General features: G+C 38.6%; 3 protein-coding genes across 3 annotated transcripts in view; 1 reads left to right on the forward strand and 2 right to left on the reverse strand.

Annotated features, from left to right (window-relative positions):
* Positions 1 to 2774: 2774 nt before the first annotated feature.
* Positions 2775 to 21296, reverse strand: LOC109061474 (protein phosphatase 1H). Its single transcript, XM_042714973.1, has 10 exons — positions 20908 to 21296; positions 18538 to 18700; positions 16789 to 17151; positions 15630 to 15742; positions 14327 to 14411; positions 14134 to 14252; positions 11310 to 11373; positions 8684 to 8791; positions 4850 to 5001; positions 2775 to 4234 (listed from the first exon to the last, which is right to left on the reverse strand). Exons 1-10 carry the CDS (start codon positions 21135 to 21137, stop codon positions 4078 to 4080), a joined length of 1554 nt encoding a protein of 517 aa, XP_042570907.1. The 5' UTR covers positions 21138 to 21296; the 3' UTR covers positions 2775 to 4077.
* An 11754-nt stretch (positions 21297 to 33050) lies between these two features.
* LOC109061473 (arg8-vasotocin receptor-like) lies at positions 33051 to 36678 on the reverse strand. Its single transcript, XM_042714975.1, has 2 exons — positions 35422 to 36678; positions 33051 to 33773 (listed from the first exon to the last, which is right to left on the reverse strand). The coding sequence occupies exons 1-2, from the start codon at positions 36290 to 36292 to the stop codon at positions 33478 to 33480; spliced, it is 1167 nt and encodes a 388-aa protein (XP_042570909.1). The 5' UTR covers positions 36293 to 36678; the 3' UTR covers positions 33051 to 33477.
* Positions 36679 to 72008: 35330 nt separating this feature from the next.
* Positions 72009 to 72089, forward strand: part of LOC122135663 — a 9332-nt gene continuing 9251 nt past the window's right edge. The window contains exon 1 of the mRNA XM_042715883.1: positions 72009 to 72089. This exon is cut by the window's right edge and continues 317 nt beyond it. The gene's annotated coding sequence lies outside the window, so the exon portion shown is untranslated.

Consider the following 72089-nt stretch of genomic DNA (forward strand, 5'->3'; position numbering starts at 1 on the left):
TTTTAACTTTTTATTCATTAAAGAATCATGAAAAAAAAAAGGATCACAGGTTGCTAAAAAATATTAAGCAGCAAAACTTTTCCAATATTGATAATAAATCATATTTAATCATAATAGAATGATTTCTGAAGATCACGTGACACTGAAGACTGGAGTAACGATGCTGAAAATACAGCTGCACATCACAGAAATAAATTAGAGTTTAAATGGTAATAATATTTGATAATATTACTGTTTTTTTCTGTATAATCTTACTGACCCCAAACTTTTGAACGGCACTTGGATTTGTTTTACAGCAGAATGCAGTTGCATGCTCGTTATTTTAAACTATCATGTTAATTTCTACTTTAAGCTTTTTAATGTTTTTGGACGCAGCCATTTCGCCTGGAACGCTGTATTGACCAATCAGCATCCTGGACGAGAACTATCCGTTTTATGTAGTATTTGTATTGAATTATGTTTTTATTATCAACATTAAGCTCGTATAAAAGACCTAATTTGTCTACTTGACGCACAAGAACGCGGAGCTCTGTTCTGGTTGTAGGTCTCTAGTGAGTGGAAATCGAAATCACGTGCTCAAAATCTCGCGTGGAGTCAGTACAGCGCCATTGGCTGAAGACTGCGGGAGGCGTGGCCTCTCTCGGGGGTGTGTGTGCCGTGGGCGGTGTCCCTCTGACACCCCATTGGCTGCGCTCCCAGCCAATGGCGGAGCAGCTGAAGGGAGTGTAGCCCGCTCACGAGTACTACGACCATTCAGCTCGGAGTCTTCGCGCGCTCTGGAACGTTCGGCGCGAATGCTTGGAATCCTGTTCGCGCGGATGCGAATTCGCTGCGTTTCCACGGGGCTCCGAAAGCGACTCGGCCGTGTACTGGCTGAGGTAGTAGTTTGTGCTGTTGGTTGGGGTGTGACACTGCCCGTATGGAGATGACTGCGCAAGCTACTCCCTTGCCAGTGCTGGTTACACTCTCCCCAAGCTGGAATTCGCTTTGGAATCCAAATCTTCTGAGGAAATATGATGTTTTTATGTGATATTCGTGTATGTATGTGTGGTATAGTTATAGTTGTGCATGTTAAAATTGTTCTAGAGTTGTAGTAAATGTGTGCTCAATGGTAAGTCTCGTTTAAATTTAATAAATGTGTATACTGTGGAACACGTTGCTGTGTCAAGCGTCTGATTTTTGCTTTTATTCACGATGTGTTTTAATGATCTGTTCTTTCTAGCCACTGTTAAACCGGACGCTGATTGGCCATATGCCCCAGTTTTTTTTTTTTTGTTTTTTTGTTTTCAGTAAAGTACTGTTTTTTTGTTTTGTTTTGTTTTGGCGAGCACAGCAGAAAAGCAGATAGTACTTTCTGGAACACGACGGGTTGGGTTATTAATTTTAATAGATACTAGGTTTCGCCCTTGGGATGGCTAATACGTGTAGGTCGTACTCTACTGTTGCTATGAGGAGCGCCGTGACGTGGCTTTTTCTGCCCACTACGGTAGAATCATCGATCGTGACGTCACGTGGTAAGAAACGACGTTACCTGGGCTGGTGTGGATTCGACCAGAGCACGTGCGTGGAAAATGAACATGTTATGTACCTAGGTTATTACATTTAATCGTTATAGAAAAAGTGCGGGTGTGGAGTGACGTGGTCTGATGTCATGAAAGGGTTTAGCCTCATTTAACCCTGAAGACCTCCATTAAACCAGGCTGTCTGTCTACGACTAGAAATATGAGTATGTGGGTGTATTGAACATGCATTTTCTTGATCTGAATCCATTCCAGTTTCATGTCAGAAGGGATGTGCCAGTATCTTATAAAATATTATTAATGAGAGGATAAACAGACCGATCTTAATGTTGGTGTATTTCATTTTAACATCCTATTTGTTGATCTGGTGTAGGTTAAATGTTGTGGGTGGTGGTCACAGTTAACTGGGTTTTATAGCGGAAGTACGTGATGATGTGATGATGTCATTCACGCAGTACGCAGGCTGGAAGCCTTTCATGTAACTCGGAGAGACTCTTTCAGAGTATTTCTCTTCCAGCTAGGTTCACGAGCCAGAGATGAAAGCCTGTCATGTTCAGGATCTCAAGTGCGTTTTTATAGATGTTTATGTTTGAACCCAGGTTCAGATCAGCTGCGGAAGATTCATGCAGTACATGGTCTATCAAGCTCCGTGGTCTCTCTCTGATGGGAATATTAATATTATTACACAGCTGTTGGCTGATCCATCCATTCGCCAAATATTTGAATTTTAGCTCACTCCAAGAACATGAGACTAAAAGACTGCACACTTACTTCTGCTCCCAGGACCGTTTCAGTTACAGAGGTTGTAAATGAAATGTAATATCAGCTGTGTAAGATCTTAAAGGCTTAGTTCAATCCAAAAATGAAAATCAGTCACTTACCTAACGTCGTCCCAAACGCTTTCTTCAACTAGACGTTTCTCATTTCCAAAAAATACACACAAAAACAAAACAGAACCTAGTCAAGATGGACGGCATGTGTATTTGATGTGAATAAAACTGATGCTAGTCCAGTCACTGTCTTAAGCTTACATTTAAGTTGCTACAAACAATAAATAATAATAATAATATGATAAAAAGCAGTTTCAGTGTTTTATAGCTACGATTCAACAAACGTCTGCCACTATCCTTAACGGCAGTTGTTTCATTCGCGCCAAATATTTGAATTTTCAGAAGCGCGAATGAGATTTGAAAGGCGCGGCGGGAAGATTTTCAACGAATAACATATTGAAATCAAATAAATAATGACAAAATGTTCAATTTGGTGTGAATTATGTCTTTATTCTTTTAACTGTCTGGATTTTCTGCTTTTTTACATAGAGAGTACATCATTTGGGAAAACGTGTTTATTACTGTTATTTCAGAAGGATTCTAGTGAAATATCTTCAATGAGTTTTTTTTTTTATAAAAATCTGTGGGCCAGCATTAATGGAGCCACATAAGCAGTTTATGAATCATTTTTTGCAGTGCATGTGTGTACACTTCCCAGAAAGCTCCTTTAGTAAGCATGTGATGCCCTTGCAGCGCCATCCACCCACACAAATGACTGCGCTAAAGTGTGTTAGAGAGCAGTCCACACACACACACACACACACACAGAATCTCTGGCCAAATTAGTCTTGTTTTGGTCACACTCAGGTTGTGCTGACCAGATGGCCACTCTCTTGGGGAGTGTGTATGTCAGTGTTAGCACATTGTGTGTGTGTGTGTGTGTATACGAAAGCCTTTCCGAATGCTCACAGCAGGTTTGTGCTGTAGAAGAGGAAGGTGCCACTGTGAACATGATGTATCGTAAGTCAGACCTCACCGAACCTCCACACAGGAGCGCTGGAGAACAGATTGCGGGTAGGTGTTAATTCACAACAGTGTGTATAGAAATCAAAGGGAATGGTCGGCGTACGCAAGACTTCTTAGGCGGACACGTGATTTATTGTTCCTTAAAAATGTGTCATCCTAAAAATCTTACCGTGATGAATGGAAGATCAGATCGGCATTATTTAGCTTAGTATCGATTGCAAATTTACAGAGCGCAGGAAAAACAAAAACATTTTCATTTACAGTAACTTGGAGTCATTTGAAAACAAGAAGTACAAATAACAGCCAGAATGGCTTTGATTTTTTTTTTTTTTTTTTTTTTTTTTTCAGGAAATGCAAAAAAGAAAACCGCAAACTAAACATTTTAGAGGATAAATGAATATCCTGAAAGGAAAAACAAAACACGGTTGGTTCCGCCTAGCTGCCAGATGAGTGCGGATAAACAAACTGCGGATGGTGTGCATCTGTCCACGGAGAACTTCAAAGAACCGGACCCACCTTTAGTTATTGTGCAAACTTATATACCGATCCCACCAACCCACGCGGAGGTAGGGAACGCTGACGTGGGTCTTCAAAGTCAGCAGTTGTCGACTTCTAAGTCTTAAAAGCAAGTGTTCATATTGTAAATGAGTTCAAACGCACAGCGGGTTCCATAAACTCCAGCAGGACGCTGTCTGAGCACCAGAATGTTGGGTCAGAGACGGATTCATTCCGATTCTGTTAGCGCCCTGCATTCTGATTGGTCAGCTCGGCGGAGGCTGTTTATCGCCGTGCATTAGGGGAATTATGAAGACCGAGATGTCATCTCCAGAGCCGAGCCGGTCTCCAGCGATTCTCCAGCCTCGGTCCCTCAGGACACCTCTGGCCTTCATCACCAGGTCTTGAGCTGCCATTGTGTACCTGAAAAACAACAGAGATGCTATTCAGCGGATAATTTTACAGAGAGTTCAAATAACAGGTTCATCCCTCCAAGAGTAGCCTGAGGTTAAAGGAACGGTTCACTCAAACTTGAAGATCTAACAGGTCTTTCCAAACCCCTTTGACTTTCTCTTCTGCAAAACGCCAGAAGAAAGAAGACATACAGGTTTGAAAAGATGCAAGGGTGAATAATTGTTGGCATTTTTGGATGAAGAAGAAACATATCTTGAAGCCTCTTTAATGTGTCTTAATCACTAGTGATGGTTCTTGAACCTACAACCTTTCATTTACCAAAAATGTAGGTTCTTTATTGGAATCGATGGTTCCGTCCATGATGAACTTTTAACAATCATGGATCACCTTTTGATTATTAACGTGTTCTTCACACTAAGAAACAAATGGTTCTTTTAAGAACCGATCAATGAAAAGTTTGAGGAACCAAAAATGGTTCTTCGCTTAGGAAACCACCTTTGTTTCCAACTTCACCATCTCGTATTAAAAGCAAAATCACGTTCTCCTGTACCCAGAACAACCCATCATGGTCTTCGGGGTTGCACGAGTAGATGGTTGATGCTCAACCAACACTGAGGAACCTGCCTGTGCTGGTCATCAGGGTCACAGTTTCCAAGGAAACCAGATACCGCCTCTGCCACTTCCTGATTGGACAGCACGTCCCAGAGTCCATCTGTAGCCAGGATCATGACATCATCGGCGCCGTGCTCATACTGAGAGAGGTTATAGATCTTCACCTGTAGAAATCACAGCATGCATCAGTCCTATTATAATGCACAAACACGGGCGTGCACGTTAATATAGTTCATAGTTAATATAGAGGCAATAATTAGTACATAAAATGATTTTAAATGGTTGTGTAGCTTTAAGTATTTAAGAAATTACAGATTTATAGACAAAATTTTAAGTCAGCATTATTTTAAGTTATTTATTTATGCATGCTAAGTCAGCATTATTTTCAATGCAAGAACAAGGTAAAAAAAAAAAAATCACCTGTAGTCAAATAACTAAATTATTAAACATATTCAAAAGGACAAAAAAAAAATGGACAGAACGATGAAATCTCTATAAGATTTATTAGGTAGCTTTAAATGACAGCACGGGTCATCTAAATGTAAAAATTGGGTTAAAAAACCTGTGCACAATTATGTTTTCAATAAAAATCAATGCCGATTCATTTAAAAACAATGCATAATATTGGGTGATAACTAAAAAATTATTTTATTGAATATTTATGTCTTAATGCATTGCTTCTGCTGCCGCTGTTTCGTGTCTTAAATCACTGTAAGGCACAGCCTCTCGTGGTTTACTGGTTATACATTCATCTGTCGTGACAGACTCAAACCTTCAGTGTCTATGGTGGGTGTTTTTCTTTAAAGCTAAATTTCATCCTTAAAACAGACCGGCCAAACACGCTCACAATCCCATAAGCCTGTTAGTTCTTGTCTCTGGTGCATTATCTCGGGCAGACAGAGTCTTGCTCACACATCGTGTCTCAGTGAGCGTGACTGCGGGAAGAGCGCGGGCCGATTTCATCAGAGTTGCACTTGATCTCCATGAACACAGACGTGTGGAGCAACACCCGTCCAGCAAGTTCACCAGGTGATTAAGACTAATTTTGATGTTTAAAGCGGAAATAAGCAGTAAATAAAGCCATGTATCTGTGATTTTTTTTTTAATTATTATAATTATTATTTAAATCATTAAAATAATGATTTAAATTATAATATTAATCAATGTATCCTAAATAATTGTTTCCATATATATAAATAACAAAAATAATATTTTCAAAATGAGATAATTACACAAATTAATAAATGTTTAAATAATAAGTTGTATTTAATTATAATACACATTTAATTACATATTTTATCTATATTAGAATAATTACATAATAGAGATTAAAATAAATTAGGGTTAGGGTTAGGGTTTTACATTTTTTTTATTTTAAATAAAATAATACATTTAGTTCAATATTTAAATTAAGCTAAACAATTATTTAAATTATAATATTAATGATAATGATACAGCATATAGCTATTTTATTATACAATAATAATACCTATACATTTTTTTATAAATACATTTCAGTATTTAAGTTTTTAATTTAGTTTAAATAATATATTAATCAATGTACCCAAATATATTTTTTCATTATAATTTTAAATTTTTATATTTATATCTCATATATATTATATATATATATATATATATATATATATATATATATATATATATATAATTATAACAACAAATATACTACATATAAATTAGCATAATTACATACTTGATAACATAGTAACATATATGACCATTTACTAAAATAATATTTTTTGTTTTATAAATTACTAAATTTATTTTAAATACATATTTTATTTAGTTGTCTATATGTTTTTTTTACAATTACAGTAATTATATACATATCTAAAGTATATGTATTTTATAATAAATATATATTAGAAAGATAGACAGATATATAAATGATAATAAGTACAAAAAAAATTATAAAAAAATGTTCATTTAAATTGTTTATAAATTAATACATTTTATTCAAAATCTCAAATGCATAATGCATGCATTTTTTATTTAATTATCTATACTTTTATGTAAAAGATATACCACATATATAATACACACACATTATTAGATAAAAGATAGAAATAACAGACAGACAGACAGATAGATAGACAGATAGATAGACAGATAGATAGATAGATAGACAGATAGATAGATAGATAGATAGATAGATAGATAGACAGATAGACAGATATCATATCTGCTGCAAGTGTCTGGTTGCCCTCGGTGACCAATCCTCGACCTCTGACCCAGTTTTTGCGCAACAGAAAGGAAATGAGGAGTCCAGCCGCATGCATAGCTGACATACTTCTGCTCGTTGCACAAGCACATAACGGGGGAAAAGTGCATGGAGGAGGAGGACAGGAATAAGAAAACCAGATCAAAGAGAAGCCCAAACAGAAAGAACTCGTCTGAGCTGCAGCCGGCGGGATGAACCGTGGATGAACTTTACACAGCGTGTGAATTAAAGATCAAGAGCGCTTCAGAAGATTCCCGAGCGGAGCGACTCGTGTCACTGGAGGAATCTTTATTCTGACGGGATCAGACTGTCTTAGAGGCAGCGAGACGGTAAAAACCACGGTAAACACAAGCACTGGAGCAAAACCTGTGGCTTTTACACTCGATTCAATCTAATGCTGTTCATATGCAGGTCATTATATAAATGGAGCTGCGGTTATATAACATTCATGATTAGTTCAGTACGCAGAACAGACCTGATTTCTGAAAGTACAGCTGTGATACCATGGTAATACCACAGTAATCTGTTATACAGTTGATATCATAACTATTCACCATTGTATCTTCTAAGTCTGATCATTCCTTCTCCAAACAAACAACTAAACATTATAACACCGTGATACCATATCAAACACAGTGATACCATGGTAATCTGTCCAGTGTCATGTTAATACTCAACATGGTAATACCATGGTACCATATCCAAATAACACAGTACTACCATGGTACCTTCTTTAAAATAGCATGGTATTACTATGGTGCATATTCAACAAAATATGATATTACCAAGGTACCTTTTCCAAAAAAAAACAAAAAAAAACATAGTAATACAATAGTATTTTTCTCCAAACTGTGAAATATCATGGTAAATGTCCACATAACTTGGAAATACCATGGTACCATATCAAGAATAATTGCAATAATATGTAGTAAATAAATAAACTGAAATTAACAAAATGATGGTATTTGTTCAACAAACATATAACCATGGTAGCTTTTTCCAAAAACAACAACAACTTAGTAATACCATGGTAAATATCCCAAAAAGGCATGACATTACATTAAAAACACACCAGTACCATGGTAAATCTCCACACACCAGTGTTTTTATTTTATTTTAGTATCACTTACATTCTGTAGTGTTTGTTAATATTTGAATTAGGTTTTATTTTATATTTTAATTTCAGTTATTGTGTATTTTTGTCACTTTTATTAGTTTTTTAGTTTTAGTTATTTTAATATGTCAGCTTACATTAAACCAAAGTTTAGTTTAGCTTTTTATATTATTTTAGTTTATGCCTATAAGTAATGAAACTGTTTTTTTATTATTGATTTGGTTTTAGGTAACAATATTAACCCTGTCACACACCGTGGTAATACCATGGTACCATATCAAGAAAAACACTACAGCAATAGCATGGTAAAAACATGACATTTTCTTGGTGCATGTTCCAAAAGCCATGATAATACCACGAAGCCATGTCTGAAAACCATGGTACAACCATGATCAGTGACCAAACAACATGGGAATACCATGGTACTTTTTTGTTAGCTAAGTAATGAATGAAGAAGTCACGTGGTTGTGTGTGTAAGTGTGCTACACACCTCTGGAGAGCAGGAGAGGAACGGTTTGATGGCGATGTCTGAGTCGTGAACCTTCAGGTCGTGGTCTCCCAGTCCTCGAGTGATGCCGATGGTGGCCAGGACACGAGCCTGAGCCACAAAACACAGCAGTTAACCACAGCTGACCAACCCAGCTTACTTCTGTAACGTGATGTACTGATGTATGATGCATGGACCCTTTGCAAAGACCCACCCCCTTAGTTACTGTTGCTATGTCCAACAAGCCATGGCACGCTCACACTAGGGATGCACAATTAATCAAATTTTGAAATTATGGATGCCACAATTAAGCAATTAATCGTTTAAAGTCCACTTATGTTATTCTGCGTGCACGTACATGTCATCTTAAGGGTTTTTCCATTGTTTTAGTTTTAGTATAACATTATAATACTATTCATATTTTTACTTTTAAGAAACCAATCCGATGTATAGTTGACATTTGAGGCTTAATACTACAGAAAAGCACTAAAGGTTTTTCAGTTTGAGTGTTTTCAGCTTGTTTGTTTTCATATAAAAATACGGCATGCAGTTGCATCAAACAACGGTATAAACATCATACAAATACAAACATCGTAATTAATAATCGCAATTACAATTTCAAGGGAATAATCGACAGTTATGATCTCTCACATGTTCTCATGCAGTGAAAAATACATCAGACGAGACAGATCAGGTTACTTCTGGTAGGAAACAAGTCTCAGCTTTCAAATGTGGTCATTTTTTAAGAAATTCAAACAATAAATAGCGTTTCTCTTTAATGTGTGGTGACAGATGAGCACGTGAACCGTTCATCTCTTCCTTTTTACTAGTTATAGCACAAAACAAACATGAATGAACCGCTTGTTTCTACTGCGGAAAGACGTCGATACACTATTTTTCAAGCGGAAGTCGTTAATCTACTCTCCTGTCTGGTTTGTCGGACTGAATAGCAGATTCGGCCTTATGATTGGTCAGATCACCTGTCAATCAAACTCCAGTCGAAGGGTGGATTGGTTCCAAAAAGGGATTCCACAGAACCATCATTTCTGGTTCTGCAAGGAACCTTTGAGTGTGAAGAACGTTTTAAAAATCTAAAGAACATTTCCCCACTATGAAGAACTGAGAGAAGTGTTATCGAGTCAGAGACGAGACGGGGAGGGGTCAGGATTCAGAACAGATGCCTTGTGAAGCTGAGACCTCCTTGAAGAAGACTGGAGGCCGATCTCCTCCTGGTTTCAGCCGTCACACCAGACTGATCTCAGTTCAGCACCACAGACTGAACACGTTAACACCCCGACGGGAGCACAAACACTGCAGGACGACCCACACACACTCACATTTAATACTGCTGGAGGCTGAAAGGAATAGTTCACCCAAAAATTACAGTTTCTGAAGATGTGCTCGCCCTCAGTTCATCCGAGATTAGGATGAGTTTGTTTCTTCATCAGATTTGGAGAAATGTAGCATTGCATCACTTGCTTACCAATGGGTGCCGTCAGAATGAGAGTCCAAACAGCTGATAAAAACATCACAATAATCCACAGCACTCCAGTCCATCAGTTAACATCTGGAGAAGACAAAAGATGAAACACATCCAGCATTAAGACGTCCATAATCCATAATAACACTTCCTCCAGTGAAAAAGTGCATCTGCTGTTGTCTCTCACATCAAAATCCAGACACATATTTGTTTAGAGCTGTTTAAACGCTGCTTGATCTGTGCAGATTTCTCTCCTGATTCCACACCAGAACACTTTTTCACTGGAGGAAGTGTTATTATGGATTATAGACTTGTATTTTAGTTAAAAGTGTCTTAATGCTGGATGTGTTTCATCTTTTGTCTTCTCCAGATGTTCTCTGATGGACTGGAGTGCTGTGGATTTCTTGTGGATTATTGTGATGTTTTTATCAGCTGTTTGGACTCTCATTCTGACGGCACCCATTCACATCCATTGGTGAGCAAGTGACGCAATGCTACATTTCTACAAATCTGATGAAGAAACAAACTCATCTACATCTTGGATGAACTGAAGGTGAGTAAATTTGCAGCACATTTCAGAAACTTTAATTTTTAGGTGAACTATTCCTTTAAATACTAGTATTAAGTGATGAGTCTTACTGTAGCTAACACCACTAATTCATTAATTAGCCATTTCTGCGGTGAGGAATGATAATGCATCTTTTTTCAATCTCTTGGTCTCACTGACATAAAAACAACAGACGTGAAATCTCACAGTGCAACTGCTTCTGAACATCTGAAGATGTTTTATTACTTTTTTTGTGTGTGTGTGTGCTGGCCTTGAAGTTCCTTTCTCTCTGAAGTTCTCTGATATGATGGTTTACTCTACAAATCTGGCAAAGAGGAATCCAGAAAATGTTTCACGTTTTAATTCTTTCTTAAAAGAGAAAAATAACTAAAATAGTCTCTAATCGCTACGAAATGTGATTCACAAACACACGAGCTAACTGACAGGCGTTTGGTCTTGATAAGATCAGCCGGAGAGGAAAGTCTTCTCAAACACAGAGCATGGTGTTGCATTTTAATGGAAGATTATGAAAGCTATTTTCTTTACGATAAAGATGTATAATTAACAGGACGACCCTCCTGTGACCGTGTCGACAGTCTTACCTTTTTTCCTTCTCCGTATACGAGTGGAAACTTCAGATCTTCCTCCTGCACTGTTTTATACGCCCTGCGCAAAATAACAGAGCAAACATTAAACAGCAGCTGAAGCACGTCTGAGACTTAACAGAAAGAAGAGCACAGTACCGTCTACACTTTGGAGTCAAGAAGTTGTTTTTTGTAGGAAAATGTATATTTTTATTCAGCAAATGTGCATTAACTTTATCAAAAGTGAGAGTAAAGACATTTATAATTACAAAACAAGTCTATTTCAAATAAATGCTGTTCTTTTGAACTTTCTATTCATCAAATAATTATATTTTCACAAAGATATTGTGCAGCCAACTGTGTTCAACATTGATAATAATCAGAAATGTTTCTTGAGCAGCAAATCATCATATTAGAATGATTTCTGAAGATCATGTGACACTGAAGACTGGAGTAATGATGCTGAAAATACAGCTGTGCATCACAGAAATAAATTACACTTTAACAGAGATTCACACAGAAAACAGATGTTTTACATTAGAATAATATTTCACAATTTTTCTGTATTTTTAATGTAATAAATGCAGAAGAGTTTACATTAAAAAAAGGACATTTCAAATCTTACCAACCCCAAACAGAAATTTCAAATCACTTTCTTTCTTCAGTGAAGCACAAAATAAGAGATTTAAGTAATGTATGGTCACTCTTTTTCATACAAATATAATAAATATTCACCAAAGCTTTTGAATTTCAAAAGTGTTCATGAGAGATGAAGCAATGTCAATCTGTGAATGAATCATTCGTTACGTCAGATCTTTTCAATTGTTTCAGTTGATGCAGGTCACAAAAGCTGGAAATTTGAGTCAGCTTCTCATTCAGATCTACTGTACAGAAGACTTGAAATACAGTCAAGAGTCACATACAGATAACAGATAAGACACACACTCACACACACACACACACACACACACACACACTCTCATTCAGATCTACTGTACAGAAGACTTGAACACACCACACACACATCACAGGTGAGTGAAAACACTCACACACACACTCACACACACACACACACACACACACACACACACACACTCACACACTCACACTCACTCACTCACACTCACTCACACTCACACACACACACACACACACACACACACACACACTGACACTCTCACACACTCACACACACTCACTCACACACACACACACACACACACACACACACACACACACACACCACGCACTCACTCTCTCTCTCACACACACACACACCCACACACACACACACACACTCACTCTCACACACTCACTCTCTCTCTCTCACACACACACACGCACACACACACACACGCACTCTCTCTCTCACACACACACACACACACACACACACACACACACACACACACTCACTCTCTCTCTCTCACACACACCCACACACACTCACACACACACACACACACACACACACACACACACACACACACACACACACACAGATACACACACTCTCTCTCTCTCACACACACATTCTCTCACACACACACACACACACACACACACACACACTCACTCTTCCTCTCTCACACACACACACTCACACACACACACACACACGCACACACACACTCTCTCTCACACACACACACACACACACACACACTCTCTCTCACACACCCACACACACACACACACACTCTCTCTCACACACACACACACACACTCACTCTCTCTCACACACACACACACTCACACACACTCTCTCTCTCTCTCGTTCTCAAGGTGAACCTCTCACAGCCGTTCACTGACCATTTGATGCAAATTACACAACACATCTATACTCGTGGATGAAGAGAACATTTGATCACGTCTACACACATTTCCATTAATGCATTAAATATTGTGCAAAAGGGTTATACATATAAATTGAAAAGTACACTATTTTTGTTGACATCTGTACAAATATACAAGATAAGATTTTATTGATTAATAATATAAATTTTTATTTTACATTTAGTAAATAAAATTTAAAATAAGTAAATAATCATGATATTAATATTGTTTTAATATGTAAATATAATTTTTAATTGACAGGGTTAATTTTGTTTGTGTGTTTTTCACAGTACCACAATACATTTTGTCAATTTCTGTTCAAATATACAGATCATATTTATTTATTTTTATTGATTAATAACAGTAATCGGTATTTATTTAAATAATAAATAACAATAATTAACAAATACTAATTGTTTGTGACCAACCAGAGTTCATTTAGTTTTTTGTCTTTTTTACAAACCACAATTATTATATGATTTTATTAATCAATTACATCAAGTACTATTTTCAGCAATAATTGTCATTTTAATATAATAATACATAATAACATTATTTTTATATTTTTATCATATATATATTTTTTTTATTTTTTTTGTATGTATTATCTATATATATATATATATATAATAAAATAACTATAGATGTTACTTGTTTTAATTTATTTGATTAATATTTTTATTTTATTAATTAATATAAGGTGTAATTTTATGTAATTAATAATTGTTAAATGTAAATAATTAATACATATGAACCTAATATTATATTACTTTATTTTATAACTAATAATAATTAATTATATATATATTAATATGAAATTTTATTTGATTAATAATGATTTAATTATTTGAGTTTCTGGTCTGTTATTGCAGTGTCATAATAAAGGCTCATAAAAACAAAACGAGCTCTGATTGGTCACTTTCACACGTCAGTCAGGTGGACTCTTCCTAAGTGGGCGGTCCTCGAGCAAAAATAATATGAATATGAATCAGATCCATCTCCTCACCATCCGTTCATGGTGAAGTCTCGGTACAGCATCCTCTTCCCAAGCTCTTTTTTCGTGACCCTTCTGGGAAACTCCAGGTGTGTGAACTCGTTCCCCAGCAGCGACGGCTGCAGGTGAGCCTGAGAGAGAACACTCGGTGTGAATCCACACACGTGCAGGAACACAAACAGAACTGAATCCAGATTCCCCTCACCAGGAACTGGAGTCTCTGGCGCTCCGATTCCGGAGTGAAGGAGCTGGACACGGGGATGACCTCTCCTCCACGGATGATCAGAGCCCTGAAGAGAGAAGAGCTTACACAATCATCCAGAATTCAGCAGAAGAAGAGGAGAGGAGGCACTCAACAGAGCAGAGTGGAGCGAAATATTATTACTATTTAAAACAGTTTTCTGTGTGAATCTCTGTTAAAGTGTAATGTATTTCTGTGATGTGCAGCTGTATTTTCAGCATCATTACTCCAGTCTTCAGTGTCACATGATCTTCAGAAATCATTCTAATATGATGATTTGCTGCTCAAGAAACATTTCTGATTATTATCAATGTTGAACACAGTTGTGCTGCACAATATTTTTGTGGAAACTGCGATGCATTTTATTTTTCAGGATTCACAGATGAACAGAAAGTACAGCATTTATTTGAAATATAAATCTTCTGTAACATTATAAATGTGTTTACTGTCACTTCTGATCAATTAATATTGATTTAATATTAATTAATAATGCGTCCTTGCTGAATTAAAGTATTACTGACCACAAACCATGTGAATTACTGAAATTATTGTTAATAAATGTCATTACTGTCCAGGGTTTCCGCAGGCTTTATGAAGGTAAATTTAAGACTTGTTAAGAGCTTTTTATGAGTCAAAAAACAATATATCATTATGGTATCAAATATGTAAAAATGTAAATATTTAGTATTAGTAATGCTAATCTGAAAACACAATCTCCAACTTTTTCATTAATCTTTACAAAAATAATAATAATAATAATAATAATAAGCTTAAGGCTTGAATATTTCTGCTCACAAACACTAGAATATAGAAATAACTTTTATTGTACCCTCTGATGCAAAAAAGCTCTTTTTTTCCCGTGCAAATGTAGAAAAAGATTCTTAAATCAAGATACATTTATTTGAGAAGCAAACTTACTTAAGATAAGAAGTCTTGTTTTCTAAGAAAATGATTAAAAAGTTGTGATTGAAGTGAAGTTTGATTAAAAAAGTGTTTAATTCAAAGAGAAATCAACTTCTCATCCCCCACTGACAGAATCTGTTTCAAGCATAATCTCATTTAATGTTGTTCAGTTGCTCAGAAAATAAAACTTTACGTCCAATTTGCATCTCAAGTAAATGTATCTTTATTTAAGGATGTTTAGATATCTGTACTGAAAAACACAACTGCTGAGGAAGATACCTGCTGTCTCTTTCAGCTGGACCTAAGCTCTCTTAAATGAGAATAAATGAAGTATGTGATGTGGTTTGGGGATATTCAGTCTCACCTGCTGTCTCCGGCATTGGCCACGTACAGTTTTCCAAGTAAATACACCACCGCTAAAGCAGTACATCCTCCAGATATACAGTAAACCATCCTCTCCCGAGCGATGTGAGCATCCTGAGAACACACCAGCACACAGAGATCTCAGTCAGGGTCAGTAAAACCCACAGGGGACTGGATTCAGTCCATATATTAAAGTAAAACACACACACACTACCGGTCACAAGTTTGGGATCAGAGCGATTTTTTATGTTTTTACAGGAGTTTCTTCTGCTCATCAGGGCTGCATTTATTTGGTCAGAAATACAGAAAAACTTGCAAAATGTTATTTCAATATAAAATAATGGTTTCTATTTTAATCTCCTTTAAAATAGAATTTATTTCTGTGATGCAAAGCTGAATTTCCATCATCATGACTCCAGTATAAAGAGTCACATGATCTTCAGAAATCATTCTGATATGCTGATTTATTATTAGAATTATCAATGTATCAACAGCTGTGCTGACAAATATTTTTTTGGAAACTGTGATACTTTTTTCAGGATTCTTTGATGAATAAAAAGTTAAAAAGAACAGCACTTATTCAAAATATAAATCTTTTCTAACAATATAAATCTTTGCTATCACTTCTTAACGATTTAACACATCCTTGCTGAATAAAAGTTATCATTTCTTTCAAAAAAATAAAAAATAAATAAATAATGTACTGTCCCCAAACTTTTGAACGTTAGTGTATATTGTTAAAAAAGATTTCTCTTTTAAATAAATCCTCTTCTTTTTAACTTTTTATTAATCAAAGAATCCTTAAAAAAATATCTCAGGTTCCAAAAAAATATGAAGCAGCAAAAAAATTATAGTAAAAAAAAAAACAAAAAAAAAAACATTACAAATCTTAATGATCCTAAACTTTAGACCTTTAGTGTAAGATCGCTGCTTTCCATCTATAAGTACACTAGACTCATTTATGCTCACCAAAGTTAAAAGTACAGTAAAATCAGTAAAATTGTGAAATATTTTTACAATTTAAAATAACTGTTGTCTATCTGAATATATTTTAAATTGTCATTTATTCCAGTGATGCAAAGCAGAATTTTCGTTAACAAGCGCTGCCTGCCATCTAGTGGCCATGTGCGTTTACTACAGCGACTGATCCAAGGACTCACCATCTCCTTGAAGGCATTCTCTATTGCTCCCACCACCAGACTCTCCTGTTTGATCTTCTTCTCCATGAAGAACCGCGGGGCCATGGTATTAGGGGACCCCGGGGCCCCGGCGGCCCCTCTGAGCGACGCCGCCCGCGACAGGCCTCTCTGGGAGCATCCGGCAGACGGGTGGAGCTGGTGGACGGGGTTCTCCTCGCCGAGGCAGGTGGGTGGCTGCAGGGACGGGTTCTGCAGGATCTCCAGCACCTCCTGCAGCTGCTCCTCGATGTGCAGGTGGAGGAACTTGGCAGCGAAGACCGCGGCTCCGGAGCCACCGTGACCATCAAACAGAGCCCAGTAGTGGAAGTTCTGCTCCTTCACCTCCTGCACACACAGATTCATGGAAACATCAACACGCACAGATACTGTCTTTTAAAACACACACACAGAACACACTTGTGCACATTTAAAATCATTACGTTTTAATCTTTTGTTGCGCTTTAAAAAAAAAAAAAAAGCACTTATTTTGATGTGTTGACACATACTAAAGCACATGGAAAAGACTTGATTGTATTTTGTTATTTGTTAGTACATTTAAAGTTGATATATTTTAAGTGCACTAACTTGCAGCGTCACCACAAATGTGTAAATACCAAATCCATGACATACAAGTTTCAATAGAAATGGCATTAAAGTGTATTTTAGTTTATCATAAATGGATGTTCATCAGTACTTCAACCATATTTCAAAATCATTTATACATTTTAAAAATGATAATATTTAAACATTTACACTCAGTTGCAATTAAACCGGACACTTAATGTGTATTTTTTAAAGTGTATTATGTCCTTAAGTGCTCTTTTTAAAAGTATGCCAAAGTGCAGACTTTTTTTATGCTTTTCTGTTGATATTGACATAAGCCAAGAAAAATCATATTGAGCTATAATATCACAGCCTATGTTTCTTGATCAATTTAATTATTTCCAGATGAAACTTCTGTTGCAATATGTTACCCTACAGACGTTAAATGCATTGTAAATGGCATTCATCATGTTCTCTCCACATGCTTCTGGAACTAGAAACATTCTGAGGGACATTTCTAGTGCTTTTGTGCAGACTATAAAGACTACAGATAACAGATTTAAGAGCCAAATCAGGTTTATGTGCCGAGAGAACAAAACCAAAGTGGCTTGGAAATTATTTGTCACAGTATAATTTCCAAAAAATCAGTAATATATTTTTTATTACTTAAAGTATATTACAGTTTAATATTATTATTACAATATATTATTTCACTTTAATTTGTAATATTTTGTATTAATAATAATCACACAAAAATCAATAATTCTTATTTTATAGTCGTATTGAATTGGTCAAGAGCAGAATGTGGCCTGTGAAAACTCAAGTGAAAAAAATAAGCTACAAAATAAAATCTCTGTTGGCTTTGTGTTGACTGAAAGAGGACTGAGTTGTTCTTGTAAAGAGCAAACCCAAGTCTAAATACTCAATTTTTCCCCCAATTACATTTTTGATTTTTTTATGCAGATGCACTTCCCAAAAATGAATGGATGGATGTATGATAGATACTGTAGATGGATATATATGTAGATGGATGAATGAATAAATGGATGTATGGATGGATGGACAATATACAGTATAATCACAGAAAAAGTAAATATCACAGTGTAATGTTTTCCTGTATCTGGCAGCACATCAGTGTGAGTGAATGATAACTGCTGGTCATGATTGAGAGCGTGGCAGACGCCTCACTGAGCTGTCGATGGACTCCAGGAGGTCTGCGCTGGGCAGCGAGGAGCGTCTCCTGGTGGGCGTGTAGCTGGGGCTGGACGGGTCTGTGGGTCTCTTCCTGAGCTCTACCACCTCACAGCACGCCTGGTCCTCGTTCAGGGCACTTTTACCTGCGTTGATCACCCTGCAGAGACACAGAACATCATCACGGTGTCTTCGTGAACACAGCCTCTATACATCTGCAGGAGGTCAGATTTAACCCAGGGCTGAAAACATGATGATGATGATGATGATGATGATGGAATAGTGTGTCTTGCTCAGCCTTCATCAGGTCTTCATCAAGCAAAGCTTTTCGAGTTCCTAAACGCCTCTGGATGATGCACAACTGCCGTCATCTCCTCAGATGAGTCACAGCGGGAGACTAAACAGGACAAGAGCATCTGATAATTGCCCCCATCACAACAGGGTTTCCACGGAAACCCATTCCTGCATGCTCATTTGTTAATGAGGATCTACAGGGGGTCATTTGTGACGTCTCACTCCCACTGCTGGACACGAGGTTAGATAGACAGATAGATAGATAGATAGATAGATAGATAGATAGATAGATAGATAGATAGATAGACAGGTTGGTTGGTTGGTTGGTTGGTTGGTTGATTGATAGATTGATAGATTGATAGATAGATAGATAGATAGATAGATGATTGGTTGATAGATAGATAGATAGATAGATAGATAGATAGATAGATAGATAGATAGATAGATAGAAGGATTATAGATAGATAGATAGATAGATAGATAGATAGATAGATAGATAGATAGATAGATAGATAGACAGATAGATAGATAGATAGATAGATAGATAGATAGATAGATGATAGATAGATAGATAGACAGATAGATAGATAGATAGATAGATAGATAGATAGATAGATAGATAGATAGATAGACAGGTTGGTTGGTTGGTTGGTTGGTTGGCAGATAGATAGATAGATAGATAGATAGATAGATAGATAGATAGATAGATAGATAGATAGACAGATAGATAGATAGATAGATAGATAGATAGATAGATAGATAGATAGACAGATAGATAGATAGATAGATAGATAGATAGATAGATAGATAGATGATAGATAGATAGATAGATAGATAGATAGATAGATAGATAGATAGACACAGTAGATAGACAGATAGATAGATAGATAGATAGATAGATAGATGATAGACAGATAGACAGATAGATAGATAGATAGATAGATAGATAGATAGATAGATAGATAGAATGATAGATAGATAGATAGATAGATAGATAGATAGATAGATAGATAGATAGATAGATAGATAGATAGATAGATAGCTTTAGCTCTGATCTCAGTTAAAGGCAGAGGTCAAAAGCACAGTCTGTCGCTCTTGTTCTATTGTTCTGGTTAATCCTCCGCTGCTGCAGTTAAACATCAGCATCAGTGAACTGTACCGCGCTCAGAGCCGGGAGCCGCAGGACATGAAGAGAGAAGAGGCTGTCAATCTCACTTCTCTACACCAGCACCAGGAGGGAAGTGAGTCAGTCACACATGAACATCCTCATATCAGAGCAGTAAAGGTGAGACAGAATTATATTTAAAGGAGATTTCCCAGACGCAGTGCTGTTACAAACACTAAAACACCTAAACTAGACTATAAAAATATATTTCGGGTAATTTAAATACTTAAAAGCTGAAATAAAACTGAGATGAAACAAAAAAAAAAAAAAAAAAAAAAAAAAAAAAAAAAAAACTAAAAATGAGAAATGTTGGCAACTAATTGAAATAGTTTAGGCAGAACACTAAAATAAAAATTAATTCAATTTAATTAAAACTAAAATTGCTAAAACATAAATGAAAATAAATGAAAGCTAAATGAACAGAACATTGATAAAACTTCAACTAAAATGTATGTTGAAAAACATGAAAGCTAATAAAAAATATTAATAAACACTACAATAGTATATAAATAACGCGGCTCATTATTCTATTCTCTGAGTTTGGGAATGATTAAAAGCAGTGTGTGTATATCATGGCTCACACACAAGACTTGGATTTTGATGGCAAACACAAACGCATGAAACTCAAGCTGGGCTGACTGAAATCTGATTTCATAAGCATTATTCAGTGCAGCGACTGCTGTAGCTCTACAACTAGAGAGCTTGAGGTGAATTAGGTTATGATAGACTGCGCAAAACGCGCGCATGCGCCCTGCGAAACCTGCATGGAAATGAAAGTATGGATGTGTGTCATGGATCTTTCATTTTCTGTTCCTCGTGCGATTATTATCACGAGGAACGCAAACATTCCGCAGCATCCGCGTAGCGTACTGAAATCAGCGCGCGTTGTCTCGCGCGTCGCTACTCACTCCGCGTATCCGGTGGCCCAGGGCAGCTTCATCTCCTTGAGGATGAGGATGGGTCTAGAGATGTGATCCGCCGAGCACTCCACCTCGTCCGGTGACAGCGCGAGGAAATCCGGCCTGCTGTACGGGAACCGGGGCGGTAGATCAGGATGGGTCTCGTGCGCGCTGGAACCAGAAGCCATGATGCCGCCGATGATGCTGGAGACCGCGGACCGCACGCGTGTTATCATCATGATGATGATGGTGGTGTGTGTGTGTGTGTGTGTGTGTGGTCACGGGCTGAAATAAATGAACGCCGGCGCTCAAACGCAACGCAGCAGGAGCGCACCTTCAGCACGGCGGAACTGAACGTCACCACGTGACAGTCCTGTCGCGGGTCACTGGGTCACTTCGGTGACTTTGACCCTCATACTGTTCACATTTATTTCACTTCCTTGCTGTACGTGTAAAAAACAAACATATACTGATACCATCACTGAATATACATCTACAGTGTCCAAGCTACACATATTATTATTGTAAAAACAGTAAATTATTGCATAATAACTGCATGAACCTCACCCTAAACCACAATTATAACCCTGTGTTGTTATTATGTGCTTTAATATAGGCTATAATTACCTTATAAAAGGTTCACCTTAAAATAAAGCGTACCCAATAAAACACCAAAAAAATAGGAATAATTTTTTTTTTTTTTAATAAAATCAGTTCATATCAGTGCAACAATAACAAAGCAAACCACATCACTAAACAGAGATAGTGTTGTATAATAAGGACAACTTAAAATAAAGCATAACCAGTAAAATAAAATAAAATAAAATATACTTTTATTAAAATGCATTCATATTTGCTCATAAATCACCAAAATAAACCACATCACTAAACAGAGATAGGCTAGTGTTGTATAATAAGGACAACTTAAAATAAAGTATAACCAATAAAATAAATGTGTTGTTATTATGTGCTTTAATATATAATTTCATAAATCACCAAAATAATCCACATTACTAAATAGAGTATAATTTAAATAAATATTGTTAGTGTTATAGAATAAGGACACATAAAGTATAACCAGTTCATATCAGTTCAACAATCAATAAAAAAACATTAGTAAATAGATAAACAAATATTATAAGCGCTAGATAACAGTTAAAAAAGATGAGTTAGTTTTTATATAAAGTTGTTGTTTTTTTTATTTTTTTTTTTTATAATGTTGTGTGTGTTTTGAGTGTGTATATATGGGTATATAAAGTGTTTTTTATTTTTAAATTTTGTGTGTTTTTTATTGTGTGTTTTGTGTTGTGCTGTTTAAACAACATCACACTCAACAACTGTTTGAATAATCCCAGGAGGATTATACGATTTGTGCACAATCACTAGAAATACATGCCATCTGTTATAGCTGTTATCTGCCTAACAACTACAATCAGCATGTAATCCAGTTCAGCAACCAAAGCCATACAGAAAATTAAACAGCTCACTAGATGAAAACTATCTCTGTTTACTCACCCACATGTTTGGTTAATCGACAGATCTGTGTGAAAGACATATGAATATTAACTCATAAAGCTATCGTATAACTTCAGAAGACTTTACTGTTGTAATTATTTTAAAATATACTTTAAACAGACGTAATCAATAAATAGAAATACAGTACCAGCATTTTGTTTGGGGCAAGAAATAAAGTGCTGTGATTGGTGGTGGAAATGAAGAACGCACTGATATTAGTACATTTACAGACTGTTTAACAAGCTCAGAGGTGGCATGCATGCATTTCAATTCATAATAACAATGTTATGAGATTATTTTTTTAAATATAAAGTATGATTTAAATAACTGAAATCCAGTAGGTGGCGGCAAGTCATTGATTTGATCACTGAATCATTAATTCAATCGATTCATTCAAACGGCTGATTCATTCAGGAACGAATCTGATTTTTTTTTTTTTTTTTTTTATAGCTGTTCACATTTTTTGTTTTAAATGTGGCCAATATCAGATTCCAATGTGAACAGATCCTAGTTCTGAACTGAGCTGCATGCGCAAAAGAACAATACGAACAGGATTGCCAGGTTTTCACAACAAAATCCACAATAAATAAATAAATGAAGTTGTCAATTTAATACTTAAGAGTTCCGACACGTCACTGTACTCCCACTGACTACCTTTTGCCGTCGTCTTGATATCTTTGGGTATGTAATATCTTTGAAGTGACTCCCATGAGCACAGAATCAGGAAAAAAAGTCGCATGAATTCAAACATGATCTGCAGTCGATTTCCTAAACATCTGACCTGTATCGGATTTAGTACCACATATTGAAGTGGCCCAAATCGGAATTGAAAAGATCAGATTCTATGTGGTTTGTGCTGTTCACACTGTCATGAGAAAAACAGATCCGAGTCACACATAAGCAATAAAAAACGGATTTGGGCCCTGCAATGTGAATGTATTACTACATTTACATACTCAGATCGCTTTCTTTAGGCTAATGAATGGATCAAATATAGACCCCCCCCCACCACCACCCCCTATATTTCTAGCCCTGGCTGTCATGTCTCATTATGGCCACTAGATGTCAGTGTTTCCTAACAAGAAATGGCCGACGGTCTCTATTCAACATCTCGACTGGATCTGGTTCACTACAGAGAATGTGAAAGGTTTGACAGGGTCTCTTATCGTCAGGATCACTGCAGGTTAATCCTGGGCCTGATTCTGCTTCCAGAAAACACCCTCAGGGCCGCTGGGTAGATTTATGAGCTCAGCGGTGCCAAACACATGTGCTGCCTCTCAATACTGATCTTACGGATGGTCTGAGAGTAAGATTTAGGATTGGGTTTGGGTCATTTGTTAGTTTTATTGCTTTCTGGCATGCTCTGTCATGTCTGATGTGGAAAGTGTGTTGTCCCACTGAGGCGCTGATGTGTGTATTTACTGCTGCCTGGCTGTTTATGAGAGAATCTGAATTATTCTTTCTGCCTGTTTTGGATGGATTACTGTTGATTAAACAGAAACAAATCGCGGTAATCTGTCAGAAATTCATCTCACAGATTAAAGCTCTGCTGCTGAACTGACTGGGACTCTACATAGACTCTACACAGTTTGCTTCTCACTGAAGACTCAATTACTGTACAATTTATTTCATTTTTTTTTCTTGATGTAAGCATTCTGTGGTAGGCCTTTGTGAGTTGACTGGTGCAACCTGAAATATAAGCATTTAAACGCTATTTGAGTGCAAGGAACATCATTCATGTCAGATATTGTTGCTTGAAATATGCTACTTAAATGTGAGTATGAAAAGCTTTTTTTTTTTTAAGATTACAGGGTTCAGGGTAAAGATGCAATGCCACATAAAATTGCAATACATAAAAATGCATTGATAAAGTGCTTTGATATGTATTTTGAAAATGTCTTGGAGAATGATCTTGTGAATTAATATGTGTTTTTTTGTGTATTTTTTTTTGTTTGTTTTGGCCTTTGTTTATTCCAAATGTGTCTCTTTGAACAGGCATTCTCTTCATCTTTTTATATTAAACTAATAATTCAAAATTAATTATTAAACAATGGCAGGACAGCGAAAGTGGGTCACTAACAAAACACTAACAAAAGTGTAATGTAAGTAGCATTGTTCTGGACGTGTACCATGGCAGTACTATGATTCTGAACATTTACAATGCTAATACCCCGGTATTCTTATAAAATATAAATATCATGGAGCATGAATATGCTAATCATTCTGTACTATGTTGTTTAAAGCATCCCCCTTAAAAACAATGTGCATTCACAAGACACAAAACCTTGGATAATTTATCTTGATACAATGTCACAGATCACTAAATTACATCAGTTCACATCAAAACCGGTTTATATTCAGATTAATAAGCTAATCATCTGGCTGTTCACATGGTAAATAAATAAAAAATTAAATCCTTAAATCCTCCAAGAGAATATTGTTCCAGACGGATCCGAGACCAGCGTCACTCTGCCAGATCCCCTGAGAACTGATCTGAGATCAGGACAACTTTCATCAATAACTTGCGAGACATCGGGTCATCGAGCAGAAGAACGCGAGACCATCTCAAAGAGTGACATTCTCGAGTGTAATTGGATTTGAAATGTCAGGCGTCCTCGTCTCTGGAAACCTGCGTGTTGTTTAGTGATGTTTTAATATGTTTGATGTGTTGCTCACAGACCTGAATGCCAGTGACGTCACGGCCAGTTTATTAAGCACAGGTTTGAAAAGATACTCAAGGGCAAATGTTATTAGAAACAATAAAAATTGAAATGTTTAATACAGTCACACTAATGAGTTGCATGCACTGGTGATGTGGTTTATTTAATTGGCTGAATTGCTTTATAAAAGCTGCACTTTTTAGGGGACAATCTGCAATGAGCCCACTTATAAATAAACATGAAAAGGGGACAATTACTGCTGGGAATATCAATAGAAAATACCTACAAATCTCCCATTTAAATAGACATTAATTTACCGCTAACAGTGTCACGTCTATTACGCTGACATTTTGTGAATAGAGCACCTTCATGAGCTTCATTTACATATAAAGTACTTTCTGTGATGAAAGGAAAGACTTCATTTAGGTTTCACCGCACAAGCCTGTATCTCATGCTGAAGCGTCTCAACTCTTTGGTGAATTTGAGTGATTGGCTTTATATTGTTGTGATGATTGCATTCATTCAAAGTTATCTGGTGTTTAATCATATTTTCAAAATGTTAGCACAAATATTTTATTTATACATGGTCCATAAAACATCTGTCTTCTAAGATGTTCTATTTGGATGTTTTTAAATGTTACTACTTGCTATTACTTGTCAAAGGTAACCTTTCCGTAATGTCTGCGAAATGGAACGTTCACTTAACATTTAGAACCAAGAAAAAAAAAAGTTTTAAATAATTTCAAAAACTGGACGTTCTGGACATTTGCATGTTTGGAGAACATTCAGAAATAATGTTTTCACAACTTGATGGGAAGGTTAGCAAAACAATCTTCATTTAAAAACATTTTCCTTGAAAGTTTGAATTAAAATAGTTTGCAAGAGCATGAGTAGATGAGATTTTTTGTGCGTGATCATTGTCTTTGCATGCATCAATGTGTTTGTGCATGTGTTTTGTGTGTGCTTTTACTATAAACATGAAAAATATCTAATGCATTTGTGTCCAGTTCATCATATAATAACCTCTGCCTGGGTTTGATCGCACGTGTTCGGCTTTCTCTCAGATGCATCTTTAGTTATGTCAGAATATACAATAGGATAAGGACAAATGTGTTTGTGTTCTATAGGATGAGATTGTTATCTTTGAGTTGTAGTCGGCAGTGAATTCTGGGAAATGTTCATTTATCATCCATGACACCCGTTTCACGTACTGTATACAAAGAAGAGATAAATGATTGAGATTTCCCTTCTGTCATATGAAACACAACACTCGATCAGTCACTGTCTCTCAGACTGTAACGAGCTCCTCGACTGCTTAATGAACGCTTCCCATGACAACATGAACACAGCTGGAGAAGAAGAACAAAAGTTTATAATAACCAGCAGAAGGAAGGGAGGATTTCAGAGGGCCTTCTGTAACCTGAAGCCACTAAGATGCAGTGTTGCGGAAAGTTACTTTTAAAAGCAATGCATTACAATATTGCGTTACTCCCTAAAAAAGCAAATAATTGTGACACTATAGCATGCACAGCTGTTGTTTATATCACTGTGTGTAGCCGGAGGAAGTAACGTTAACTGCAGAAAGATGCTATTATATTTTTGTTCAATAATTTCTTAATGACAATTTTATGATAGGCTACTAGAAACACCATTTTCCCATTTTTTATCACAGGAAATATATTTTATAGTTTCTATACTAAATGATATGTCAATCAGTACTGTGTTATTCATATAGTTTGTTTATTTATTTATTACCTGGAGATAACTTGAAAAACACAAATAAACCATACATTTTCGTAAACCTCTGTTATTAAGCAATCTGTTTGGCAAAAATGAAAGTAATAGTTAAATTCTCATTTGATTATATTTTAAAAGTTAATGTTTTATGCCTTTATTCTTATTACCACCATTTCTGATAATACATTTGAATCAAATATTAAATCAAACATCCAGAAAAAAAGCAACACATAATTTCTAAAAATAAAAGAAAGACAGAAAGCGTTTCATAGAGCCCCATTACTGTAAAAATGATAATAAATTATTGTTACATTTTATACGTGTTATGATTTCAGTAAATTAGATGTGCTTTTTGATTGCAATTTAATTTAACCATTAAAATAGAGTCCTGAAAAAAGAAAGAAAGAAAGAAAGAAAACAGAAGTTCCAATGGCATTAAATAGTACAAATTGTAGTAAGCATACGCTTAATTACTGTTATAATTGTGAGGAGGTCCTTTGGAAATTTTCTCAAAAACTTTGAGAACCCTGTACTAATAAACAACAAGTGATATGCATGCTTTTGCCAAGGTGTTCTGGGTGCTTGTTAAGTGAGTGGTCATGTTAAGAAAGGAAACTATTACAGTCCTAAAAAGCAACATAAACCTCCAGAGCTTCTCTGGGGTCGCTGTGCCGTAAACCGAAGCTCGATGTCTTAAACGCATCACTGAGCTCAGAACATCTACAGATGAGCTCAAGAGGAACAGAGATATTTTCCAAAACAACAGACGCCATGAATCGGTTCCGAAAGCTCTGATGCTTGTGTAATGTTGGAGGTGTTTAGTATTCATATCACCAGAATACACAGCTCTGGGTTCGGGTCAGTTAGTGGCTTTGTGATTCAGTTACGTGGTTTTGGGATTTTTATATCCCTTGAACACCTCTGAGAGAATCTACAGCTGTCATGTCATCTCCAGGAAAGAAAATTAGACTTTGGTGGTTCAATAATTATAATTAATAGTCATGTTTTTTATTTTTTTTATTTTTCATATATGACCTTTTTAAAGACTTTATTTGATTTATCATCCGTCATCAGGTATGCGTGTACAATACAGCATAAAAATTGATGGTGAACTTTACAAGGGTCAATCCTACAGAGCAGTACACTTGTATATTATCCACAAAATTTGTTTTCAAATATTCAGTGATATTAAACTCTTACATTAAACTAATATTAAACTCTTCAGTTCATGCTGTTTTTTTAAAAATCTCTCAATAAAATACAATTCATTTTAAACAGTTTTACTGTTTATTTTTTCTTTAACAAAAAGTTATATATAATTAGTGAATAATTTATGTATCCTCAATATTAACTTCCATCCATTTTTTATTCTGTTTTTGTAAGAATCCAAAAAAAAAAAAAAAAAATCTAACAAAAGACAATTATTAAAAAAGCCAAAAGCAATTAATAAATACTATAATATTATATACATAATATATATATAAATACATTCCATACTAGTTTTCTTTTATTAAAATATCTCAATAAATGAAAAAAAAATTCATTTCTCAAGCATTTTCTTTTATATTTGTAAGAATATTGTATTTTTTTATGTGCTCTCAATATCCATTTGCAATTTAAATTCCTTAAAATTGTGTAAAGCAAGTTAGAATTATTAAGTTAAAATGTCTGAGTGTAATCAAAGCAGATCTGCAAAAAAAGTTACAGCACAAGCATAATAATTTATTAAAAGCTACGGACTTCAGCGGATCAGGAATGAATGACCCACAAACTGAATTCAGACCAACTCTGAGAGAGAACATCTTGATCAGAGCGACTTGTTTTGAAGCTTTACGCAAGAAATCTGCTCTACGCAAGTAAGCTTAAATGCAGATGTGAATGTTTGGAGGTGGATGGTCCTTGAGAGAGAAAACTGCATGAAACCAAACTTAATGGACTTAATGGTTATAAACATAAACCCTCTTTAGCGGTAAAACCAGATAAGAGTCCGTAGTCACTTCCTGTGACAGATCAGGGTCTGTTTCATGCTAATTTCTCCGTTACGGCCTCAGCGTCGGCTCTGGGAACAAAAGGTGTGCATCATCGGAAAAGCACTGCAGGCTTTCTTCAGCTGGAATGAGAAAATCAGACCTACACGCAGATTCATTACATCACATACATGAGAAATCATGACTGTAGGAGACTCAAGGAATATTAATCGGAGCCTGGTTCGCTTCGGAACCTTGTTTGACAAGCTCAGTGAACAACTCAATAACCCTGCTGAAGAAAACCGATCAAACCGGCCTCAGGACAGCGTGCTGGTTTGCACTGGTCAGGATCGATGCTTTCAGATGGTTCTGGGTGCTTGTTAGTTTCTGCCTCGGAGTCCTTGGACTAAACTGCAGAGCTAGACGGTGCTTTTTCAATTTGGCAAGCTCTAATCTGACTGGCTTTACTGTATCAGACTGCCTTGACGAGGAAACTATTGAGGAAAAACAAATGACTGGATTTGCCAAAGTTTTCCAAGTTAGTGGCATCAAATCACTCTTCGAAATAAAGGTTTTGAAAGGGAGATTTTCACTGCACTGTCAAAAAAGAACCATTTTTGATCCCCTCCAAAAATGTTCAGTGAATAGTTCTTAAAATAATATTTTTTTCTTAGTATTTTAATAATCTAAAGAACCTTTTTACACTATATATATAAAAAAACCTTTTATACATGGAAAGGTACCAAGGATTTTAAGGGTGCCAAAAAACATGCAAGCAAGTAAATAAATAAATGAAAACCGTTTTTTTTTAAAGTATAAAGCTGCCAGCGAACAGCATAGATAACTGGACAGAATCAACATTGTCACTGTTAACTAAAAAATATATTTCAAATGTGTTTTCTTTACTCAGATAAAGTTGAAAAATAAAAATAAAAATTGTAAAAAAAAAAAGTATTTTTTTTTTTGAAATTTAATCAAATGTAATAAAATATTTCAAATTAAGAAAATTTGAAATATTGCCTTGTCAACTAAGTTTAAGGAACAATTACTATAACTAAAAGTGAAATCAAAATAAAGATAAATTGAAATATTTTAATGAAGCAAAAACTAATAAAAATGATAAAAGCACATAATACATTTAGTAAAACTTTAAAATCGAAATTAAAACTGAAAATCTAAAAATAAAATCTATTTCAAAATAAAATATAAATAGATGACAATATAAAATCCTTTAATTTAATTAAATGAGTATTAAAAAGAAATAAGTTGAGGTAATAACTAACTAAACTGAAATAAAAATAAAAATAAATCTAAATATAATGTTAATAAAATGCTAAAACTATTTTTTTAAATATTAAAAATATTAATAAATACTATGACAGTATGTAAATACTACAAAGTTGATGCTGGCTGTGCACAACAGGGGAACATCTAAACCAGTTTAAACCAGCTCAGACCACCAAACCTGGCTGTTCTAGGCTGTTATTATTTTTCAGCAAGGAGCATTTCATGGAAACGATTAAGAAAACACAACGTGTTCTTGGTTTTCATATCACATCGAGTCTTCATCCCACAGAAAAGAAACAACTTACATGATTTACATGTAGCTCGATCCGGAATCATTTCTTCTGTTGGTTTTCGTGCTTCACGGCTGCGTCTGGAATAGATTAAGGTCAAAGATGGTAAGAGAGAATGTTAATAAACATGCAAATCTGGTGTGAGAAACTTTGGAGACTGTAGCTCTCTCTCTCTCTCACACACACACACACACACACACTCGCGTGCACGTATACAAACCGCAGCTGTTTGGTCTCTGGACTCACGGACTGGAGAGGAGAAGGTCGGTTAATGCAGGAGAGGACGCGTGTCCTCAAACAGGAAACAAACAGGAAACTCTCAAGCTATTATGGGATGTTTGGAAAGGATCCTACTAGGCAACTTACATTCTGCAACTTTTTGTGATAAAGTGCAAAGAAAAAACAGACTCATATGTCTACTTTGTTTTCTGCTGCTAGTGATACACACTGAATCTTTCACTAAACTACCAACACTGGAACACGATCTATGGGTTAGACCGCTGGTTAGTTGCTTCTACAAAGCGTTTCAGTCAGGCTACTTGTGGTTATTCCAAACAGTATGAAAAAAAGCTAATACAAAGTTAAACCTAAGTCGTATGTGTGGTATAATGTTGCATTTGAATGGCAGATGGTGCTAGAAACGGCTCGGTTGCTAAAAACACATTTGTCACCACAGATCCAGAACTAATATTTCTCGAAGGTTTGATTTATTGGATTTGGCACATGGATACACTGACACATTTGTGAGAGGTGCAACACATTTAAAGTTGGCAGTCAACAATTCTGAGTTTGGAAGCCTGTTTCTGCCACGGGATTAAAAAATAAAATAAAAATTAGTTTTCAGAATTTGGACTTTTTAAGGTTGCATCTGAAAATACTGACTTTTTGTCTTGCAATTCTGAAAAAAAAAAAAAAAAAAAAAAAAAAAACTTGCGAGTTATAAACTGCAAGGTACACGCTCGCCATTATCTTTTACATTCTTATTCTGTGGTGGGAACAAGAAAGTCATAATTACAAGATAAACATAGAATTATGAGAAAAGGTGAGAATTGTGAGATGTAAATGCAGAATTGCAAGAAATATGTTGGAATTGTGAGATATAAACACAGAGTTAAAAGAAAAAAAATCTGAATTGTGAGTTTGTTTCTTAATATATATATATATATATTCCCATGGCAGAAACAGGCTTTCATAGCTGAACATTTCAATATTTTCTTTAAAAAAAAAAAAAAAAAACCTTAACACATACAAACAAATATAGACTATCTGTTAATATAAAGATATCCTGTTATAGCTGTGCATTTATTTACACCTTTAATATATACATAAACAGCCTTAACTGCTAGAATTTCTCAGCATATGTACATTAAAACACCTGAAAAGAGTCCAAACCAGACAAATGACCATTAAAGACGTGACTGGTCATGTGAAGACATTCATTTATACGACAAATCTCATGCCTGGTAGGTTTCATGCCACCAAAGTGAGGCTAATATTTCATAAAGCAGAGCGTTTCCTATGTTTTGTATAGTGCAACATTCATTTATTGTTTGGAAGCTGATATATTTTGTTTGCAGCGACCAGCCCTGTGTGAAATCCACACGCTCGCGCTCGGTTTCGTCCCTGGCAGCAGGTGTCTGGTTTACTTTGGCGCGAGGGTCATGCAGTCGGGGCCAAAATAAATGCAGTGCCGGCTTCGGTAGATGCTTATCGCAGGAAATGCCTCACTGGACTCATTGTGCCACAGTCCCTAAAGAGATTTACTCTGATTTCCATGTTCCCACTGTTTCCTTAATGGACAATTGATCTACATGAGCAATACGAGACGAGAGGTTATGAAGCATGACGTGCGGCAGCGTGAATATATTCGCAATATAACAACCTCAAGTGACTTTTGTAAGATGTTTCTACATAATACAATTTCCAGGACTTTTTTTTTTTTTCTTTTTAAGAAATACACTACAGGTCAAAAGTTTATAAGATTTTCGGAAAAAATCTCTTCTGCTCATCAAGGCTGCTTTTATTTGATCAAAAAATGCTTTAAAAAGGTAAAATATTTTTACAATTTAAAACAGCTGTTTTCTGTGTGAATCTCTGTTAAAGTGTAATTTATTTCTGTGATGCACAGCTGTATTTTCAGCATCATTACTCCAGTCTTCAGTGTCACATGATCTTCAGAAATCATTCTAATATGATGATTTGCTGCTCAAGAAACATTTCTGATTTATATCAATGTTGAAAACATTAAGTGAAAACCATGATACATTTTTTTTGATAATAAAAAGTTTTTAAAAGAGTATTTATTTGAAATAGATATGTTTTGTCACATTATAAATGTCTTTACTGTCACTTTTGATCAATTTAATTCATCTTTGCTAAATAAAAGTATTAATTTTGGATATAAATGGCAGTGTATCACACTTTCCACAAAAATATGTGGCAGCACAACTGTTTTCAACATTGATAATAATCAGAAATTTATTATATATTAGAATGATTTCTGAAGATGAGACACGTGTGACACTGAAGACTGGAGTAATGATGCTGAAAATACAGCTGCACATCACAGAAATAAATTACAGTTTACAATATATTAATTTCGAATTGTAATAATAATTCACAATTTTTACTATATTTTTGATCAAATAAATGCAGCCTTGACTTCTTTAAAAAAACATAAAAAATTCTTAATTCCAAACTTTTGACCAGTACTATATATATATGTATATATATATATATATGTCCTCATCACTTTTATTAACATTATTTTATCAAGAAAATTCATTCTTCTGTGAGAAGATCAAATGGAGCTGGAGACTTTAGCAAAAAAGACCTCCAAAGTTTGAAAAAAAGATCTCAGTAATGTCTCAAACTGTGCTCGGAGATCTCCATATGAACTCCATCCCTCCTCATCCAATGATCTGAGCTGCTCTGCACATTCATTTCACAGCTCTAGACCCTTCCTGGGTGACAACACGTGACCCATTTGAGTCCGCTTTTAGTTTTCAGACACATCCGTCACATCTCCTGAGCAGTAATCGTGCGCTATATTTCATCAGCATCCAGAACTATGAGTCTCCCCGAAGTGCCGATCTATAATACACATTCCCAGGGCCGCCTGCGTCACGTCTCGGCCGGAGCCGACCCGCTGCATTTGGGCGAGTGATCAGACTCTTTCCAGGTGCCTGAGCTACACGTGGGGCTGCGGTTGGCCGTTTTGGTGAGCAGCGTGATTCTCCGTATGCTACTGCTGTCCGAATCCTCCTTCCGGAAGCTCTGCTGGATCTTGTGGCAGCAGGGGAAGCAGTGGGCGAAATCCTGCAGGAGGTGTCCGCTGAAAACCATGTAGATCCACGGGTTACAGCAGCTGTTCAGACTGGCCAGCAGCGCAGACAGAGTGACGGCCGTGTTCTCCGAATCTAGACACACACACAGAAACAATAGCTGCAAATGCTTGAAATAAAGATATTGTCCAATAAATAGTACAAAAAATAATTATTTCCCCACGGAACACAGTTCTATGTCTCACTGTTGACCGTGTACGGTTGCTAAGCAACACAGTAACAATGTTTAACATGGAATGCAAAAATTTATCAACAGTTTAGAACATCCGTCATCCAATCAGAATCTACAGTCACTGAACTGGCCAATCAGCATCCAGGACCGGAACTGAACGTTTATAATTTATGAACTATTAAACAATATAGATACAGTTTAACTATAAAAAGAATAATGTTACAAGGTATTCTTTTTTTTTCCATCAAAAACAAGACCCCCAGACTTATTTATACCGGAAAATGTATGATTATATATATATATATAGCCCTATATATATATATATATATATATATATATATATATATTAGACTTAGTTGGGTTTTAGTAATCTTTAACCAGGTGTTATGTGTTACTATGTTGACAGATATTAGTAAAAAAAAAAAAAATATATATATATATATATATATATATATATATATATATATATATATATGTTATATTATTTATTATTTATATATAATAAACAAATATTTTTTGTATTATTCAAGCTAGAAACATAGCAATGGTAGTTAATATACAGTAGAATGTAACATTTTATCAACAGCTTAGAACATGCATCATCAAATTAGAATTTAGAGTCCCTGTATCGGCCAATCAGCATCCAGGACCAGAACTAATTTTGTTTTATTAATATAATTACATTATCTGGTGTCTATTTTTTCAGCAAAAAGAGACAAATAATAATTTATACAGGTAAAATTATTAATAAAAATTGTAGATGAAGAATTTATCAAATATATATTTTAACTTATTTGGGTTTTCAGTCATTCTGGGGAAGGTGATATTAGTGTAAAATGACTAAACTAATAATTCATTTGTTTTAAATAAAAGTACTTTGTCTTGAGACTACTGTGTGAAAATGGGTTGAACTCGTTTAACTAAACATCCCATAAGCTCATGTGGAATTTTAATGGCAGATTTACACATCGTAAATCAGCAGCTGTTCTGTTTAGACACTATTCTGATCTCATGACTTAAGAACCATCTTTATAAGCATATCAGAAAGATGATATTTAACACGTTAGCACTTCTTTCCAATAGCAGCCATTCACTGCAGTTTAAATTTAAGCTTCAGTGAGCTCCTATAAACATCCTGGTGTAATATAAACCTATATAAGCACTTTTAATAAAGATTTTAGTTTAGAATTCATATTAATGTACAGGGGAAATTTATTTTTTAGATGCACATGCATGCCCTATGATTACAATATGTTTTATATTTATTTGAATATAAATAATTTTAATAAAAATAATTTGAAAATGTTATATGAGAAAAAAATGTGCATCACAGTTCTGTTAATCATTATATAAACATAATAATTTATGTTAATGATATAATTAAATATGAAAGGTGCATGGTGCATAATTTGAATACTTAAAATATAAATATGTATGAAATATATGAAAGAAAATGAACATGCTTAATGTACATTATATACAATAATGTCATAATTTTGTGGTGAAATTAAATGCTATATTTATATCGTAATTTGACATCTTTTCACTCACCATCCCAGCTGAAGTTCTTGTCCCACACCGACCACATCTGCACGGTGAAAAACGGCGCCCAGCAGATGATATACGCGAGAACAATGACGAAAGTCATCTTGACGGTGCGCAGCTTCGCTCTGGAGATCGTGGTCACGCTGCTCACCGAGTTCTTCCCGATCAGCCCGTTCTTGTGCGCGCCATCCGCCGGCGTCATCTTGGTCTTATATCTGATGTTCATCCTGATGCTGTGGCATATGAATCCGTAGCAGGTCATTAATAGGATCACCGGGATGAGGAAAATCCCAGCTGTGATCCAGGTGATGTAGGCGCGGACTCCCCAGGGCTGGATGAAGTGACCCCAGCAGTCGTACACCTCAGAGCCGTTCTGGATCTCACTGAGGGAGAAGATGAAGTACTGAGGGGTGCTGAGGAGCAGACTGCTGATCCACGTGCCCGCGATCATGATGTGGGACCTGGGGGTGGACTGCTGGAGGGTCTTGAGAGGGTGGCAGATGGCGATATAGCGATCTAGTGTCATCATAACAATCATGTAGGTGGACGCGAACATGCCCATCACCTGCAGGTGCTTGACGATCCTGCACAGAAAGTCCGGACCGTAGAAACGGAAGGTTATTTCCCAGCACAGCTGTGGAAGGACTTGGAAAAACGCGACCACCAGGTCTGCCAGGCTCAGGTGTTTGATGAACAGATGCATGCGAGAGGTTTTCTTCTTGGTGTTGTGGATGGCCACCAGGACGCTGCAGTTCCCGATCACGGCGACGGCGAAGGTGACGCTGAGGACCGCGATCTCGATTTTCGCGACTTCTTCGTCGCGTCCGAACGGGTTGGTGTAGTTGACCGGGTGCGACGCGTTGCTCAGGGGTCCCATTGTAAGATTCGTCGACAATAACCGCAGTCCAACGCGTTTAAATGCGCGCGAACGACGTGCGTAAATGGAAACGCCGGTGTCCCGTTGCGCGCTGCTCCGCTACGAACTGGAGATGCTGAAACCTAGTAGTTTAAAATCTGTGTTAGCAACCAACAGGTTGGAGATTTAAATCCCTCAAGACTTGGAACATAAACTATCTCCATTTTGCCCTTGTCCCAGACTTATTCAAGGAGACCTTTAGAGTTACTTTGGCCAAAAAGCGTCTCCAAACAAGTAATCGTCGATTTCTAATTATTGGAGATCAACCTAGATCTCCAAATGTCTCTCCTCGACTGTCTGTGGCTCTGCTCGAAGCCTTTTAAACCCGCCTCTAATTTCACTCACGGCGCGTAACGCGCGCGGAGCCAAACCCACCGGTGTTCAGCAGCTCAATCCAGTCCTACAGTTAAGAGTTCATACATACAGACAAACCCTCCGCCCACCCACAGGACCCTAGAGTAAACACCCCTCCTAAAGTCTGCTTTTTGTGAAGATCAGCCTTGACACATTCCCAGAGAGTACAGAACCATAAATATTCTCACACTGGAACATGATCGGGTCATCTTTTTATTTTTCAAACAAATTTTTTTTTTTTTAAAAGTTTAACATTTATTTAAGATTTAAGATTTAATAGCAATTATTACTGACATAATTTCCATGACAATTAAGCACATTTTCTTTCAATTTCTCATTATTGTGAAAGACCACAAAAACACAATAAATAAATAAAAAAAGATAAATTATATTGAATGCATACATACAATATATTGCAAATTTAAAAAAAAAAAATATGTATAATTTAAATTGTGTCAAAAACATGTCTGGCTCACTTTTCACTCTAAAATACAATAAAATTATTAAGATTAAATGAATGAATCGATTCATTAAATCAATAAATAGTTACTTTTTGTGACAATTAAGCACATTTTCTTTCCAATTCTCACCACTGTGAAAAACTGTTAAGCAGCCCACTGCTATGTAAAAAACAATGATATTTACATGCAATATATTACAAAATAGTATATTATTTTAATTGTGTCCAGACAAAAAACTTCTAAGTAGGCCATTGTTATGTTAAAAACAATGAAGTATTATTTCAAATTGTGTTATCATTTTAATACAAACTATATATTACATAATAATTTTGAAATATGTTGGTTAAACTACAGCTGAAAATAAGCTGTAAATACATTAAAACTAGTTTCCCAAATTTTCAGACCTTTAAGACCTTTTGCGATGACTTTGCACTTTCAAAATTCAGTTTCCTTCAAATAAAGAATGATTCATTAATGAATCATTCGGACCAATTTGTGAATCATTTGGACAATGCATTTAAAATAAGCAACTAAAACGAGTGATTTGCTCAAACCACACATCATAACCTGACCTGGGAGGAAGTTTTACTGAACAAAAGAGCAATATTCAGCCAATTAAATATTTCAGAGCAGAACATAACAAAAGAAACTGTGAGAATCTTGTATTAAATATTGTTGAAAAGAGCCGTCGCTGTCTCAGACGAAGACAAAACAAAATGTTCCAGAAGAGTGAAAACAGGATTTCTGATCAGTAAATTTGCACATTTTAGTATTTGACAAAAGAATCTAACAAGAAAAACTTCTAAGAAGTTATAAACGAATGCCGATTTGTTATTAGTGTCCTAAAACTCCACATTCTTTTCCTTTTGTTACAGTGCCTTGAATGCCTTGTTTATTTATACGCATCTGTTCAATTTTATCAAGACGTTGTGAAATCAAGCTTTAATCAGTGAAATGTTCATTCACCTGAACTAAGACTAAATGAAAAAGCATTCAAAATAAAACAAGTAAGGTTGCATGTGACTGGTTTGTTTGCGCAAAAGTTCGATATGGCTAAATTGCATGAATAGATTTGAGATGTGTTTACTGTCTGTAGAAATGTGAGAGGTAATTGTCTGTGCTAAATGCGTCACTGGGTAATGCACAATAGTCGTTTGTATGCTTGTATGCTGGTGGGCAAATGATTCCTCTGAGCTGCATTTACTTTATGGATCATTTGGTGACTCTCACTGTCTCTCTTTATTCAGCTAATGGCACTGGATGAGCAGCAGTTCTGCAAATCTGTGCTTCTCAGCTGGTTTTGCTTCAGAACAGATTTCACTTTGGACAAGTGACCCAACACAGTCCCAGAATTAAAAAACAAAAAAACAACAAAAAAGTAATTGTAATTTTAATTTTATTTGATTTATTGGTTGTATTTTATTTTAAATTAATGTTTTGGTTATTAAATTCACTGAAAATGTACTCACCTTCAGTTCATCCAAGATTAGGATGAGTTTGTTTCTTCATCAGATTTGGAGTAATGTGGTTTTGTATAAATTGATCACCAATGGAAGTGAATGGGTGCCGTCAGATTGAGAGTCCAAACAGCTGATAAAAACATCACAATAATCCACAAGTAATCCACAGCACTCCAGTCCATCAGTTAACATCTGGAGAAGACAAAAGATGAAACAAATCCATCACTTTTAACTTTAAAACTTAGTTTCTGGACAAAATATAAGTCAATAATCCATAATAATGCTTCCTCCAGTGAAAAAGTCTATCTCCTGTTGTCTCTCACATCAAAATCCATCCACATATGTGTTTAGTGCTTGATCTGTGCAGATTTCTCTCCTGATTCAGACGATACGGCTTTTTCACTGGAGGAAGTGTTATTATGGATTATTGACTTATATTTTTTCCAGAAACTAAGTTTTAAAGTTAAAAGTGATGGATTTGTTTCATCTTTTGTCTTCTCCAGATGTTAACTGATGGACTGGAGTGCTGTGGATTATTGTGATGTTTTTATCAGCTGTTTGGACTCTCGTTCTGATGGCACCCATTCACATCCATTGGTGAGCAAGTGATACAATGCTACATTTCTCCAAATCTGACGAAGAAACAAACTCACCTACATATTGGATGAACTGAGGATGTTAGTTACACTGTATTATTTGCATTTAGTGTTTTTTCCTGCTGTCCATGAAACACTTCTGAAGATCTCAGCAGCTGAAGCATTTGAAAACCATTTCTGGCAGTAGTATACTACTACTAGACACTGGCCATTAAAATGTATAAGTATCATACATACATGATTAAGATTCAGTACTGGTATCTATTAATACTGCAGTAATGGAACTGAATGTCTAACATCATTGTTCTTTCTTCTTTATATATAGTCTAAGTATAAGGTTTGTCACCCATTAATCCCTTTTCTTCCTCTTCACTCTTTGTTTTTTTAGCGGTAAAGAGAGATACGCATATAAAAGCCTATTAATACCCGTCCCATCTTGTGTGTCAGTCTTCTTCAAATATTTGCCTCACTTTGGCTGTTTTTTCTTCTTTGCAGATTGGGTGCATTGTACTCACTGTCTCTGCCAGCCGAAACCTCCCTCACTTTATCCATTTAACTCTTTGATGCAATAATATTTAAATCAATAAGAAACAAATCAATATGCAAAATTATTACAGAAATAGTTAATATACCTAAAATATCATTATCATTCATTACTTACCTTTAAGTCACTCCAAAATTGAATGAAACATGGATAAAATCTTCAGTTCAGAGGGATCACATTTGATCTGAAAACTTTCAAGTATACTATTGTAATGTCAAAAAATATATATTTATTATTTAAATAATACATGCAAATTATGACAAAATAATCATAATGATATATGGTTTAAAATAGATATATTACAAAATAATTGTTCAATCAATTTATTGAAATATTACATCTTAAAAACTTTAGCAACCATCTGGAAAACATAATTAAATATCTTTATGCAAAATATAATACATATTTTTTTTCTTAAATTACATTTTGTTATGAAATTTACCCTCCAATAAATATCAAACTCAAAGAAAAAAAAACAACAAAAAAACAAGAAACACCCAGAACACTCTAGCAACCACCTAGCAATGCCCTTGCAACTACCAGAACACGCCAGCAACAGCATAGCAACACCCTAGGAAATCACCTAGCAATTCCCTAGCAACCATTTAAAACACCCCAGTAATGGCATAGCAACACCACCTAGCAACCACTTAAACACCCCAGCAATGGTACAGCAGTGCCTTAGGAAACCACCTTGCAATTCCCTAGCAACCATCCAAAACACCCTAGCAATGGCATAGCAACGCCCCAGGAAACCACCTAGCAACCATCTAAAATGCCCCATCAACAGCATTACAATGCCCTAGCATCCATCTAAAACACCCTAGAAACAGCATTGCAACAATAATGCTTTCCTTGTGAGATTCAGACTCCAATAAATATCAAACTCACAAAACAAGGTCGATGTAATATATTGTTATTAAGAGATATGCGTCATGGTAACGAGTTCCTGCGACATCTCTGACGACTGGGAAGCGCGACTGTCCCACTGACATCAAACCGCATGCATTATCTGTGCGCCTCCAGCGGTGATGCTGAGAACTCATGCTGATCTCTGTGACCAAGACTATAAATCACAAACCACACATCACAGTCTATGAAAAGATTCCAAACTTCCCATCAGAACAGAGACACAAAACATAGACACTCTATTCGAGAGCATCCTGCGGTTCCAGTCTGGACAATGGGAAGTGTGTGTGCGAGTTTATTCTCAAGACAGAGCCGAAGATATCAGTTCCTTATGTTTGACTGCAGGACAGCTCCATATGTGTGCAAGCTTTTCATGGGATTATTTAAAATTATATTAAAGATGTTTGCTAAGCCAAGAATCACTATTACTATTACTCATACTCATACTATTACTCATACTCACACTGAGGTTTCTGTATGAAAGATCAGTATGTATATCGTCCTGCAGCGTTTTTGCTCCAGACATAAATGATTCCTCATATCATGTGTCTTTTTATGGAGAGTGTGCTGTTAATTTATTAATTGATCAAATACACCATTTTAACCTGCTGCATCATAAAACAGGAGACAAATTCACACAGATTTTTCACCTAGCAACGCCCCAGGAAACCAAACTTCCCTAGCAACTATCGAGAACACACTAACAACTGCATAGCAAACACCCATAAAAACACCCAGAGCACTCTAGCAACTACCTAGTAACACCCTTGCAACTACCAGAACACCCTGGCAACAGCACAGCAATGCCCCAAGACACACTGAAAGCACTCTAGCAACCTCCTAGCAACGCCCTAGCAACTACCAACACACCCTAGCAAACACATAGCAACGCAACAGTAAACCACCTAGCAACTATCTAAAAAACCCAAGCAACTGCATAGAAACATTTTGAATAGTCTTGCAACTATCTAGAACACCCTAGCAACAGCATAGCAACACCCTAGGAAAGCTCAAAGTAACAACTGCATAGCAATGCCCCAAGAAACACCTTTGAACACTCTAGCAACCACTTAGCAACAGCCGTGCAACTACACTGTAGCAATAACATAGCAACTCCCTAGGAAACCACCTTGCAATGCCTTAGCAACCATCCAAAACACCGTAGCAATGGCATAGCAACGCCCCAGGAAACCACCAAGCAACCATCTAAATAGTGCAGCATCTAAAATCGCCAACCTGCTATCTTGACACACTTCCCACATCTTTTTCAAAAGTGTGCTTAACTGTTTAGAAGCAGATCTCTTAGAAGTGGTGAACACCTCACTTCTTTCTGGGACATTTCCAAACTCCCTGACTTTGGCAAAATATCAGTGCTGGTATTACTAGATCTCAGTGCTGCGTTTGACACTGTCGATCATAACATACTACTAGAGAGACTGGAAAACTGGGTCGGGCTTTCTGGGATGGTACTCAAAATGGTTCAGGTCATACTTAGAAGGGAGAAGTTATTATGTGAGTCTAGGAGAGCATAAGTCTAAGTGGACGTCCATGACATGCGGAGTCCCACAAGGCTCAATTCTGGCACCGCTCTTGTTTAGCCTGTATATGCTCCCACTAAGTCAAATAATGAGAAAGAACCAAATTGCCTATCACAGTTATGCTGATGATACACAGATTTACCTAGCCTTATCTCCAAATGACTACAGCACCATTGACTCCCTCTGCCAATGTATTGATGAAATTAATAGTTGAATGTGCCAGAACTTTCTTCAGTTAAACAAGGAAAAAACTGAAGTTATTGCATTTGGAAACAAAGATGAAGTTTTCAAGGTGAATGCATACCTTGACTCTAGCGGACAAACAACTAAAAATCAAGTCAGGAATCTATGTGTGACTCTGGAGACAGACCTTAGTTTCAGTAGTCATGTCAAAGCAGTAACTAAATCAGCATACTATTATCTAAAAAACATTGCAAGAATTAGATGTTTTGGTTTCCAGTCAAGACTTGGAGAAGCTTGTTCATCATGCCTTTATCACCAGCAGGGTGGACTACTGTAATGGTCTCCTCACCGGCCTTCACAAGAAGACCATTAGACAGCTGCAGCTCATCCAGAACACTGCTGCCAGGATTCTGACTAGAACCAGAAAATCTGAGCATATCACACCAGTCCTCAGGTCCTTACACTGGCTTCCAGTTACATTTAGGATTGATTTTAAAGTACTTTTACTCGTTTATAAATCACTCAATGACCTAGGACCAAAATATATTGCAGATATGTTCACTGAATATAAACCTAACAGAGCACTCAGATCATTAGGATTGAGTCAGTTAGAAACACCAAGGGTTCACACAAAACAAGGGTCTGCTTTTAGTTATTATGCTGCCCGCAGCTGGAATCAGCTTCCAAAAGAGATCAGATGTGCTTAAACATTAGTCACATTTAAATCTAGACTCAAAACTCATCTGTTTAGCTGTGCATTTATTGAATGAGCACTGTGCGATGTCCGAACTGATTGCACTGTATTTTGTGTATACATTAGTCATTTTTTAATATTCATTTTCTATTTTTAATTGTTTTAAATTTATTTTAAATCAATGTTTCAATCATTTTCAAAGTTTTTAAATTCCTTGTTTTACTTTCTTTTATGTAAAGCACTTTGAATTACCATTGTGTATGAAATGTGCTATATAAATAAACTTGCCTTGCCTTGCCTTTAAACACCCCATCAACAGCATAACAATGCCCTAGCAACCATCTAAAACAACCTAGCAACAGCATAACAACGCCTTTGGAAACCACCTAGCAACGCTCTAGCAAACATCTAAAACACCCCAGCAATGGCACAGCAATGCCCAGGACCACCTAGCAATTCCCTAGCAACCATTTAAAACACCCCAGCAATGGCATAGCAATGCCCAGGAAACAACATAACAATGCCCTAGAAAGCGTCTAAAACACCCTAGCAACAGCATTGCAACAATAATGCTTTCCTTGAGAGATTCAGACTCCAATAAATATCAAACTCACAAAACAAGGTCGATGTAATATATTGTTATTAAGATATATGCGTCATGGTAACGAGTTCCTGCGACATCTCTGACGACTGGGAAGCGCGACTGTCCCACTGACATCAAACCGCATGCATTATCTGTGCGCCTCCAGCGGTGATGCTGAGAACTCATGCTGATCTCTGTGACCAAGACTATAAATCACAAACCACACATCACAGTCTATGAAAAGATTCCAAACTTCCCATCAGAACAGAGACACAAAACATAGACACTCTATTCAAGAGCATCCTGCGGTTCCAGTCTGGACAATGGGAAGTGTGTGTGCGAGTTTATTCTCAAGACAGGGCCGAAGATATCAGTTCCTTATGCAGGACAGCTCCATATGTGTGCAAGCTTTTCATGGGATTATTTAAAATTATATTAAAGATGTTTGCTAAGCCAATAATCACTATTACTATTACTCATACTCATACTACTACTCATACTCACACTGAGGTTTCTGTATGAAAGATCAGTATGTATATCGTCCTGCAGCGTTTGTGCTCCAGACATGATTGATTCCTCATATCATGTGTCTTTTTATGGAGAGTGTGCTGTTAATTTATAAATTGATCAAATACACCATTTTAACCTGCTGCATCATAAAACAGGAGACAAATTCACACAGATTTTCACCTAGCAACGCCCCAGGAAACCAACTTCCCTAGCAACTATCGAGAACACACTAACAACTGCATAGCAACACCCCATAAAACACCCAGAGCACTCTAGCAACCACCTAGTAACACCCTTGCAACTACCAGAACACCCTGGCAACAGCACACAATGCCCCAAGACACACTGAAAGCATTCTAGCAACCTCCTAGCAACGCCCTAGCAACTACCAACACACCCTAGCAAACACATAGCAATGCCACAGTAAACCACCTAACAACTATCTAAAACTCCATAGCAACTGCATAGCAACATTTTGAACAGTCTAGCAACTATCTAGAACACCCTAGCAACAGCATAGCAGCACCCTAGTAAAGCTCCAAGTACTGCCCTAGCAACCGCATAGCAATGCCCCAAGAAACACCTTTGAACACTCTAGCAACCACTTAGCAACAGCCTTGCAACTACACTGTAGCAATAACATAGCAACACCCCAGGAAACTACCAAGCAATGCCTTAGCAACCAACTAGAATGCCCTAGCAACTGCATAGAAATGCCCCAAGACACACTCAGAGCAGTCTAGCAACCTCCTACCAACACACCCTAGCAACCATATAGCAATGCCCCCAGCAACACCCTATGGTTTTTCCTTAATTTTCTCAATTATACTCTTCTATAAAAAGTTTTATTTTGCAGCATACAGTTTGTGTTTGGCTTCAATACAGCTCAAAACTAAATAAAATATGCTGCGTGATGCTAAAGAATCACTGCAAGATGTTTGGCACGCAGACACAAATGATTTCTAAATTTCTAAAATAAACAACTAAATCCAGTAAATACATATAACGATATCTCTGACTCTTATGGCTAGTGGCTAATGTTTGGCTGTTCTTGTTTTGGTGGTGGTGGGTGTTTTTTGTATGTTGAATCGCACTCTAGAGGCTAAACCCATAATGTTTTACTTACAGTACACAATGAGAAACACAGAGAAAAATATTGTTTGTGCAATACAGTGTTTCAGAATTCGACACGGCTATTTGTCACAAACCACTAAGGAAGCTGTTGTACTGCGTGTCTTACTGCCACAGATGCAGTCGGGTCCATGTGACATGAACAAATTCACATCTCTGACTTCTGTCTTTGGCATCGGAGTATAGTTTGAGACAAGAAAACTCAGAACACTCTAGCAACCATCTAGAACACTCTAACACAGGGGTGTCCGCACTCTGTCCAACACTAATTTAACACACCTGAACCAGCTAATCAAGCTCTTACTTGGCATTCTAGAAACTTCCGGGCCTCCAGAACTGAGTTTGGCAACCCCTGCTCTGCATATCAGCACCCCTGGAAACACACGGAATACTCACACAACCAGCTGGGAATGCCACAACAACCATCTAGACCACCCTAGCAAATGCATAGCAACGCCCCAAGATAGACCTCCTAATAGGAATGCCATAGCCACTATCTACAGCACCCTAGTAATTGCATAGCAAGGCCAAAAGAAACACCCAGTACACTTTAGCAACCAACTAGCAACCATCTAGAACACCCTAGCAGCTGCATGGCAATGCACCAAGATAAACCTCTAGCAACCAAATAGGAATGCCATAACAACTATCTACAACACCCTAGTAATTATGAAAAGCACAGAAGCATAGCAACGCCCCCCAAAAAGCACAGAAACCCTTAGCAACTGTAGAGCAATGCCTCAACAAAAGCACAGAACACTCTAGCAATCACCTAGCAACACCCTAGCAACTGCATAGCAATGCCCCAAGAAAAGCACAGAACACTCTAGCAACCAATCAGCAACTGGATAGCAACACCCCAAGAAAAGCACAGAACACTCGAGCAACCACCTAGCAACACCCTAGCAACTGGATAGCAGCACCCCAAGAAAAGCACAGAACACTCTAGCAACTCGCTAGCAACTGGATAGCAACACCCCAAGAAAAGCACAGAACGCTCTAGCAACCACCTAGCAACACCCTAGCAACTGGATAGCAACACCCTAAGAAAAGCACATAACACTCTAGCAACCACCTAGCAACACCCTAGCAACTGGATAGCAACACCCTAAGAAAAGCACAGAACACTCTAGCAACACCCTAGCAACACCCTAGCAACTGGATAGCAACACCCTAAGAAAAGCACAGAACACTCTAGCAACCACCTAGCAACACCCTAGCAACTGGATAGCAACACCCTAAGAAAAGCACAGAACACTCTAGCAACACCCTAGCAACTGGATAGCAACACCCCAAGAAAAGCACAGAACACTCTAGCAACCACCTAGCAACACCCTAGCAACTGGATAGCAACAACCTAAGAAAAGCACAGAACACTCTAGCAACCAATCAGCAACTGGATAGCAACACCCCAAGAAAAGCACAGAACACTCTAGCAACCACCTAGCAACACCCTAGCAACTGGATAGCAACACCCTAAGAAAAGCACAGAACACTCTAGCACAACCCTAGCAACTGGATAGCAACTGGATAGCACACCCCAAGAAAAGCACAGAACACTCTAGCAACCACCTAGCAACACCCTAGCAACTGGATAGCAACACCCCAAGAAAAGCACAGAACACTCTAGCAACCACCTAGCAACACCCTAGCAACTGGATAGCAACACCCTAAGAAAAGCACAGAACACTCTAGCAACCACCTAGCAACACCCTAGCAACTGGATAGCAACACCCCAAGAAAAGCACAGAACACTCTAGCAACCACCTAGCAACACCCTAGCAACTGGATAGCAACCCACCCCAAGAAAAGCACAGAACACTCTAGCAACCACCTAGCAACACCCTAGCAACTGCATAGCAACACCCCAAGAAAAGCACAGAACACTCTAGCAACCACCTAGCAACACCCTAGCAACTGGATAGCAACAACCTAAGAAAAGCACAGAACACTCTAGCAACACCCTAGCAACTGGATAGCAACACCCCAAGAAAAGCACAGAACACTCTAGCAACCACCTAGCAACACCCTAGCAACTGGATAGCAACACCCTAAGAAAAGCACAGAACACTCTAGCAAACACCCTAGCAACTGGATAGCACAACACCCCAAGAAAAGCACAGAACACTCTAGCAACCACCTAAGCAACACCCTAGCAACTGGATAGCAACACCCCAAGAAAAGCACAAAACACTCTAGCAACTCGCTAGCAACTGGATAGCAACACCCCAAGAAAAGCACAGAACACTCTAGCAACCACCTAGCAACACCCTAGCAACTGGATAGCAACACCCCAAGAAAAGCACAGAACACTCTAGCAACCACCTAGCAACACCCTAGCAACTGGATAGCAACACCCTAAGAAAAGCACAGAACACTCTAGCAACCACCTAGCAACACCCTAGCAACTGGATAGCAACACCCCAAGAAAAGCACAGAACACTCTAGCAACCACCTAGCAACACCCTAGCAACTGGATAGCAACACCCCAAGAAAAGCACAGAACACTCTAGCAACCACCTAGCAACACCCTAGCAACTGGATAGCAACACCCCAAGAAAAGCACAGAACACTCTAGCACGCCCGTAGCAACTGCATAGCAATGTCCCAAGAAAAGCACAGAACACTCTAGCAACCACCTAGCAACACCCTAGCAACTGGATAGCAACACCCCAAGAAAAGCACAGAACACTCTAGCAACCACCTAGCAACACCCTAGCAACTGCATAGCAACATCAAGAAAAGCACAGAACACTCTAGAAACCTCCTAGTAACACCCTAGCAACTGGATAGCAATTCCAAAAGAAAAGAACAGAACACTCTAGCAACCACCTAGCAACAGCCTAGCAATGGAGGGGGACATTACATTTAACAGAAAAAAATAAGTTTTGTTTTCAGTTTTGTTTTCATTGATTGACACTATAAGGAGATCTTTCCTGTGGGAAAGTGAGTTGGAAAAAGCGAAGCTCTCAGGAATCGTCCACCGAAGGGAAGGTCAGAAACGCTACAGACCATCACGCCACCGCGTCTGTTTCTGCTAAATTCAGGAGTTGGCAGCTGAAAACTTGTTTTTCTGCTGTCGAGATCCAGACAGTCTAATAAAAAAATAATCACAAAAATCCAGATCCAGATGGTTTGATGTTTACCTCGGACAGGGATCAATTATCATATTACGGTAAGAACTGACTCATGTACATTATTGTAATGAAGTGGTGTGAGAAACAGCTCCTGTAACAAACCGTCTCGAGATACACTGTGGATCTCTAAACATCTTACCACTTTATTCTGAAACATTAATGACATGCTTTCATACAAAGTTTCATTTTTATATTAGTGTGATGGGGTACATAAAAAAAAAAAAAAGTAAAATAAAAAACATCACATTTATTACCATAAATGAGGAAAGACACTAAAACCAATAACAAAACAAACAAATAAGTAAAGAAAGAAAGAAAGAAAGAACTACTTTAAAGTAGTTTTTGTTATTAATGAGAAAATACTACTTAAGCCCTTCCATGAATCAGTGCAAATGGCTTAATTAATTTAGAAATGTAGGTTGAAAAACAATTTAAATGATTGATTATAAGTATAACCTACAACATACTTGACATTAACTGCAAAACACAAGTAGTTTGAGAGATTTGAGACTTGATTAGCATATTCTTCATGTGTTATGGGAGTTATTGTTGAGCTCTTTTGGCACAGTTTTTGTTTCCATGGTAAGAGCAACTTTTCTAATTGGTCGATATGTTTTGGGATTTATACATAGTTCTACACAGGGAATTAAACTATGCATTATATATAAATTGAAATCACACTGACTTGTGGCATCTGCAGAAGCATATATCATCACTTAAGAACTGAAAGATTTATATATTACTGCTTTGGTCAATGGTGAAAACAAAGGGGAATTCACAGCTGTTGCCTCTATTATGAACGCTGGTTTAATGACCTGCAAGTGTTTTAAAATAATATCAGAAATCAAATGTGAACTTTTATGAGACTTATGAGACACAGACATATTGACCCATAAAAACGCTATTCAGAAATGGGTGGGTTATATAAGTTTTATATATCTATTAAAATAGGCTTCTTTTGTGATAGACGCACAGAGATACAGATTTTATTGACCTCTAACGGATATGGACCCTATATAACATGTATGCATATGAACAGTTATGCAACTCTGTGACTGACACCTGATATTAGAAAGCCACATGTGGAAATAATCCAAACGTACAGACGTAAAACATTATGAGTTTGGATGGATTTGATCACTGTCATGTTCATACAGATATTATATATCAAGGTGGGACCCGCTGTGCAAGACATTTAAGTAGTAAATAGCTTTAATTTTTTCAATGAAGCTATTTCTGAACTCTTAGATATTTATTTTTGAAATATGACTATGGTAATATATGTGGTATATTAAACAGAGACATGCTTGAAATTCCCAGAAATATTAACTTTGTAGTAATCACTGCTGGGTAGATTACTTACAAATTGTAATCCATTACTGATTTCAGATTACATGAATTACATTACATATTTTAGGTAATATAATCTGACTACTTTTTGATAACTTTTAGATTACTTTTGACCTAATTCATTTATCGCATAGATTAAATAGGATAATTCTGGACCATATTGATATAATATACAAAGAGTATTTTTTGGAATCTGATTCCATAAACCAGATTGCATGTAGTCTGTTACTCTCCAGCACTGGCAGTCGTTATATTAAATGGAACCTGAAATGCAAACGTTATATTTTCATCTGCATTAATACAGGTTCACAACATCTGCAGTGGAATCAAAAAGTATTTGGAAATACAAGTCATATTTAAAAGTGTCTGAGTATCAAACAAAGCAAGTGGTTTTCTCAGAACCATTTTTTTGGCCATTTTTGCAATGGCTTTAATTCATTTGATGACAAGGTGATTTTAGTGGATGCATGAAGTCATTTTCATTCCATTCCAGCTAGTTAGAATTTCCAGTGTTCTGCTTGGAAAAGAACATAATGCCAGTTGACATTGGACGTGCAACCTGGAAATTGGTGTGGAAATCTAAAACTCTCATTTAGGCAAGATGTGGGTGTATGATGTCATGTGAGTCAATGATAAATAATCGCTTTTGAGCAAATTCATTTTTGTTTCTTTGTGTCATCTTTTGAGCGTCTGGCAACGGAAGGGCTTTATGGATGGAAGTAGGGAATATCAATAAGCTATGTAATGACATTTAGACATTTTTAGAGGTGAAGTTTGTAGCGTCACCAAACCAAACTGCAAAAACAAGAACTGTTGTCAAGCAGGTTTTCAAACACTCAACACGTCTAGTATTGGTCGGCCCACAGATGGCCCCGCCCCAAACTCACGCCATTGGTCGAATCAGTGTTGCTGTGTCAAGTTGTTCAAACAAACAGATCAATGTTTTGAAAGCAACACACTAGGTCACTAGGTTTCCAGTTTGAAGGGGAATCAACGTGCCAATGTTGACTAGTTGACTCTCAAACTGGAAAGTTTTTTAACCTTGTCCACATACCTTTGTGCCTACTGTGTGCAGTATTATTTAATTTTATTATGTATATGTTTTGGGTTACAAAAACTAAAAGCCCACATATAATTTCCACCGAGATCTTCCCAAAACTTTGACATTAACATTAATGCTTCTTTGAAACTGATACTTAGACATGAGTTGCATTCATCAGTTTTTAAACTCATGAAATATACTGTATCATGAGACGTTGTTTTCCCACTGAATTTCAGACCAAAGGAATCTCTAATGGACTTGCATGATTTCACGACTGATCATGGGGGATCACAAAATTCTGGTAAGACTGTAAGCCAATAATCTAAATTTCAAAGATTAGTTAAAACCAAGGAGCTTTATTCTGTTTATTCCACTTAAATTGTCATCTGACTAATCGTATTCAGTAAGACATGACAACCACATAAATGATTATAGGTTTTGAGAGAAAAGCACATAATGGGAGGTTTTTCCACAAACAAGTTCCAAGTGAAACAGTCTTTAAAACCCCCCACCAGCTCTTGGATGGCTGTTTGAGAGAAGATGATTCAGAAGTGACTCCTGCATATGAAGTGTCATGTGAAAGTCGTCTCTGATTGGGACTCGGGGGGATTATGGGATACTGTGAGGGTCTCTCACTGGCATTTTGCATCATATCTGCTTCAAACTGACCTTTTGTACTGATCACGTACCCATTTCTTACAAACAATCAACATTCACAAGACCTCCACCAGTGCTGGGGAGGCTACTTAAAAACTAGCTGGCCGAACTACAAGCTAGTTCTCACTGAAAGTAGTTGAAATCCACTGAAGTGAAAAGTAGACTAGCGATAAAGACACAAATTAAATAAAAAATTCTGTTAATTAAGTACTGTTGTGAACACAAACACACACACACACACACACACACACACACACACACACACACACACACACACACACACAAATATATATATATATATATATATATAGTGAAAAACTTTTTTGAGGGAAGGGGCAATGGCTTGTCTTCTAACCCCAGGCCACCCTCATCTCTCCTGGGTTTCTCTCTGTACCATTGCAGTGAACTAGGACGGATGTCTGCTATTTTAGCTCTAAATTCGCCTATAATAGAAACCAGTTCTGTTTACATTTTGGCCCCCGTTAGGACATACAGAAACATGCGTGCTCACACACAGCAGCAGCCGTGCAGTACAAACATCTGGTCACAACCCACTGACAAATCAGCGGATGGGAGCCCTTGTGTTTAGAATCAGAGCATGACGAATCACAGAACTCCTTAAATTTGGGCAATTAATCAAGCAATTGAGATATCCATGCAAATACCCAGCAACGGCATAGCAACCACCCAGAACACCAATACAACTACCTAGTAACAGCATAGCAACCACCCAGAACACCAATACAACTACCTAGTAACAGCATAGCAACCACCCAGAACACCTTAAATTTGGGTAATTAATCAAGCAATCAGGATATGCCAGGAAATCAGGATATCCTAGCAACCACCAGAAACACCTTTCCAACTACCTAGCAACAACATAGACAACATCCAAAACACCCTAGAAACCACCTAGCAATAGCAACCACTAAGAATACTTCAACTTGGGCCAATAATCAACCACTCAGAACATCCCAGCAACTACCAAACAATGGCATAGCAACCATGTAAAACACTCTAGCAACGGTACAACAAACACTTAGAATACCTTAAACATGGACAAAAAAATAAACTGCTCAGAATGACCTTGAAACATCATAGCAACCACTGAGAACACCCTAGCAACTACCTGGAGATGACATAACCACCCAGGAAAACTCTATCAACAACTTAACAACATAGCCACCACCTAGAACACCATAAGAACTACCTAGCAACAGTATAGAATCCACTCAGAACACTATAACTTCTACCTATCAACCATATAGTAACTGTCCAGAACACCATAGCAACTGCCTAGCAACAGTATAGCAAACATTCAAAACACCCTTAAAATTCTCTAGCAACCATCCAGTACACCCTAGCAACTGTCTGGCAATGGGATACCAACTACCCAGAACACCCTAGCAAACCATAGCAACTCCCTAGAACCAGTTTATATTAACCACCCTGAACACACAAGCAATTACCTAGCAACCATCCAGAACACCCTAGCAGCTGTCTAACAATGGAATAACAACCCACGACACCTTAGCAACTCTCTAGCAACAGTTTATAGCAATGACCCAGAACACCCAAGCAATTGCCTAGCAACCATCCAGAACACCCTAGCAATGCTCTAATAATGGGATGACCACCCAGAACACCCTAGCGACTCCCTAGCAACAGTTTACAGAAGCCACCCAGAACACCCTAGCAACTGTTTATTGCCACCACACAGAACACCCTAGAAACTGCATAGCAACATGTTAACAACCCATCAGAACACCCTTGAAGCTGCATAGCAACACCCTGTTTTTTTTATTTTTTTTTATTAAATGACAAACAGAGAGTCTGGAGTTCTAACTGCACAACTCCTGCACAATGGGTTTGATCTCTCTGACCAGACCAGAGGATTTGACAGATCACAAAGTATTTCCACCAGGACTGTGGACTTCAGGCCTGTGGTTGGCGTGGGTCAAACCGACCCCACTTAAGGCTTCGACTGGGGACTCAGCAGTGACGTGACAGCTGAAAACCAGACTTAATGATCTCCTTCCTGGAGAAAACCAGTTCACATAGCGACTTGAGGTCGTGGCTCTGAGGAACAAACTAAACCAACTGAATGTCGAGTGTTTCACAAGAACACTCAGAAGTTGGTCAGGAAACACACTCTCATGTGGAAACACCACTTGCACGATTTATCAGCATCATTCTGGTGGTGTTTTTATGTCATTTTGGTTCAGATCGTCTCTCCAGATTGCTTTGGCTTTTCAACATTTGATTTTATCGTTCATTAGAAATTCAAGGTAATAAATTACCATGTGTTGTTATATCACTCTTGTGGACTGATGTAACCATGCTTTCTTCACATACTGTGCACATAGCTTTATGCATGTTGTTATTCTATTCTCTATGTGCAGCATATACACCATCCATAATGCACAGATAAATATTTCTGCAGCCGTGTTTTCTTAATGAGGCTCCTCGGATGAGAACCTGAGGGGAAGAAGTTTCAGCTTTAATGTCAAACCAAATCACAGTTATTTATATAACGCTTTATAAAATACAGATCGCTCCAAAGCAGCTTCACATAAGCTAAAATAAAAAATTTAATGTTGTAAAATTCATCAGTTACGAAACATTCAATTTAAGTTGTACAAAAGATAATAGTGTCATTATTCAGCTCAGTTTAGTTCAATGGCAGATAATAGCAGACTTTCACACAGAGAGACTAATGTGTGCAATCTTGCAAAACACATTATTGCAAACCATTTAGAGATTCTCTTAAATATTACTGTTAATAATTAAAGGAAAGTACAGTAGATGGTGATGCCATTGCTATGGCTCAGAGGAAGATTACATATATATATATATATATATATATATATATATATATATATATATATATATATATATATATATATATATACAGTAATTTATTTTAGAATTTTATAGATATAATTTAAGAGTGCACAGGACAAAGGGACAACGGTTATAATACTTTTATGGTGCTTTATATTGAGCTTGAAGCAGTAGGTAAATCACTAGCTACTTTCCAGTTCAAAAACAGCATTTTTATGTTGTCTTTCATTTAAGAAGGAAAGCTATGATGGTGAGCAAACAAAGACAGATTAGTTATTTTCCAGTTAATTGGAATTCCTTACAGTTGAGCATTTGATTTCTCTCATTAATTTGTCTGTGAGTGTCCAGTGTCCTCCTTTACGCTCCGGTTGTGTTCACTCCTCGTGCCCTGCGACACATTTCTTGCAGTCCGCAAAGCAGTTTAGAGTCGACACATGGAAAATCTCCGGGTGTCAGGATGTTAAAACGTGTGTGTGAATGCACATTAAGCTCTCTTGGAATCTCTCCCGAGTTTTCCTTCCGTGTGGATTCCTGCGCTGTGAAACTTACTCGACTTGCCGGTTTCGCCAAAGCAGTGTCCTTTTCACCTATAACACATGTGCAACCGCTACAGGCCGATGTTCACTGATGTTCCTTGTGCTTCTCATCTGTTCTGTGTCTTGCTGACAAACCCTCTAGAGGCGTAATCCTTTCAAAGAATAATACAAAGAAAAAAGTTTAATGTTTTTGAAATGATGTTGATGTATAATGGATTGAACGTACCACTGTCCACATGTCTCCGCTTTGATTGGGCAGAAGAAGTTCAGGATTGGTTGGCTCTTGAAAGGCATGTGGATTTACTTTAGCAGAAGGTTAATATCACACAATAAAACTAAGTCTATGACTAGAAAATAATAAAAGAGAATGCTTGGAAAAACTAGCCAAAATGTAAGGTAACCTTTGGAAGTCCATTTCCACCACTGAATATATATATATAAAAAAGGCAATTACGACTTTTTTTTATCTCACAATTCTGATTATTTTCTTACAGTTGTGAGTTTCTATCTCACAATTATGAGAAAAGAAGTAAGAACTGCCAGAAAAAAAAGTCAGAATTGTGAGATAAATAGTAGTAATTACCTGTGTTTATTTAGTGGTGAAAACTGCCTCGATAGGTACCAGAGCTTGAAAAAAGTAAAGAAAAAAATGGTGTAATTAGGGCTTTGACCATCAGGTCCTGAATCTCTAATCTACTGTAACTACTCTGATAACAAGCAACTTAGGTTCTCTTAAAGTTATGAACAAAAATTCCTCCAATAATATTAATAGACTGTGCGTTCAAAGTTATCTTTCAAAGTTACATTTTAATTGGAATGTTCATCTACAGAATGGTCAGAGGATGTTCAAAGTATCATTCCCATAATGCTCACAAAACTATAAAATTTAATGTTTCCTTAACATTTGCATACCAAAAAAATTAAGTCTTAAAACATTGAAAAACCGGACAAAGTAACGCTTATATAACTTAATGAGAATGTTAGCAAAACCATCCATATGTGAAACATACAATAGCTCCAGTGCAATGATTTGGTCTATGACAGGATTCACATCTCAGGGAAATTAAATCTATTTAATAAGCAAATCTTACTTTCTTCTTTCTTATGAGCATTTAAAATGGGTTTTATTCTGCCGTTTTCATTCTGCGTGAACAGAATTTCACATTAAAGCCACCTAAACATTGTTATGATAATCACTGGATCAGATATGAAAAATCAGCAGTCTATAAATACTAAGAATGTATGCAATGCAAAACAATTTAAAACAATGCTTGAATATGGCCATAAAATAAAAACTAAGCTGCAATTATCAAAATCATTGAAAAAAAAAAAATTATATATAAATATATATGTATATATATATATATATATATATATATATATATATATATATATATATATATATATATATATATATATATATATATATATATAACACCTTGCTGCACCTCTGTGTTATTTGTGATGGCTATTTATAGTAACACGTCGTTATAAACAGCTACTTCTCATGTCCATTATAAAGTCATCAGCAAGCTCATTATTATCTGATAAATTCCTCTTCTTCTGGTCTGGCCAAGATCCCAGATAAACTTCAATTTCCAAGCCAGCGTTGGCATTCACAATGTAAAAATAAAAAAAAAAATGTACAGGGTTAATGGAGAAAATACACTATATGACAGCAGACTTATTATTTTATACAAGTTATTTTACTGGATGTCTGATCAACTCTTCTAGATACACAAGTGTGGTTGCATGTGTTATTTCATTCTGAAATGTATCGAGAAGGGTTGGCGAAGGGTTAATGGATATGATGTCATGTTCCTTTTATTTTTTGTAATACTAAAACAACAATTTAAAGGTTTTTTGTGGGTTTTTTTTTTTTTTTTGGTATTGTGTGTCCAAGTCAAGCCACATGAAAATGAGACTTTCTTCCATGACTGGAATCAAAACAATGTTATTTCAGACAAACACATGCTCCAGTGCGCCATGATTTAAATAAAAGCAAATAAAGTTCACAAAAATCCCTTGAGTGGAACTTTATACACTGCTTCCAGGAAAGTTATCATCATATTTTGTGTTTAATGCTGACCACTATTGCATGGTTTTGAACTTGCCTTGTTTTTCTGAAACAACGCCAAACCAGATTCATTTAGCATTCCTGAATGTACGCAGAATTTTAATCACGACTATCCAAAGCATTGCAGCAGCGGCACTAACTCAAAACTGAAAGGCCAGGGAGTGATTGTTGCCTTCTGGAAAACTGGTTTTCATTCAACCAGACACATTTTTGGACTGGTTCTGATGCACGTCGAATATACATTATATAAACAAATGCCTGGTCAAAAGGTGTTAAGAGAGTTTGTGGGTTACTTCAGATGTTCAGTTTGGTGCACAGCACATCTTCCAGTGAAATGCACCGACATTCTGCGCATGGATCGGACAAATAAACAGTGAAATATTGCACAATGCTAATCCAGAAAAGTGGCAGAGGTATGTGGCTGCTGGGAAAGAAAAATATGTTAATTCAATGAAAAATTTCCCACATTCCCCTGAGATTATCAACTACATTCATGAGCTACTATGAAGAACAATATGGCTCATTAATGCAGGTCATCATGCCAGAATGCTTAGGGAGTCCTCTTGTTAGTATGCCCCGTTACGCCAGCTTGAAATGTCACCCAATCAGTGTTGTCATAGTGATGCACTTGACAGCCTCTTTACAGTCAACCCTCAATTACACTTCTGACGCACACAATATGATATTTGCATGCTGTATGTGAGGTACGGATGTAAATATAGACCTCTGTTTAGATCATACAAAAGTTTTTATCGCATGACACGCTTAAAGTGAAGGACTCGGTGAACAGTCTTTAAAAGAACCATTTTTCCCTGAAGAACGTTCACCCAGAAATGAAAATTTGCTGAAATGTTCTCACCCTCAGGCCATCCAGGATGTAGATGAGTTTGTTTCTTCATCAGATTTGGAGAAAGGTAGCATTACATCACTTGCTCTTCAGTGGATGTGAATGGGTGCCGTCAGAATGAGAGTCCAAACAGCTGATAAAAACATCACAATAATCCACAAGTAATCCACAGCACTCCAGTCCATCAGTGAATATCTGGAGTGGACAATTGTTGGTGAATGTTCTGAATTAATGAGGTTTTAACTAAAATCTATAGAGTGCATAATCCATAATAACACATCTTCCAGTGAAAAAGTGTTCTGGTGTGAATCAGGAGACAAATCTGCACAGTTTACAAGCCAAAACGGCTCTAAACAAATACGTGGCTGGATTTTGATGTTTCCCAGGGTTTCCCAGGGTTTCACACATCATTCTAACGAACAATATCAGGTTAAAGAATGACCTCCTGTCTGTTTCACTTAAGAGCAAACACTATAATATCGTCCAAAATCTGCAAGAAGATGGATTTTTAAATGCAGGAGACTTTATTGCTTAATTTAAAAAGAAAAAGCTCTGGATGTACTTTCATAAGGAAGAAAGATAAGGATGAAACAAATGAGCTATGTGACCTGACTGTGTGAAACATCTTTCAGACTTTCAACCTCAGACTTTCTCTGGGGTGCTTGAAATGTGTGATTTGTTAAAAAATTAAAGCTGATAAGGCCATGCAAAAAAACACCAAAAATACCCTAGCAACCACACAATGCCCTAGCAACCAACTCAAAACATTTTGGCAATCACATGGCAACGTTTCAAACACTCTTGAAGTTATATTAGCTCTATCTGGTCTCAACAAACGTGTGAACAGCAACCGGACACTGAGATGTACGTCTCTTTTTCATTTCCTGCATCTTTATATGCAAAGCTGTAAAAACATTGAGAGTAATTGACAGATAAACTACTGTTAAGGCTCCTGGCAACAGAGAAACGAACTATTCACAGGTGCCTTAGGATTTCATGCCTTTCACCAAAGTGACAACCACAAATTAACCATGCTTTTACTACACTTATCATAATTTAACCATGGTATTTGTAGTAAAACGTTACCATAATGAATAAAACCATTTTCTTAAGGGATTTGTATCTGTGTATACTTTCTTTCTTTCTTTTTTCTTTGTTTTGTTTTTATAACTGTACTGCCTTAATGGTTTGATGTTTTGTATTGTTTAATAAAAAAAAAAAAAAAAAAAAAAAAAAAAAAAAAAAAAAAATTCGAGATACGTTTTCTGAAGTTCTGATCTGAATCAAAAGATTGAAAAGTGCAGCATTTATAAGGATTGCTGTTATGAATGGTATGATCGTTCATTGCATAAAGCTTCTTCAACATTTCTCCTGCAGTGTTTCACATTTAGAAAATGATATGAGGGTGAGTAAATGTTCATTTTCAGGTGAAAAGGTCAAGGGATAAGATTGAGAATGTCGAAAGGAAGGAGTTTGTCATCCGTTTTTGTGTCTGTAAAAACACAAAGTTTCTGTAAACTTCATGATCAGTCACCAGCGTCTGAGAGAAACTGCAAAATGTGCTGCCTGCCGAGCCATGAAACCGTCATAAACAGAGTCAAATATGACCTGCTCTCTCTAAATAAGATGACAAATGGAGAGCCAAGCAACTTTTGGAGAAGTGAGGAAAGTTTGCACCGAGTGCTGTAATAATGCCAATGTTGGCGACTGCAAGAACAACTGTTTAAATGAGAAAAACTAAAGAGCAAGGGTTTCCCAAACTGGGAGATGATGATAAGCCCATAATAAAGGAAGTGCTAATTTATTAATAATAATAATAAACTTTATTTTATAAAGCGCCTTTAAAGGCAACTTCTCAAAGCGCTGTACACAACAAGCAATACAAAGCTCAAACAATAAAAGTAACATCAACAATCAAATGATAATTTAAAAAAATAAGTCTTAAGTCTACCTTTAAAAAATGTCGTAGCCCTGTGCATCCCTAAGATCAGGAGGCAGGAGGAATTCCAAAGGACAGGAGCATATGAAGAAAAGGCCCTGTCACCCATAGATCGTAAGCGTGTTTTGAAGAACAACCAACAAGTTGGATTGTGAAGAACGCAGTCTCCGAGTTGGGGTATAGGAAGTTAACAACTCAGATAAATAATAAGGGGCCAAGCTATGCAATGCTTTATATGTCAGCATCATAATTTTAAAATCTACTCTGAATCGGACTGGAAGCCAGTGTAAGGACTCCAAGACTGGAGTGATGTGATTGCATACCCTGGACCCAGTCAATATCCTAGCGGCCGAGTTTTGTACATATTGTAGTTTTGTTAAGTGTGGATTTAGAGACTCCGGCTAGAAGGGCGTTACAGTAATCTATCCTAGAGATGACAAAGGAATTCATTAGCTTTTCAGCTACTGAGAAATTTAGCATAGGACGTAATCTAGCTATATTTCTGAGGTGAAAAAAGGATGATTTAACTGTACTCTGGACAAAAGAATCAAATGAAAGCCTGGTATCAAAAATAACTCCAAGATTCCTCACTTTAGCTTGAGTAGACAAAACAGAGCCATCAATAGTTAAGGATAACGAACCAGCTTTTGAAATTTGATGACGGGAACCAATAAGCATAACTTCAGTTTTACCACTATTCAGACACAAAAAAATTGTACTCATCCATTCCTTTATCTCAGAAACACAGCCGGACAGAAAATCAACATCAAGATGTTCACCAGACTTTGAGTGTATATAAATCTGCGTATCATCAGCATAAAAGTGATAATAGAGGCCAAGCGATCGCAACAACTGTCCAAGTGGTGCCAGATAAATATTAAAAAGCAGAGGGCCCAGGACTGAGCCCTGAGGAACCCCAGTAAAAACAGGGCTAATCTCAGACCTGAAACCGCCCATGGAAACGAACTGAGAACGGTCAGTAAAATAAGATTTAAACCACTTCAAAGCTGTCCCCGACACACCAAAATCTTGTTCAAGGCGGGCGGATTATGTGATTCAATTTCTTAATGCCGGATTTGTTTCAGCTTTTGTCTTCTCCAGATGTTAACTGATGGACTGGAGTGCTGTGGATTACTTGTGGATTATTGTGATGTTTTTATCAGCTGTTTGGACTCTCATTCTGACGGCACCCATTCACATTCATTGCTGAGACACTGATGCAATGTTATATTTTTGGGTGAACTATTCCTTTGAAATCCCAGGGGGGCTTCAAGTAAATATTTTATCTCAAAGGTGTAATACAATAAAAAATACCTGTGAATCCTTGCTCTAGAGTGATAAATAGGAATTAGACCATGTTGCTTTACATTTTATATGTCACAGATTTTCACCTCAAAAAACACTGATCATTTATGGTTTCTGGCCGACCTAGTTTTCCATTGAAATAATGAAGGTCTTGGAAATGGGTGAGCGGAAAGCAAGACCCCTGCTGAGTTTCCACTTCAGCGCTGTCGTCCGAGCCAGACGAGGCAGCTGCGGCGAGGAAATTCTTCTCATTCAATTCCGAAGGGAAAATGAAGATAAGGTGATGAAGAGAGAGTCATAATTCTTTAAAGCAGCTTTCATAGATTGGTATTATGATGTAAATGTTTGCAAGGCCTCACCACGGAGAGAGCAGATGTGTGTTTCCTCATGCTAAATGTGTAATATACAGTTGAGATTGTGAGAAGAGGGATTTGAAACGACTGTGAAACAGCTAACTTGAATGTGAAAAACACTGGATTTGACCACTTAAAAATGTTTGCAGAAGCTTTAGCAATCTAAACTAAACTTGTAGCCAGTTGAACAATATAGACTAGCTCAAAAAGTTCCTAAAAATGTTTGCCCATTCCAAAAAACCTGTCAAACTGGTTTAGTATCTAATCTAAACTCATTTTTGTCGAGCCTAGTTGTTTTAGCAAAGCAAGACACTTTACTATACTTACAGAGTTTCTAAATAAACTGACCGTAAGTAAAAATATATTTTTCTTACCATTCCTAGTTTTGTTGATCTGGGTGATTTGAGTTTGAACTATATTTGGAAAAACTGTGTAACGGTGGCTTTACTCTTCAGGATGCACAATGAAATTAACAAAGACGAAACTGAACTTGCTCTTCACATTGATTCTGGCATTTTACCTCACATCAGTAGAAGCTGAAGGTAATGGATCTGCTGTTAAACCACATATTGGATCTGCTATTTTAAAAACTGGTGTGATTTTAATTCTTCTGAATCAGTATTTTGGTCTTGTTTTCCAGTATACATGTCTAAACATCCTTTCAGAAGATTGACTGCATACACTAAAGCTTGTACAAAGAATATACCTTTTTTCTTACTTTGCATGATGGTTTTCCAGCTTCTCATGATGATGATGATGACGAGGTGAGGATCCTGATGGTGGGAATCCGAGGTCAGTCCAGATTCAGTGCTGCAGATCTTCTGTCAGGAAGGAAAGACGGTGGACAGGAGGACAGCGAGATTGTAAAGACTCCAGTAATTACAGACGAGGCTCGTAGAATGATGCTGATCACTGGACCGAACCTCTGTGAGGAGGACACAGCGAGACAGACCTTCACAACAGCACTGTTTCTCTCGTCTCCTGGACCTCACGCCGTTTTAATGCTCCTGAATCTGGAGGATCAACAATCACAACAGTGTGATATTGAGAAACGAGCTCAGGAGCTGCTGGGAGCAGAAGTCCTGCAGTACTGCATTGTTCTTCTGCTGCAAAATCACCAGGAACCTTTCACAGGAGCCTCCAGAGAAATGATCGACGCATGTGGAGGAAGATTTCTCATCATAAGAGACTCTGAACCTAAACCTGCTCAAAGAGCAGCTCTCGTAGCAGAAATACACAAGTTAGTTTGGCTCAACGATCACAGATTTTACTCAGTAGTGACTCAAGAGTTAGAAACAGAAAAGCTGGAACTTTTACAAAGACTACAAGAAATAGAAAACAAACTTAAAGAAGAGACCACTCAAAATGTAAATAAAGAAAATCCAGTCTTGCCTGAAATATATGACACTTTAGGAGGAATTGTTGGAATTGTAGGATGGATTTTCTTCATTGTATTGAATGCTGTTGTTATTTTTACTAAAGGAAAGCATGAACTTTGTAACGTTGGAGCAATATTATGTGTAGTTGTTATTTTTATGGTTACATTTAGAAATAATCTGAGCCCAGATGTTGCTGTACCAATAAATATGTCTCTTTGCTCAATGTTTGTTGTTACGGTTACGTGCAACGGATTATTAAATTTAACAATAGTACATAAAATCTTGATGTATATAGTAGTTTTACTTTCATTTCTTATTTCAGGATTAGCTTTAGGACTGATCCTGGCAACAGCCACTAGCATAAAGACGTGGTCAGATGTGCTCATAGCGTGTCATGCGGCTCCTGGCATCACACTCGGGGCTATTTTAAGCACAATTTTTTGCTCTTCATTTGATCAAAAGTATGCCGGGATTACTCTCACCATTGCATTGAAGTCATTCCTGTTTTGTTCAGTGGGAGCGATGCTCTCAATGGGACTGGTGACTGTGTTCTGTTGGGTGTCTGCTGTTTTGGGTGTGAAGATGACAACAATTCTGTTAATAGTAGGATTTACAATGGGGTATTTCTATTTAACAATCAGAATTTTTCTGTGTGCAATTTCTATCCTGATACTTCCATGTTGCTGTGTACTTATTGGTTCTATCATTTTAGTTTTATAAATGGCACTTAATGGACCTTGAGAAAATAAACTAGCAAGAGTGTGAAAGTTTGGCTTCTAATAAACATTAGATATACATAAATCCGTCATTATTTCCAAACCATCATAAACATTTACATGACAGCATCATTTTTTCATCTCAAATGCAGTTTTGTGTTTAACAGCACTTTGAGGTGGAAAATATTATTTGTGACCCTGGAGCACAAAACCAGTCATAAGGATCAATTTTCCAAAATTGAGATTTATACATCATCTGAAAGCTGAATAAATAATCTCTCCATTGATGTTTGGTTTGTTAGGAGGACAATATTTTTCTGAGATACAACTATTTTAAAATCTGGAATCTGAGGAAGCAAAAAAATAAATAAATATTGACAAAATCATCTTTAAAGTTGTTCAAATGAAGTTCTTAGCAATGCATATTACTAATCAAAAATTAAGTTTTGATATATTTACAGTAGGAAATGTATAAAATATCTTCATGGAACATGACCTTTACTTAATATCCTAATGATTTTTGGCATAAAAGGAAAATCAATAATATTGACCCTTACAATGTTTTTTTAACTATTGCTACAAATATACCCCAGCGACTTAAGACTGCTGGCCAACTCATTGTGTTAATAAAATTAATTTCACAGCTTGCATTTTTAAATGCACAAAATTAAATCATATTTTAACACTGTTTGCATTAAACATGATGGATTTTTCTGTGATGCATGCATTAATATAGAACAATATTTCCACAATTTATGTATTTAACATTACAGCTCAGTATACTCTCTTTGTATAGCTTATCTCATTTACTTGCAACCAAATGTCTCAAATGTCTTTCCATAATCTGACAATTATACAGTTCATTTTAGTCTATTTGTTTAGCTATCCTAACCATACGATTATAAGGTTAATTTCATATCTTTTATTCACATTTTGCATCGCTTTGCTGTCTGCAACCCACCCTTTAACTGTATCTTCTACATGCAATGTGCAAATCCATCAAAATCAGCCTCTAGTAGTTGTAGTTATAATCAGAAATGACCCTTAAACCTGCCTTAAATCTTATTTTTAAACAATATTAAGCTTTAAAAAAAAAGTATAAATTGATACATATTTAGATAGTTTCTTACTATTTCTATTGAGCTTTAACTGCACTAGTGTTTCTTTTTTACTTTGCAAATGTGTTTAAATCATTCATATTCTCATAATGATCTCTTGACCTGTGGCAGGAAAGTGAATCTGGCTGCTGTGCGTATGAAAGTTCAATCATAAACTCACAATCAACCCCTGAGTTGATAAAGAAAGTTTAAAGGCGAGCACGGGGAAACCAAACCCAGATTTGTTTGCTTTTGTCAACTTCAACTCAACTGAATGTGACTTATGTTTTATGAGAAAGACCTCAGTTTAAAAGATTAAATTAACAGATTAAATTCATTGCAGAAATGTCAATCAAAAACTATTTGCATTTATACATTTTCTCTTTTTCACATTTTCACCAGGTTCACACGGCATGATTTTCAAAGTCACGGGATGCTGTCGTTATCTCACTACAGGACTGTGTTATTTGCTGCGGTGTTCACATACAGATCGACGTCAGGGGGTCACACATTACACAACTTTTCAACAAGAAGAATCGTCAACAACTCTGTCGGATCTACAAACTACTTTTCACAACCAAACACACGCGAGAAGGGATCAGAAATAACAGAAGATCACATGCAAAACTGGACTTCAGTTGAAACAAACTGCAGTTTCTCATTATGATGATGATGTTTCCTCTTTTTACTTCCTGTTCTTGTCATTTACACTTAAAGGGAAAAAAGTAACAACCACATTTTATAGGTTAAAATTAAGCTCCTGAATTACTGAACTCTACTCTTGTTAAAATGTATCATTAGTCTATTTTAATATTATTAGATCATTATAACCATGGGCCTCACTACCACTGTAAAAAAAAAAAAAAGTAGCTATATGGTTTCTATGGAATTTGTTATGAAAAACGTCTCGGTTACGTATGGTAACCCTCGTTCCCTGAAGGAGGGAACGGAGACGCCACGTCGGTGACCGACGAAAATGGGATATCGCTTCGATAGACTAATCTACTTCGAGTGTAAACTAAACGAGCCAATGCACATTGGCATGCAATTATTGCATCCAGCTGCCGCTGATCACAGCGTGAGTATAATAAGGCAGCAGGTGCAATGCATACCAGGTTTTTCTGAGGAGCCGAGCCAGAGACCCGGCGGCTCAGCGGTGGTACAGCAACCATGGTGACGGGACGTGACGTCTCCTTTCCCTCCTTCAGGGAACGAGGGTTACATACGTAACCGAGACATTCCCTTTCAGTCGGTCACTCTCAACGTCACGTCAGTGACCGACAAATTGGGATCCTCTACCAAAGCGCCATGGATGCTGCCCCTTCCAGTGCCCTGTGCAAGCCGCCTGCGCCCCTATTAGGTGTAGGCCGGGGCTCGGAACAAGTAGCTCCACTCACCATTGTCAAAGCACTACCTCACTGGGTGAGACTGGATAACACTGGGAAAACGTACCCGTTCCACTTGGAACAGGGACGCTGCGGAGGCTCCATCCTTCCCGAAGGAGGTCTCGGGAGCAAATACACATATAGCATCCGTTTAGGTGTATATGGAAAAATTTGAGGTGATTCAAACCCTCCTGGAAAGGCAGAAGTCTGCCGGGGAAACACGGGCTCTAAGGCTATACCGTGGACTAACGCATACGAGTACCGCTTAGGTCTCAATATGGAACCCAGCCTTCTATGGTTCTCACGGATTCATCATGAAGGCCTGGCGCCGGACGTTCCGCCGTGTCCAGCTGCCTAGGGTGATGGAGGATCTCATCAAGGTCTACAGTACGGACACTCTGGAGCAGTTTTAGCAAGCCAACACTAACCGGGGCCTCTCGGTGCCACTGCCCGTTTGAGGTGAGAACACAGGAGGATACCGGCTCTACACGAAGGCTATAGAACCTAGCGAACGTGTTAGGTGAATGTATTGCTCTACAAATGTGTGTAGGCGAGGTGGCAGGTGTAAGAGTATATTTGGGTGAGGTACTTCTAGTTGAGTGAGCTCACAACCTGAACAGGCAGGGCACACCCTGTGCCTGATAAGCCAGGGCTATGGCATCCACAATCCAGCGGGCCATCCTCGGCTTAGAGACGGCATTCCCCTTCTGCCGGCCTCCGTAACAGACAAAGAGCTGGTCTGAGGTCCTGAAGCTTTGTGTCCGGTCTACGTAGCATCTCAATGCTCGGACGGGACAGAGCAAAGCCAGGGCTGGGTCTGCCTCCTCCAGGGGCAGTGCTTGCAGGTTCACCACTTGGTCTTTGAAGGGTGTAGTGGGAACCTTGGGCACGTAGCCGGGCCGGGGCCTCAGGATTACCTGGGAGTCAGCCGGCCCAAACTCTAGGCATGAATCGTCGACCGAAAATGCGTGCAGGTCCCCTACCCTCTTGATGGAGGCCAGTGCAAGCAGGAGCAGAGTTTTCAATGAAAGAAACTTTGGCTTGACTGAATGCAAAGGCTCGAATGGGCCCTGCTGTAGTGATTTCAGCACCAGAGTCAGGTCCCAAGAGGGTATGGAGGGGGGCCGGGAAGGATTTAACCTCCTGGCACCTCTAAGGAACCTGATGACGAGGTCATGCTTACCTAAAGACTTCCCATTCACGGGGTCATGGTACGCAGCAATAGCGGCAACCTGGACTTTGAGGGTGGAGGGAGACAGCCTTCGCTCCAGCCCTTGCTGCAGAAAGGAAAGCACAACCGCAATCGGGCATCTTCGGGGGTCTTCTCTCGGCGAGAAGAACACCACTCGACGAACAGGTTCCACTTCAAGGCGTAAGCGTGTCTCGTAGACGGTGCTCTTGCCGAAGTGATGGTGTTCGCTACCTCCTGGGGCAGGTCACCTAGAACCTCCGCGTCCCGTCCAGGGACCAGACATGGATTTTCCAAAGGTCTGGACGCGGGTGCCAAATGGTGCCCCGTCTCTGAGTCAGTAGATCCTTCCTCAGAGGAATCGGCCAAGGAGGGGGCTGTCGCGAGGAGCACCAGTTCGGGGAACCAGGTCCGCGTGGGCCAATACGGCGCCACTAGCAAGACTTGCTCCTCGTCCTCCCGGACTTTGCACAGTGTCTGTGCAAGAAGGCTCACTGGGGGAAACGCATACTTGCGTAGGCCCCGCGGCCAGCTGTGTGCCAGTGCATCCCTGCCGAGAGTTCCCTCGGTCAGGGAGTAGAACAACTGGCAGTGAGCGGTCTCTGGAGAAGCAAACAGGTCTACCTGAGCGGCTCCGAACCGTCTCCAAATCAGCTGGACCGTCAGGGGATGGAGTCGCCATTCTCCTGGGAGCATTGCTCGAGACAGCTCGTCGGCTGTACGGTTGAGCAGGCCTGGAATGAGAACGGCACGAAGAGACCTCAGAACCTTCTGACTCCAAAGGAGGAGGTGGCGGGCGAGTTGTGACATGCGACGGGAGCGCAGACCACCTTGTCGGTTGATGTACGCAACGGTCGCTGTGTTGTCCGTTCGGACCAGCACATGCTTGCCTCGTAAGTGACCTTTGAGACGGTTCAAGGCAAGGTGCACTGCTAACAACTCTAGGCAACTGATGTGCCACTGCAGCTGCGGGCCCGTCCAAACCCCTGAGACTGCATGCCCGTTGTACGTGGCCCCCCAGCCGGTGGTGGAGGCATCCGTGTAAACCACAGCATGCCTGGAGATCTGCTCTAGGGGCACCCCTGCCCTGAGAAACGCAAGATCTGACCACGGGGTGAGGGTTTGGCGACAGGCCGGTGTAACTTGGACCCGGTGAGTGCCGCGCTTCCACGCCCACCTCGGGACTCGGCCATAAAGCCAGTGCTGGAGCGGTCTCATATGTAACAGGCCGAGCGGTGTAAGTGCCGCTGTGGCCGCCATATGCCCCAGGAGCCTCTGAAAGAGTTTCAGTGGGACCGCTGTCCTGCTCTTGAATGTATTCAAGCAGGCTAGCACCGACCGCGCACGTTCCTCTATGAGGCGTGCTGTCTGTTTGTAAGTGTCCAACTCCATACCGAGAAAAGAGATCCTCTGCGTTGGCAAGAGTTTGCTCTTTTCCCAGTTGACCCGAAGGCCCAACAGGCTGAGGTGCCAGAGCACCAGGTCCCTGTGTTCGCACAACTGATCCCGAGATTGTGCTAGTATCAGCCAATCGTCTAGATAGTTGAGAATACGAACACCCTGCTCTCTGAGGGGAACAAGAGCCGCCTCCGTGACTTTCGTGAAGACACGGGGAGACAGGGACAGCCCGAAGGGCAGGACCTTGTACTGATATGCCTGTCCTTCGAACTCAAACCGCAGAAATGGTCTGTGGCGCGGAAGGATGGACACATGAAAGTACGTGTCCTTCAGGTCGATCGCTGCAAACCAATCTCGGGGATGGACGCACCCGAAGATGCATTTCTGCATCAACATCTTGAACGGTAGCCGATGAAGGGCCCGGTTCAAAACTTGCAGATCCAAGATCGGTCGTAACCCACCGCCTTTCTTGGGTACAATGAAGTAGGGGCTGTAAAACCCCGTCCTCATATCGGTGGAGGGACCGGCTCTATCGCGTCTTTCGCCAGTAAGACTGCGATCTCTTCCCGCAGAACAGGGGCATCGGACGCTTTCACTGTAGTGAAGCGGATACCGCTGAACTTGGGGGGACGCCGGGCGAACTGAATCGCATAGCCGAGGCTGATGATCCGCAGGAGCCAGCGAGACGGGCTGGGTAGCGCTGACCAGGCGCTTAGAAACCGTACAAGCGGGACCAGCGGAACCACAGCCGTACCCGCAGTGGGGCAGCGAGGTGGAACACAGGGACCCATCTCGGGCGGCTTGTGAGCAGGCCTGAGTGTGGTGCGAGTGTGGGGTGCAGGGCTCACCTGGTTCCACGGGTTGGCAGAGGGTGCGTGAGTAGGGCCTTTGTTGATGCTCTCAAACCGCCCGCTGCTGCCATCTGGCGAAGGAGGAGGATGAGTGAGGTCCGGTGTTTGGCCGTCCGCAACTCTCCGTGCCCTCCTGGGACCCAGAGACAGAGAAAACCGCTCTCTCGTCGAGATTTCCAGATTCTCCCCTGGCCCTCCTCCAGGGGAGGGAGAGGTGCTTTCACCATCCCCCCAGAAAGCGGCTACCTCTCTCTGGGCCACCCGTCCCGGGGCCTCTTGCTCTTCCGCTCACCGCCAGGTTTGACGGGGGCCAGGACGGGTGGGGCGGCCTGCCTATGCCCAGCTCTACGGCGCCACTTGCTGGAGGCTGCTGCGGATGCGGATGCGGCGCGGGAGCGGGTGGACGCAGGGGGCCGCCCTCGGTGACGAGCAGGCTGGGGCGTTGCAACCGGCGGACGGGTGGAGGCAGCAGCTGCCCGCCGGGCAGAAAGGTTGGACCGCCTCAGTCTGCTCCCGTGCAGCCAAGAACTGCTGGGCCAGGTTCTCGACCACGTCACCGAAGAGGCCGGTCTGGGACACAGGCATTAAGGAACTGATCTTTGTCGGCGTCCCTCATTTCAACCAGACTCAGCCAGAGATGGCGCTCCTGGACCACAAGCGTGGACATCGCGCACGACCCAGAGAATGCACGGTGACCTTCGTCGCTCGGAGCGCGAGGCCAGTGGCGGTTCTGAGTTTTCAGAACTTCTGGATCGTAACCACCCTCGTGCAGGTCCTTCAGTGCCTTGGCCTGGTGCACCTGCAGTAACGCCACAGCGTGTAAGGCAGAAGCAGCTTCCCCGCAAGCCATATAGGCACCGCCGGTTAGACCAGACGAATGCCTATAGGCCCGGGAAGGAAGCACCGGGGTCTCCCCGCCAGCAGGAGGCAGACTTAGGACACACTTGCATCGCTACCGCCCGCTCCACTGGGGGAATCACCGAATACCCCTGCGCTGCACTGCCATCGAGGGTGGTGAGGGAGGAGGAGCCCACCAGCCAGTTTCTGGCAGTAAAAGGTGCCATCCACGACCTGGTGAGCTCGTCATGCACTTCCGGGAAGAAAGGCACCAGGGTGGGGCGCTGAAAACCAGCGCGCGCCACCTTGAGAAACCAATCATCCTGCCTCGAGGGCTCGGGACGCGGTGGAGATTTCCACTCGAGCCCTACCCTCTCGGCGGCCCGGGAAAGCATAGCTGTCATCTCCGGATCCAATTCAGGCTCCGCCACCGTCCCAGAGGGCAGCAGCACAGCTGAATCTTCATCTGACAGCTCTCCCTCCGATGCTGAGATCGACATCTGGTCAGGGGGAGGCCCACTGGATACCACTGGTACGCTCTTTGAAGAGGGCCCAGCGCGTTCCGTGGGTTACTCCTCTGGATCGGAGATGCAAGAGGAGTGATGGTCCCCAGAGGGTTGGTTCCCTGCGGGGTGTTTGCCACCACTATAATCCTCAAACCGCCCGTGCTACTGCTGGAAATGGTTTTCGTCTGTCGGCCGCCAGAACGAGCCCCAAATCGTGGCAGCGGCAACGGGACTCCGCCCCCTTTTTTGAAGGAAGCAGAGCCTGGTTCGCAGCTCCGAGATGGTCATCTTCCCGCAGAGAGAAGATGACTCATCCACGAAAGCTACCTCAGCGTGTTTGCCCAGACACGTGAGGCAGCAATCGTGACCATCACCCGTTGCCAGGTAACGACCGCACCCAGAAACGCACGGGTGAAACGGCATCCTTATAAGGACGATCCGTCGTCTTTACAAAGACGCACCCATGAAGCTCTTTTAGAGAAATTTGCTCTTTAGGAAATGCTCTTTTAGTGCTGAGGCGCACAGGGGAATTGGCCGCTTGCAACACGACAGGGGGTAGTGCAGCCTGAAGTGTGCAATCCACTCGACGCTGGAACGACCACCGCTGAAGCGCCGTCTCGCCAACACACGAAGCTTCCGAGAGCGTGCTGAACTCGTAGTTCACAGCAGACACAGTTGAGCAGAACGATACTAACGCTCGGGCTCCGAAGCGAAAAGCTGGTATGTATTGCACCTGCTGCCTTATTATACTCACGCTGTGATCAGCGGCAGCTGGATGCAATAATTGCATGCCAATTGGCTCGTTTAGTTTACACTCGAAGTAGATTGGTCTATCGAAGCGATATCCCATTTTCGTCGGTCACCGACGTGGCGTCGAGAGTTGACGTTAAACAAATTTAGACCTGTTTATTATACTCACGACTGACAAATTTAGTATAAATACAAATGCACAAAAAACAACTATTACAGACTGAAAGTCCCCACCTTTCTGCCACAATACCCTAACTACAGTTTATGTGACTACAGTTAATCCTTAGTGGATTAAACTGGATGTTTTCTGCAGTGTTTTTCCTGTTTCACACTTCAGGGATGTTGAGAATGTCAGCGCTGTTTCATCTGGATTGAATCAGTAGTTTGTGTCGAATGGCTCGTGCTGGATCTCACAGCTGTGTTTAATCTGTGATTGCTCTTTCTTCCGATTCAGAGGAGCGCGTGTGATTTCGTTCCACTTTTGGAGTTTGGACGCTTCTCATGCACAATAGAAATAAATGGCAGCACTTGTGTGGCTCCCGTGCGACCGATAACAAACTTCAGTCTCACCGGCAGAAAAAAAAAAAGAAAAAAAAAAAA

Source organism: Cyprinus carpio, chromosome A25, assembly GCF_018340385.1.
Source record: "Cyprinus carpio isolate SPL01 chromosome A25, ASM1834038v1, whole genome shotgun sequence".
Lineage (NCBI taxonomy): Eukaryota > Metazoa > Chordata > Actinopteri > Cypriniformes > Cyprinidae > Cyprinus > Cyprinus carpio.

Bases quoted from the DNA above. Each gene is read 5' to 3' on its own strand.
- LOC109061474 (XM_042714973.1), bottom strand. From the start codon at position 21,137: ATGATGATAACACGCGTGCGGTCCGCGGTCTCCAGCATCATCGGCGGC. The intron at 18,701-20,907 runs GTGAGTAGCGAC...GTGTCTCTGCAG, and splicing joins TGGGCCACCGGATACGCGGA to GGTGATCAACGCAGGTAAAA. The intron at 14,412-15,629 runs GTGAGACTGAAT...TTCTCTCTTCAG, and splicing joins GCCAATGCCGGAGACAGCAG to GGCTCTGATCATCCGTGGAG.
- LOC109061473 (XM_042714975.1), bottom strand. From the start codon at position 36,292: ATGGGACCCCTGAGCAACGCGTCGCACCCGGTCAACTACACCAACCCG. The intron at 33,774-35,421 runs GTGAGTGAAAAG...GTGTGTGTCTAG, and splicing joins CAAGAACTTCAGCTGGGATG to ATTCGGAGAACACGGCCGTC.